A 72,089-nucleotide genomic window follows, 5' to 3' on the forward strand; every position below is an offset into this window, starting at 1 on the left:
GACAAATTGCACTCTTTTTCCAATTTCAATGCACTTGGAATTCTCCCCAGTTTCTCGTGCATCACACAATAAGATGAATGGTATCATTCAAAAGTACAACTTGTACACCAAAAATAAGCCCTCATATGTCTATGTGGATGGGAAAACAATAAAGTTATGGCTCTTGGAAGGAGGAGGAGGACAAAAAAAAACAACCCCTGAAAATTGCTGTTTGTGAAGTGGTTAAAATCATCAGGTGTTGATAAACAATTTGACACCTTCATAGTTGAAATTTCAAGTTTCTCAAGTTGTGTCATAACTTTGAATGTGTTGGGAAACAAAAGGGGAGGGGAAAGGAGAGGTACTGCCCTTCATCATGAGGAGTCCTGTATTCACCAATTACACACCTACGTCCTCCAGGGTTTAAGTTACAAATTGGATGTATTGCATCTTATTGATTGAACAACCAGGATGCCCTCTATTCAGAGTACGTCACTACAGTTACATGAAAAAAAACCGCAGCAAACAAACGATCAAAAAAACCCCCAGAAACAATGTTATATTATAAATATGAAAAGTACTTTATTTAGAAAAAATTGACAGGGTAGGAGACATAGGAAAAACAAGGCTGATGTCATTTAGCACATGTTTGGAAACGCTGAAGTGCACCCATGCAGTGGGAAATGCAATCTCCAGAGGAGTAACAATAATTACAGACAATCAAAGTGAATACATAATGAAAACCTCTGAGCTGGCTAGACACAGGCAACTATACTATTGTAAAACCCATTGGTAGGTAAACCACATACCATACTGTCTACCAATGGGTTTTACAATAGTATAGTTGCCTGTGTCTAGCCAGCTCAGAGGTTTTCATTATGTATTCACTTTGATTGTCTGTAATTATTGTTACTCCTCTGGAGATTGCATTTCCCACTGCATGGGTGCACTTCAGCGTTTCCAAACATGTGCTAAATGACATCAGCCTTGTTTTTCCTATGTCTCCTACCCTGTCAATTTTTTCTAAATAAAGTACTTTTCATATTTATAATATAACATTGTTTCTGGGGTTTTTTTGATCGTTTGTTTGCTGCGGTTTTTGGTCTATAAAATTGCGATTACCCCTTTATATCTAATGATATGGTCCACAATATAATAATTTTCACTTCATGAAATTTATGTGGGCATGTGTCTTATGAAGGTGTTATGCAGTTATATGAAAAAGTTTGGGCACCCCTATTAGGCCATGTGCACATGCTGCGGATTCCATTGCGGAATTTTCCGTAGCGGATTTGATTAAATCAGTGCAAAAAGTACTGCGGATTTATCGCGGGTTTTTGTGCGGTTTCCACTGCGGTTTTAGACACCTGCGGTTTTTTAATATGGAGCAGGTGCCAAACCGCTGCGGATTCCGCACAAAGAATTGACATGCTGTGGAAAATAAACCGCAGCGTTTCCGCACGTTTTTTTCCACAGCATGTGCACAGCGGTTTTTGTTTTCCATAGGTTAACATTGTACTGTACACCGCATGGAAAACTGCTGCGGATCCGCAGCGTCAAAAACACTGCAGATCCGCAGCAAAAACCGCAACGAGTGCACATACCCTTAATCTTAATGTTTTATAAAAATATTTTTTTTTTGCAACAGCTATTTCAGTTTCATATATCTAATAACTGTTGGACACAGTAATGTTTCTGCCTTGAAATTAGGTTTATTGTACTAACAGAAAATGTGCAATCTGCATTCAAACAAAATTTGACAGGTGCATAAGTATGGGCACCCTTATCATTTTCTTGTTTAAATACTCCTACCTACTTTTTACTGACTTACTAAAGCACTTTTTTTGTTTTTGTAACCTCATTGAGCTTTGAACTTCATAGCCAGGTGTATGCAATCATTACAAAAACCTACTTAAAGTGGCCACTTACAAGTTGTTTTCCTGTTTGAATCTCCTCTGAAGAGTGGCATCATGGGCTCCTCAAAACAACTGTCAAATGATCTGAAAACAAAGATTCAACATAGTTGTTCAGGGGAAGGATACAAAAAGCTGTCTAAGAAATTTAACCTGTCAATTTCCACTGTGAGGAACATAGTAAGGAAATGGAAGAACACAGGTACAGTTCTTGTTAAGGCCAGAAGTGGCAGGCCAAGAAAAACATCAGAAAGGCAGAGAAGAATGGTGAGATCAGTCAAGGACAGTCCTCAGACCACCTCCAGAGATCTGCAGCATCAACTTGCTGCAGATGGTGTCACTGTGCATCGGTCAACTATACAACGCACTTTGCACAAGGAGAAGCTGTATGGGAGAGTGATGCAAAAGAAGCCGTTTCTGCAAGCACGCCACAAACAGAGTCGGCTGAGGTATGCAAAAGCACATTTGGAGAAGCCAATTTCTTTTTTGGAAGAAGGTCCTGTGGACTGATGAATGGTCATACAAAAAGGCGTTATGCATGGCGGCTAAAAAACACAGCATTCCAAGAAAAACACTTGCTGCCCACAGTAAAATTTGGTGGACGTTCCATCATGCTTCGGGGCTGTGTGGCCAATGCCGGCACCGGGAATCTTATTAAAGTTGAGGGACGCATGGATTCCTCTCAGTATCAGCAGATTCTTGACAATAATGTTCATGAATCAGTGACAAAGTTGAAGTTACGCAGGGGATGGATCTCAGGCATACCATGCCTACTCAGGCATTCATGCAGAGGAACAATTACACTGTTCTGGAATGGCCATCCCAGTCCCCAGACCTGAATATCATTGAACATCTGTGGGATCATTTGAAGAGGGCTGTCCATGCTCGGCAACCATCAAACTTAACTGAACTGGAATTGTTTTGTAAAGAGGAATGGTCAAAAATACCTTCAGCCAGGATCTCATTAAAAGCTACAGGAAGCGACTAGAGGCTGTTATTTTTGCAAAAGGAGGATCTACTAAATATTAATGTCACTTTTCTGGTGAGGTGCCCATACTTATGCACCTGTCAAATTTTGTTTGAATTCAGATTGCACATTTTCTGTTAGTACAATAAACCTCATTTCAAGGCAGAAACATTACTGTGTCCAACAGTTATTAGATATATGAAACTGAAATAGCTGTTGCAAAAAAAACAATTTTTATAAAACATTAAGCTTAAGATTAATAGGAGTGCCCAAACTTTTTCATATACTGTAACTGTATATCTTTGATACTGTATGTATATAGATTTTCACAAAAGGGGCTTTCAGCCAATTTTTTTTTATATATCAATTTCCCATAGGATGTCATGATTTACATAAGTTCATATACTTATATTTTAAACAACTTTCTTAAAGCACCACAGCAGTGTTTTTTTTTATTGTACCTCTGGAGTAGGGCTTTAATCGCAAGTCCCGTGTCTCATACTCACCTCCGGTGTTTTCATCTTCATCAATCCCCTGCGAAGTGACCTACCTGCAGCTATAGTGTTTAATGGAGCTGCACTGAGGTCACTTTTCAATCCTTGTTCTGGTTCTCATAGACTTGTATTGAGAGCTTGTAACGTAGCTTCTGACTTCTGGCCAAATCAGAGGCTACTGTCACAAGATGGCATCGCCGGACCGGGAAAAAAAAAAAAAAATGATGAAGACACCAGAGGATGTGTATATGACTGGGGGGTAGGGGGCTTACATTTAAAACACCACTTCTGTGCTGAAAAAAAAAAAAAGCACGCTGTAGTGGCATTTTAATACATTTGATCATTTTAATGCAGCATGTGCCTACACAGCACAATACTGAGCATTAAAAATGACCAAATATATTTAAAAAAGAATGACTGGTGATGTATCACTTCAAACTTGGGTACGGTAATTTATTTAGGCAGACTGAGTTTATCCACAATATACGATTCAAACATGTGTTACTCTCGCAGGTTAGGTTAGTTATCGGGTATGTGTCTGTAACATACGATTCAAGTATGGACTGGCTGCCGACTTCTCGATCTGAACTCAACAGCCGCATAGACAGGTCAGGGTTGGGACAGGTAACCTGCGGCCATTCCATACATCAGGGTCCGCTCACCGATGTATATATTCAGGTGTGGCAATAAACTACTGTGTCTTGTTGTGGTCAACATGCAAAGCAAACAATTATGGCAGTATGCGGCCTCACTATATTTTGTGAGTTTTGTTTGTATATTTGTGATGGATACTGTTTGTTCTATTAACCCTTCCTTTTTACATCACCATTTATTTTGTTATATGGATCTTTTGATTTGTATTTACACTGTGTGGTTATTACTTGAATTCAGTATCGGTTAATAGTGAGGAGTGAGCATGCTTGTGTGCTAACAGAGTGTCTTCACGTGCTCGAAAAATAGGTTCCAGTCCTCGCCCTTGCATGTATCGCGACTGACAGCCACAACCCATGCAGGGATTGCCTAACAGCTGCGAGGACTGGAACATATTTTGAGCACGCGATGACACACTGTTAGCACACAAGCATGCTCATATAACACTTTATCCGAGCATGTTCACTCATCACTAATGGTTAATCAATTTTTTCAGGAGTGTATCGAGATTTACCTTTCTCCCCACAGTGCTTCACATGTTGTGCGTTATGTTTGTGCCTAATAGTTTCACTTGAGTATTTAAACAACTTTAACAAAATGTTACCGTGACATTTCACAAAGACCCCCCACAGTGTCTAGTACTAAGTGGCATTTTCAGCTGTATGGCGCAGTAGTGTGCACGCTGTCTTCACCAGTTGTGCAGGTGAGGATCCTATAGGAATACCGCATTAATACGGAATTCTCAGCCCTGTTACTGTAATAAGTAGAATGCAGAAATACTCTTTTGTAGCTGATAAAATGTAATCTTTATTAAATTACAAATCTTGTAACAAAAACAAGACGACTTTAGAGGGGTAAAATCCTAAATACAGACTTGACAGTAAAGTCTAAAGAGAGAAAGGTGTAAAAATTGTCAACAGAACAATATTAGCTCTTTATACATATGCGGCTGGAAGGTTGTTCTAAAATGAAAGCCATTTGCTTATTAAACCACAATACTTCAAACTTACAACTACATCATCATTAAATACACTTTTACTCAGCTCCTGGGCTTTTTGATTTGGTTCCTCACTTTCTTTCAGAGTTATCTGAAATATAGAGAGGCTTTTTGCTGGGAAATGAGAAGTCAGGGATCATGCCAAGCTACAAGAGACAAGGAGAGCAGCTAGAATGATTGTAGGAAAATGCTTTTACGTAACATGAAGAATACTTGTAGGAAACTTGTTCTTACCAATTGTGTTTCGGATGGCTTATTAGTGTCAGGGCAATTGTAGCTTGTTAAGAAAGAGCTAGAAGCAATTACAAACCAAACACACACTTGAAATACATGTAAAGACAGAATGGCGTCTGCTGAAAAGGCCTGAAGTATATCATCACTGCTGACCATAGTCTGTACATCGTCCAACTCGACACAGGAAATAAGGTGGGTGCAAACCAGGGCTGGAGGAATCCCAGTAACCATGAAACCAATGTGTCTACCAAAAATGGCAGGTGCCAACAGAACACGTACAAGGTGTTAGAGGCTTTACTACCAGGTCCTGCAATAAACTACAGAACCTTCAGAAAATATTGGGAGTAAAAAAAAATAAAATAAAAAAAAATAAAAAATGGTAGTACACCAAACGAAAAGAAAACCCCCCCAAAATAACTTATTTATTAGATAAAACCTAGGTGAAATATGTTTAACCCATGTAATATAAAAATATAGAGTTGACACAGTAAAAATGTTTTTAACTACCACAAATAAAAAATAACTTACGGAGAGTGAAGGGGAAGGGGGTCCTTACAGTCACTGACCATACTGGACTGCAGAGGATGGCACCCCAAGAAGCAGCTACAGTGAGCGTCCTGCCCTTCAGGCCGCATGTTCCATTGTACGAGACCAGAAGGCTCCCTGTAGATCTGCTCTCGACCCTATACATTAAATGATCCCCTGATGAACAATGATTTGACGTAGAGGGCAGTAGCACGTCTGGGTGGGGCTAAGGTACGAATATCAAGGTAAGTCTACATTCTAAGCCAACATATAAGGCAGCTTATCACTTTTTTTTTTTTTTTTGGGGGGGGGGGGGGGGGTAGGGTCATAACGTTCTCTATAAGGTCATGAACATTAACTGTATTTATATTCTAAATGGATGTGGTTAACTGAGTGCAATCAATGTCTGGTGGTGTACCTATCAAAATACACCAATGCCCATATAGATATATGCAACATAGTGTTAGCTCGTCAGGGTTCTATTTACATACAAACATTTTTTGCTGATTTCGTCATGTAATTATGTAAGTTATGTATAAACAAACAACAATATTGATAGTTATGCACTTCAGAACTATAGGTGATAGTGGTGGTTTGCCTTTAAGGGAGGCCACAATAGGGTCACAGGGCTAGTCCACACTGACCAGGGGCGCCATATCGACTTCTTGGGGTGCCAATCTCCACAGTCAGGACGGGACAGAACCCCCCCCTCCACAGTCAGGTCGGGACAGAACCCCCCCTCACTTCCCAAGGTTGTTTTTTTTTTTTTTTTTTTGAAGTCTCAAGTTATTTTTGATTATTTGTGGTAGCTAAATATTTTTTATTGTGTCTTGACCCTATATTTTTAAAAATTATATGGGCTAAAATATTATACATACGCTTTATCTGATAAATAGTAAAACAGTTTTTCTTTTTTTTTGTTGGGGGTGGTTCCTTCTTTTTGTTTGGTGTCCTGCAATGAACTAACAGGCTCCTGATGGTAATATATCCAAACCTGGTGTAAGGAAAGATCAAGAGTCGTGTAGCAGAAAGCACGTTAGTTACATGGACAAATTTTAAGGCCACGTGCACAAGTTGTGTTTTACATCAGTATTTGCATGCCAAAATCAGGAGTAGGTAAAAATCGCAGAAGTGGTGATGTGTTTCTATTATGCTTTTCCTCTGACTGATCTTGGCTTACAAATACAGAAGTAAAAAAAAAAAACAAACAAACAAAAAAAAAAAACACAAAATACTCAACGTGTGCAGATGGCGCAAGACTTCTTTTTCCAGTCATATAGCACGGGGTACCTTCAGAGGGAAGACTAGAAACACTCCTATGGGAGTACCTTTTTTTTCTTCTCCTCTGGTATTAAAAAAAGAATAAAATAATGATTGTTAAATGGGCTTATATGGTGAGATTAAAATAATTGTCCGAGAGGTGAAAAACATATCAGCCATTTTCCCCAGTAACGGCTATACCTGACCATATGATGCATCTGGCACTGCAGCTCAGAATTAGTATAATGCGAATGATCAGTAATAACAGACACTGCTCGTGGCCAAGTGAGGCGCAGCTTTTGGGGACAGAAAAAAAAAAAAGCAGATTTCTCTCTTCTGGACAACCCCATTCAACTGAACAGAAATGTGTTAAATACTTAGACGTCAATCATGTCCATTTACATGTTATGTCCTAGCGCATGTTAACCCAATGGGGAAAGCACATTGAGAGACTTAAAAATACACAAATTTACACGACATTTATGCATAAAAGTAATATACTTGAACACCTCCACTCATTCCCATGTTTGCTCCCCCATTCTCTCCAAACATCTTCTGCTGTATTTCTGAAACAGCAATAAACAAGAAGAGATACTTCAACTCACTTATGTAAAATGATCCATACCTACTATTTTAGCTGCACTAAAATACAATGTAGAAAGTAGCAGGCCGATTCAGCACTTACATCATGTCAACTCAGTCTCTTCAGTTACCTACGTATAAATAGCCCTTCCAGCTTAAAACTGAATTAAAACAAGATACATGTCAAGTTAGGGGGTCAGTATTTTCTTTGTTGTCTGGTCTAAAGCAGTGACATCTCACATGGCTCCTTAGAAACAGATCTCTAGACCTCGGTCACCGTGCACTGTCCATCGGGTCTTCTAGACCTTACAATGGCATTCTGCCCGCCATTAGCTGCTGCAGCAGGGAGATCTGGTTGTGGCTGGGCAGACCCTATGACTGCGTGTCTTTGCTGAAGAAATACATTCTGTTGCACTGAAACAATCCCCTGGCTGGTGTCGTCATCTGATTCAGGGTCATCTACAGTGGCATCAGTGGGTTGCACTCTACTTGCAGGCTGAGGAAGTCCTTCCTCACCTTCTCCAATGTTATTTCTACTTGCTGCATGGTCTCCGACTTGAAGTTGAGAAAATGCATTATCAAGTGAAGTGCTGCCATCAGTATGTGGAATGGTAGGATTTGCAGTCTGGCTACCGAGAGCTAAGAGAGGTCTGACAGGTAAAACAGCCGTAGTTTGGGCTGAAGAGGCTCCAAGAGTTGCAATGTTGTCTGCGCCATCTGCTGAGCTTTCCCTTGCAGGACTTACATTCGCTGCCTCACAGTCTAGTCTTAAACCAGCAACACCTTTTTTTGGTATGTCTACAATATCCCTTTTCATCTTCCTGCGTCGTCCATGCTCATTTCGTCTGTACTGTACCATGTTCTCCAAGTCGGCTACATAAAGAAAGCCAGCAATAAGCATCTCTGTGTTCTTTTTGCCTTTTGTGAAGGCATCTTCAAGCTCTCGGCTGGTCCTCTCGTCATATTGCCACCAACCATTTCTTCCTTCATAGTACCAGGCATACTCCCCATTCCCTCTGCTGGCAGACTTCAGTTCTTCAGGAGAAAGTAAAGTAGGTTTGTCTAGGAAGTCCTCGGGGATCTCTTGTCTGCAAAGTGCACATCGTCTTCCCAGCCACGAAGCTCCTTTTACACACAGGTAACAGAAGATGTGTTTGCAAGGAAGACTGACTGGGTGTACACAGGTTTGTAGGCATATAGCACATTCAGGGACTGCAAGGTTTGGAGCACCGTTGGAGCAAGCTTCTCCGAGCTTCTTATTTGAGGGCAACATGTTTGTAGAGTGTGTAATTTCACCACAACCAGCCATCCTATTATGGGAAAAGAAAATAATGTAAATGTTTGTTCAATTAAAAAATCAACATATAATCACGTGTAACTGCAACATAAGGAAATTACTAGAACTGGCAGTTGAATTCTGTGGTCACTACATGGCATTTTTGACAAAGGCACTGGCTGTGTAGCTTAATATCACTATGATGCTGCTACTTCGCAGCCAAATGCAGGTGAAAGACTCTCACTGCCGAGAACTTTGCTCAGTGCGCATACCCTGCCATTCTAGTATAAATCAATCAATGCACATCGTTTGCTTTGGTCCATCTATGAAAACAGGCAATTAAATGACCGCCGATAGATAAAAGTTTACTGACCGGTAACCGTTTAGTGTTCAGTGCTGCCAGTCAGTCAGTATAAATGGACCCTCTCCCAACGCTGTACCCTATGGCTTGCAATACGAGCCCATCCACTAGCATTACGCTGCCATGTAGTAGTGGCATACAGCAATTTTTGGCCATGTGACCTGTACCCAGGCTAAAATCGCTGTGTAGCCCCAGCCTAATGCCCACTATAGTACCCTTATTCAACCAGGCTCAATAAACAAACAACAAAAAAAAACAACCCGAGAGTGTGACACTAGCTAATAAAACTATTAATTGCTAAATTCATGCATGTATTAAAATTAATTTTAATATAGAATACCATGAGGATAATGGTTGTTTTTCATTTTTTTTGCAAGTGAGAAGGTCCTTCAGTTTGAAAGGCTTCAGCCATTTACCGTACTTCCCTGTAGTTGGTGTAATACAGATAATATTAGAGACAATGGATGGATGTGGGAGGTGTAGTCTGGCACGTACTGGTATGACATCCATGAGAGGGGCTCTCCTCTTTCAGAGAACTTGTTAATTTGTTAAATATTCTCCTGATGGAGAACGCTCCAAAGTGACATGCTCTCTTTCTTTCATCAGTTTGTTGTTTGAATGTTATTTCATGTGGTTTTTCGAAATAAACTCACTCAAAAAACAGTGGGAAAAGACAAAGTTTGAACATATGTTTACTTATCCTCACCTGGTCCAGAGTTGGCCATCCGCTGCTGCCCTGGTCTCTTATTTGTCTGCAGCAGCAACAGCAGCATGTCAACAGCACTGCAGCCAATCAGTAATCTCAACAACTCTGCCCATATACATGGCACAAGCTAGTCAACTCACCAATTGTCTGCAATACTGATGTCATCAACAGCGCTGGAGCCAAACACCAGAGAGTGAGGCAGCATCGGAGACAGTCACAGGACCATGGGAGGACAAGCAATAGTCAGTTTGTTTTGGTTTCTTATTTAACTACTGCAACAAATAGCAGAACGTTTTCTGAAAGGGGCTGTGATTCTTCATCTGTCGTGTGCAGCTTAACCCCTTCATGACCCAGCCTATTTTGGCCTTAATGACCTTGCCGTTTTTTGCAATTCTGACCAGTGTCCCTTTATGAGGTAATAACTCAGGAACGCTTCAACGGATCCTAGCGGTTCTGAGATTGTTTTTTCGTGACATACTGGGCTTTATGTCAGTGGTAAATTTAGGTACATAATTTCTGAGTTTATTTGTGAAAAAAAAATGGAAATTTGGCGAAAATTTTGAAAATTTCACAATTTTCACATTTTGAATTTTTATTCTGGTAAACCAGAGTTATGTGACACAAAATAGTTAATAAATAACATTTCCCACATGTCTACTTTACATCAGCACAATCTTGGAAACAAAATTTTGCTAGGAAGTTGTAAGGGTTAAAATTTGACCAGTGATTTCTCATTTTTACAACAAAATTTACAAAACCATTTTTTTTTTAGGGACCACCTCACATTTGAAGTCAGTTTGAGGGTTCTATATGGCTGAAAATACCCAAAAGTGACACCATTCTAAAAACTGCACCCCTCAAGGTGCTCAAAACCACATTCAAGAAGTTTATTAACCCTTCAGGTGTTTCACAGCAGCAGAAGCAACATGAAAGGAAAAAATGAACATTTAACTTTTTAGTCACAAAAATGATCTTTTAGCAACAATTTTTTTTTATTTTCCCAAGGGTAAAAGGAGAAACTGGACCACGACTTTGTTGTCCAATTTGTCCTGAGTACGCTGATACATCATAGGTGGGGGTAAACCACTGTTTGGGCGCACGGCAGGGCTCGGAAGGGAAGGAGCGCCATTTGACTTTTTGAATGAAAAATTGGCTCCAATCTTTAGCGGACACCATGTCGCGTTTGGAGAGCCCCCGTGTGCCTAAACATTGAAGCTCCCCCACAAGTGACCCCATTTTGGAAACTAGACCCACCAAGGAACTTATCTAGAAGCATAGTGAGCACTTTAAACCCTCAGGTGCTTCACAAATTGATCCGTAAAAATGAAAAAGTACTTTTTTTTTTTTTTTTTTCACACAAAATTTCTTTTAGCCTCAATTTTTTCATTTTCACATGGGCAACAGGATAAAAAACTGGATCCTAAAATTTGTTGGTCAATTTCTCCTGAGTACGCCGATACCTCATATGTGGGGGTAAACCACTGTTTGGGTGCACGGCAAGGCTCGGAAGGGAAGGCGCGCCATTTGACTTTTTGAATGGAAAATTAGCTCCAATCATTAGCGGACACCATGTTGCGTTTGGAGAGCCCCTGTGTGCCTAAACATTGGAGCTCCCCCACAAGTGACCCCATTTTGGAAACTAGACCCACCAAGGAACTTATCTAGAAGCATAGTGAGCACTTTAAACCCTCAGGTGCTTCACAAATTGATCCGTAAAAATGAAAAAGTACTTTTTTTTTTTTTTTTTTCACACAAAATTTCTTTTAGCCTCAATTTTTTCATTTTCACATGGGCAACAGGATAAAAAACTGGATCCTAAAATTTGTTGGTCAATTTCTCCTGAGTACGCCGATACCTCATATGTGGGGGTAAACCACTGTTTGGGTGCACGGCAAGGCTCGGAAGGGAAGGCGCGCCATTTGACTTTTTGAATGGAAAATTAGCTCCAATCATTAGCGGACACCATGTTGCGTTTGGAGAGCCCCTGTGTGCCTAAACATTGGAGCTCCCCCACAAGTGACCCCATTTTGGAAACTAGACCTCCCAAGGAACTAATCTAGATGTGTGGTGAGCACTTTTAACCCCCAAGTGCTTCACAGAAGTTTATAATGCAGAGCCATGAAAATAAAAAATAATTTTTCTCTTCTCAAAAATGATTTTTTTAGCCCACAATTTTTTATTTTCCCAAGGGTAACAGGAGAAATTGGACCCCAAAAGTTGTTGTCCAGTTTCTCCTGAGTACGCTGATACCCCATATGTGGGGGTAAACCACTGTTTGGGCACAAGTCGGGGCTCGGAAGGGAAGTAGTGACATTTTGAAATGCAGACTTTGATGGAATGCTCTTTGGGCGTCACGTTGCGTTTGCATAGCCCCTGATGTGCCTAAACAGTAGAAACTCCCCACAAGTAACCCCATTTTGGAAACTAGACCCCCAAGGGAACTTATCTAGATATGTGGTGAGCACTTTGAACCCCCAAGTGCTTCAAAGAAGTTTGTAACGCAGACCCGTGAAAATAAAAAATAATTTTTCATTCCTCTAAAATTATGTTTTAGCAAGCAATTTGTTATTTTCGCAAGGGTAACAGGAGAAATTGGACCCCAATAATTGTTGCCCAGTTTGTCCTGAGTATGCTGGTACCCCATATGTGGGGGTAGACCACTGTTTGGAAGCACGTCGGGGCACGGAAGGGAGGGAGCACCATTTGACTTTTTGAATGCAAGATTGGCTGGAATCAATGGTGGCGCCATGCTGCGTTTGGAGACCCCTGATGTGCCTAAACAGTGGAAACCCCTCAATTCTAACTCCAACCCTAACCCCAACACACCCCTAACCACAACCCTAACCCAACACATCCCTAACCCTAATCCCAACCCTAACCCTAATCCCAACCCTAACCCCAACACACCCCTACCCTAACCCTATCCACAAGCCTAATCTTAACCCTATTTCCAACCCTAACCCTAAGGCTATATGCCCACATTGCGGATTCGTGTGAGATTTTTCCACACCATTTTTGAAAAATCCACAGGTAAAGGGCACTGCGTTTTACCTGCGCATTTACCGCGGATTTCCAGTGTTTTTTGTGCGGATTTCACCTGCGGATTCCACCTGCGGATTCCTATTGAGGAGCAGGTGTAAAACGGAATCCGCACAAAGAATTGACATGCTGCGGAAAATACAACACAGCGTTTCCGCGCAGTATTTTCCGCACCATGGGCACAGCGGATTTGGTTTTCAGTAGGTTTACATGGTACTGTAAACCTGATGGAAGACTGCTACGAATCCGCAGCGGCCAAGCCGCTGCGGATCCACAGCCAAATCCGCCCCATGTGTGCACATAGTCTAATCTAACCCTAACTAGTTCTAACCCTAGCCCTAACCCTAGTGGGTGAAGAAAAAAAAAATATATATTTTCTTTATTTTTATTATTGTCCCTACCTATGGGGGTGATAAAGGGGGGTTAATTTACTATTTTCTTTATTTTGATCACTGTGATAAAACCTATCACAGTGATCAAAATGTACCTGGAACGAATCTGCCGGCCGGCAGATTCGGCGGGCGCACTGTGCATGCGCCCGCCATTTTGGAAGATGGCGGCGCCCATGAAGAAGTCGGACGGACACCGTGAGGCTCGGTAAGTTTGGGGGGGGGGGGGGGAGATCGGCGCACGGGGGTTGGATCGAAGCACGGGGGGAGCGGACAGGAGGACGGAGGGGAGCGGACCACATTACGGGACAGAAAGGAGGACTGGGGAGGTGATCGGTGGCAGATTAGGTTTTCCAGCCCCCTGGGCTGAAGTACCACTCCCCCTGTCCCTGCAGATCGGGTGAAACTGGAGTTAACCCTTTCACCCGATCTGCAGGGACGCGATCATTCCATGACACCACATAGGCGTCACAGGTCGGATTGGCACCGCCTTTCATGACGCCTACATGGCGTCAAAGGTCGGGAAGGGGTTAAACATGCTGTATGCAATGGCCACATAATTTTGATAATATCTATGTACCTGCTGAATTGTGAATACGTACATGTGAATTGACTATAATGTCCACGTGATCACTCCGCAAAAACACTAGAACATGCTTGTGAAAAAGAATTTTTGAATGAGGACCAAGATAGTGAGCTATGGCATTCATGTAAAAGTAGAAGCAGTAGTCAACCTAGAAGCTGAGTCATGTCTAACAGTTTGGTTCTTACTCCAGAATAAGGTTTCCCCTTGAGCATATGCAAGTAGAGATGAGTGAACCCAAACTGTAAAGTTCTGGGATCATACCGGTCTCTGATGCTGAACTCAGAACATGGACTTCTCCTGGAAGTCCGTTTCACAGTTTGCGAGTCTGGGGAGGAGAGGGACTAAACTTCGGCTGAACCCAAACTTCCACAGGTCTGCTCATCCCTACATGTGAGGCCTCCTTTTCAGGCAGATGGTTTGGACCTTCTTCTGTGGGTAAGCCAAAAATGTCTATGATTGGAATACCCATTTAAAGTTGTGACACCTATGTTTATACAGTACAAAACCAGATTAACCATTTGTTCCCTAGTTTTTATTCTTCTGTCAACAATCTCCTTTCGCACAATGCAAACTGCAGAAAGTGGGATGCTTGTTCACCTAATGTTTTATTCCACCAACTTGACAGAGGAGCTTCCATAAACAGCAGATTGTGACTTTTTGATTTCACTTTCACTTTAGTTGAAAATGCAGTTATCAGCAGGCACGATAGCAAAGTGATTCCTGTCCTGTATAACATTTGTGCTGTGTATTTTGTGGACTATTGTCTTTTTCTGACACAAATGTGTGTAAAAATAAACAAGACTAAATGTCCATTGAAGAGAGAATCTCCCTAGCTAAATATTACTTTGGATGGTTTTAGTTACTGAGAGGGATGATCATTTTAGAGATTATTAGAGAAAATACAGTATGTAAAGGCTGTAGATAAAGTTAGAAGTATTCCTGGGTGCATCACTGCAGGAATTTCTAATAGACGCATGAAAAATGTTTAGAATTGAGAGTCCTCAGTGGTTGAAACCTTTTAATGGAAGACACAAAAATGAAGAAAAGATATGCACACTAGTGGGATCAACCAACCATATAAATCTTTATTTAATAATCATTGCAAAAACAGGAGCAAAAGAAAAGGACACACAATTTAAAAACATTTAAAAAGGCCAAATGCAACGACCAAGATCCCCCAGGAGATAATATGCATACAATTGATAATGTATTTGTATAGGTACAATCAAATCTGGCAAAAAATATAGCAGTTTTTACAGACACATGACTGTGTATCATTAAATAACACACATTTCCCCTGATGAAGACGCTCTAGCAGCGTTGATACGCGTGGGGTCCTGATTCCCCCAGGAGTTTTGGTAACCTTGCCATGCACTCTGGGTCCTGATCCTTACAGGATTCTTGGTAACCCTGCCATGCACTCTAGTTATTTGAATGTAGGATCTTGCACCTGCCGTCCTCTGGACGTTTTAGGGGATTGCTGACATCTTTTTTTTCTCACTTTATCACAAATGGTATAGCGCTCCGCAGGCTTTTCCTATCTGGTTGCCTATTCTATACTATAGGTTTATTGGCTGAGGCAGGGTTATGTTAATCGTGCATTAGTCTAAGAATTGGTACTGTGATACTTTGCTTATCCTTGCAAGATACATATGTGAAATCAACCTACATATGGACTGATGGCATTTGCTTGAGGTCAGCTGGCAGCATAGGTTATTGGCGCCTGTGATGCAGAACTATTTACCATCTTTGTGTGTGTTATTTAATGATACACAGTCATGTGTTTGTAAGAACTGCTATATTTTTTGCCAGATTTGATTGTACCTATACAAATGCATGATCAATTGTATGCATATTATCTCCTGGGGGATCTTGGTCGTTGCATTTGGCCTTTTTAAATTGTGTGTCCTTTTCTTTTGCTCCTGTTTTTGCAATGTTTATTAAATAAAGATTTATATGGTTGGTTGATCCCACTAGTGTGCATATCTTTTCTTTTTTGTGTCTTCCGTTTTTTATATGCACGTGGTTGATCCCTGACAACAATACTTGTTGCGGTGCCCGCTCCTTCTTAGTTTTATGCTATACCTTTTAATGGCTAACTGAAAAGAAGGTAACAAATTGCAACCTTGAGACTACTCAGGTCCCTTCATCAGGCATATACTAAAGCAAATTCTGAAGAATCACATATTTATACACAACACAGCACAGAACTGTCATTATGGGAGAGTGATAAGTGATAAACAGTTGTGTCCATAAATATTGGAAAGTTCCTAGATTAGGAGTGAATGTTTTGTTGTCCTCTGTTTGGGATCTGGTTCTGTTATGATGACCCCACATGGTCTGAAGTGCAAATTCCTTAATTGATGTAAAAAGACATAAATCCATGCGACACATTCATTCCTGCACTAAGTGTGTCAAAGATCGCATGGAGCTAATAGACACATGGGATTTTAACTACTGTACAAAATATTACAGGACATTTGCAAATGTGATTACTGCAGTTTCCTGGCATAACTGTATAGACTACACTGTAAGGCCACATTCACGTGTTCAGTATTTGGTCAGTATTTCACATCAGTATTTGTAAGCCAAAACCAGGAATGGGTGATAAATGCAGAAGTGGTGCATATGTTTCTATTAGGCCGGCCTCACACTAGCGAGTTTTACGGACGTATGAGCGCATAAACTACGTCCGTAAAATACGCATAACACACGGCCCAATGATTCCCTATGTCCCAGCTCCTATCAGCCGTATTTTACTGATCTGTATTATACGGTCTTGTACGGCCGTACAAAATCGCAGCATGCTGCGTTTGTCACCGTATTGCGCAAAAAAAAAAAAAAAAAGCCAATGAAAGTCTATGGGGGCGAGAAAAATACGGATTACACACGGACGAGCAGTGTGACTTGCGAGAAATACGCACCGCTGTTAGAGGGAAAAGCCGGTAATTCAATTGCCGGCTTTTCATTTCTCCTTCACAAACCCGACATGATATGAGACATGGTTTATATACAGTAAACCATCTCATATCCCTTTTTCTTTTTGCATATTCCACACTACTAATGTTAGTAGTGTGCATGTGCAAAATTTTGGCGCTGCAGCTGCTAAAATAAAGGGTTAAATGGCGGAAAAAATTGGCGTGGGCTCCCGCACAATTTTCTCCACCAGAGTGGTATAGCCAGTGACTGAGGGCAGATATTAATAGCCTAGAGAGGGTCCACGGCTATTGCCCCCCCCCCCCCGGCTACAAACATCTGCCCCCAGCCACCCCAGAAAAGGCACATCTGGAAGATGCGCCTATTCTGGCACTTGGCCTCTCTCTTCCCACTCCCGTGTAGCGGTGGGATATGGGGTAATGAAGGGTTAATGTCACCTTGCTATTGTAAGGTGACATTAAGCCAGATTAATAATGGAGAGGCGTCAATTATGACACCTATTCATTATTAATCCAATAGTACGAAATGGTTAATAAAACACACACATTATTACAAAATCCTTTAATGAAATAAAGACACAGGTTGTTGTAATATTTTATTATTCTCTTAATCCAGCTGAAGACCCTCATTCTGTGAAAAGGTAAAAATAACAAATCAACAATATCTCATACCTTCCGATGATCAGTCACGTCCCACGAAGTAAATCCATCTGAAGGGGTTAAATCATTTTACAGCCAGGAGCTGTGCTAAAGCACTCGCTCCTGCCTGTAAATCCCCTGCCTGTAAATCCCCGGGTACTGAATGGAAAGCAGGGTGATCTGTAGTTACCTTGAGTTGCGGTGATGCACCCTCTGCTGGATGTCCTCATGAACTGGAGCCTAGGAAAAGTTCCCATGCTCGAGTTCATATGAGGACATCCAGCAGAGGGCGCATCACAGCGACTCAAGGTAACTACAGATCAAACTGCTTTCCATTCAGTACCCGGGGTTTTACAGGCAGGAGCGAGTGCATTAGCAAAGCTCCTCGGTGTAAAATGATTTAACCCCTTCAGATGGATTTACATCATGGGACATAACGACGGAAGGAATGGAATATTGTTATTTGTTTTTTTAACTTTGTTTCAGGACGATGGTCTTCAGGTGAATTAAGAGTCTAATAAAATATTACAACAACATGTGTCTTTATTTCATTAAAATACTTGTAAATAATGTGTGTGTGTGTGTGTGTTTTATTAACCATTTAGTACTATTGGATTAATAATGGATAGGTGTCATAATTGACGCCTCTCCATTATTAATCTGGCTTAATGTCACCTTACAATAACAAGGTGACATTAACCCTTCATTACCCCATATCCCACCGCTACACGGGAGTGGGAAGAGAGTGGCCAAGTGCCAGAATAGGCGCATCTTCCAGATGTGCCTTTTCTAGGGTGGCTGGGGGCAGATGTTTGTAGCCAGGGGGGGCCAATAACCATGGACCCTCTCTAGGCTATTAATATCTGCCCTCAGTCACTGGCTTTACCACTCTGGCGGAGACAATTGCGCGGGAGCCCACGCCAATTTTTTCTGCGATTTAACCCTTTATTTTACAAGCTACAGCGCCCACATTTTGCACACACACACTACTAACAGTAGTGTGGAATATGCAAAAAAAAAAAAAGGGATATGAGATGGTTTACTGTATGTAAACCATGTCTCATATCATGTCGGGTTTGGGAAGGAGAAATGAAAAGCCGGCAATTGAATTACCGGCTTTTCACATATATCGCGCTGAATTAAATATAAATACAGAATATATATATATATATATATATATATATATATATATATATATATATATATATATATATATATATATATATATATATATATATATATATATATATATATATATATATATATATATATATATATCTCAATGAGAGAGAATATATATATATATATATATATATATATATATATATATATATATATATATATATATATATACACACACACATGCTGTATGTATGTTTTAACGAACATTTGAGCACATAAATCCATTAGATGTCGGTTTTGCAAGCCTGCAAGAATATATCGCAGTACGGATGCCATACGGATTACATACGGAGGATGCCATGCGCAAAATACGCTGACACACCCTGCCTACGGATGACATACGGATCACTATTTTGGGGACTTTTCTGCGTATTACGGCCGTAAAAAACGGACTGTATTTACATACGCTGAGTGTGACGCCGGCCTTACACTTTTTGTCTGATTGTTCCACTCCTCACTTTGGCTTACAAATTCTGATGTAAAATACTGACCAAATACTTAAAGTGTGAATGTGGCTTTACTGGAAGAATAAAAGCACATTAGATCCCTATTAGCCAATTAGATCCCCAGTCAGGCAGGTCCATATTGATGAAGAGTCACACAGCTCTACAACTTGAACAAGGATCGCAGTGCAATGCTCGGACAGGCCGCTGGCTCTCCCTACCTGAGCATAAGGCTACGTTTACATTTGCGTTGGGCGCAGGTTCGGCGACGCATAGCGGCGCATGCGTCATGCGCCCCTATATTTAACATGGGGGAGCATGGACATGCGTTGTCCTGCGTTTTGTGATGCATGCGTCATTTTTGGCGCAAGCGTCAGGGCGCACAGGACGCTGCATGATGCATTTTTTTTGCGCCGAAAATCATGCCAAAATTGGACGCACGCGTCACAAAAAACAGTAATTAGACTTACTGGTAATTGTATTTCCAGGAATCCATCCTGACAGCACACTGGAGGACATCCTTCTTATCCATGATGGGACAGGAAACACGAGAGGTTAAAAGGACCCTTCCCCCTACCACCCTTCAGTGTTTTTCCAAAGTAACACATCTGGATGGATGCAAAAAACAAGTTTTATTCCAACAAAATAATCAATCATACAAATGTTACATCACATAAGTATAAAGATCAAACAATAGGGAGGGAACTAACAGTGCTGTCAGGATGGATTCCTGGAAATACAATTACCAGTAAGTCTAATTACTGTTTTCCAGGTCACCACCTGACAGCACACTGGAGAAATACCAAAGGAGAATGGTATTTAGGGTGGGACCACTGCTTGAAGTACCTTTCTACCAAAGGCCAACTGAGGTGAAACTACATCTAACTTATAGTGTTTAGAAAAGGTACTAAGATTAGACCATGATGCAGCTCTACAGATCTGGTCTGCCATAGCCCCCCCTTTCTCCGCCCATGATGTGGCCATGGCCCTAGATGAGTGGGCTTTAAGATTAACTGGGGAATTCAGACCTTTAGCTTTGTAGGCTAAATTAATTGTAGATTTTATCCACCGTGCGATAGTCGCTTTAGACGCTTTTTTCCCTTTATTTGGACCCCTGAACTGAACGAACAAGTTATTGTCCTGTCTCCAGGGTCTAGATAAATTAAGGTACCTGAGTACTGACTCTCTTACGTCAAGGTTATGGTAAAATCTCTCTTTTTGGTTTTTAGGGAATTGGCAAAATGACGGTAAAACAATCTCCTGATTCATATTAGTATCTGAGACGACCTTAGGGAGAAAGGCCGGATCAAGCCTAAGCACTATTTTATCCTCAAAGATTTGTAAATACGGGTTTTGTACCGAAAGAGCCTGTAGTTCCCCCAATCTTTTTGCCGATGTGATCGCAACTAAAAACGCGGTTTTAAGAGAGAGTTTGTTAATATCTATGTCTCCAGTTATATCCCAGGACTGATCGCACAGAAAATTCAGGACCAGATTAAGATCCCACGGCGGGACTGATTTCCTAATTAATGGCCTTAGCCTCTGGACCGCCCTAGAGAATCGGCTAATCCAGGGGTGGGTAGATAGAGAAAAATCAAAAAATACACTCAGGGCCGCTATCTGGACTCTTAATGTACTTGGTCTAAGACCTTTTTGAAATCCTGACTGCAAGAAGTCAAGAATTCTCGGGATATCTGGATGGTCAGTATCAACTGTCATCTCCCCGCAGAATCCACAAAATGTTTTCCATATTTTTGTATAGATAGCAGATGTCACCGGCTTTCTGCTGGCTTGAAGGGTAGAAATGACGTAATCTGAAAGACCTTTTGCCTTCAAGATCTTCCGTTCAGGATCCATGCTGCCAACTGAAGTGCTCCTGGGTTCTGGTGTAGGACTGGACCCTGTAGAAGAAGATCCTCTCTTTCTGGTAACAGGAGGGGTTCTTCCACTGACAATTTTTTTAACAACGGAAACCAACTTAGTTTCGGCCAATGAGGAGCTATGAGAATGACTTTGGCCCCGTCCTCGCAGATTTTCCTGAGTGTTCTTGGAATCATTGCCAGAGGTGGAAACGCATACAGAAGACCGTTGCTCCAGGGTTGTGACAGGGCATCGATCGCAGCTGGGCTTTCCCAGGGGTTTAGGGAGTAAAAGGTTTTGACCTTTGCGTTTTGCTTTGTAGCAAATAGATCCACAGTCGGCTTCCCCCAACGATGACAAAGACTCCTGAATACTTCGCTGTTCAGTTCCCACTCTGTAGGGGATACACTTTTCCTGCTCAGGAAATCCGCCAACTGGTTCTTGGATCCCTCCAGATGTACAGCCGAGATTGACAGTACCGACTTCTCTGCCCATCTGAAGATCTGTTCCGCCAGATCTTGTAATGCCCAATGTCTTGGGCCCCCCTGATGTCGAAGGAAGGCTACAGTCGTCGTATTGTCCGAGAATACTTTTACATGCTTGTTCTTCAGCAAATGTTGTGCCGCCGTTAAGACCTTCCAAACCGCATGCAACTCTCTGTGGTTTGAAGACTTCTTGCTGTCCTTTCTTTCCCAACGACCTTGGAAATATCTTCCTAGGACATGACCTCCCCAACCTTGCCGACTTGCGTCTGTCGTGACTGACACACTCGGGGTTTGAAGCCATGGTACCCCCAGCCGGAGATTTTTGGAGAGAGTCCACCACACCAGAGATCTCTTGATCTGAAAAGAAAGGTTCAGTCTTTGATTTAGAGAGTTCTGTCTTCTGTTCCAGCTCCTCAGAACTCCCTGCTGAAGCTGCCGGGAATGAAACTGGCTCCATCTCACGCAAGGGATGCAGGCCGTCATTAACCCCAGTATTATCATCCCGTCCTTGATCGTATTTCGGGCTCGGGAGAAGTGATGGACCTTTTTCACTATACCCTTTAGCCTGTCTTCTGGAAGGTAGGACATTCTTGTTTCTGAATCGAGCATGACTCCTAGGAATTTTATTCTGGATTTCGGTATTAGATCTGATTTCTTCCAATTTATAATCCATCCGAGACTCTCTAGTGTGGAAATAAGGGATTGACAGTTGATCCTGAGTTGGTCTACTGACTCTGCCGCTATTAAAAAGTCGTCTAAATAAGGAATTACCATCAAATCCTGATTTCTCAGATATGCGACCACCTCTACCAAGAGTTTTGTAAAAACCCTGGGAGCCGACGCCAGGCCGAAGGGGAGACAACGAAATTGAAAGTGGTAGATCTTCCCTTCCATGTTTACCGCAAACCGCAGGAACTTTTGGTGGTTTAAGTAAATGGGAACATGGTAATATGCACTCTTTAGATCTAGAGTGCACATCACCATACCCCTTCCCAACAGAGGAATGGTAGACCGAATTGACTCCATTTTGAATCTTTTGTATACCACCCAATTGTTTAGGTGCTTCAGATTTATTATTGTTCTCGATTCTCCCGATGGTTTTGTTATCGAGAAGAGATTCGAGTAATGACCTCTGTACTCTTCTTGAGGGGGGACCGGAACAATTGCCGCCATTTTTAGGAGGTCCTGTATATCCGACCACATGGGGGATGATGATTTTAGATGTGAGCTGGACACCAGAAACCTTTCGGGCGGAAGGGAGGTGAATTCGATTTTGTATCCCTGGGACACCACCTGTAACACCCAAGGACTTGTTGTTATTTCCTTCCAACCTTCTAGGAATCCGGCTAGACGACCCCCTACTCTGATGGCGTCATTTTCTATGGTAGCTAGACCTCGGACCTGAGTAACTCGAGTCCTTGGTTTTGGGTCTACTATCCCCCCCTTTCTGGTAGCTCCATCTACCTTGTTTTCCTTTACCCCTGTAATCTGGTTTTTGATTATAGCGGGGTCTCCGAAAGGGCTGGAATTTTTTAGGCTTTTCTTCTGGGAACCCCTTTTTTACATCTGAGGCCTTCTCTAAGATATCGTCGAGGACCGGTCCGAAGACCCTGCCCCCAGAAAAGGGTATGGAACACAATTTATTTTTGGAGTGCATATCACCCGACCAGCTTTTGAGCCAGATAGCTCTCCGGGCTGCATTGGATAGAGATTGACCTCTAGCCGCAAACCTAACAGTCTCTGCGGACGCGTCTGCCAAAAAGGTGGTTGCCAGTTTTAACAGAGGCAGGGATTTCATGATAGTATCCCTAGGAGTTTTGGCTATTAATTGATTCTGAAGATCATTTAGCCACAGGTCCATGGAGCGAGCCACTGATGTCGCTGCAATATTTGCACCAATAACTGCCGAAGAACTCTCCCAGGCCCTTTTAACCCCTTCCCGACATGTGACGTAATAGTACGTCACATGTCGGGACCCCCGCTTTGATGTGTGCTCCGGCGGTGAGCGCACATCAAAGTCGCGACATGTCAGCTGTTTTTTACAGCTGACATGTGCGCGCAATAGCGGCGGGTGAAATCGCGATCACCCGCCGCTATTAACTAGTTAAATGCCGCTGTCAAACTCAGACAGCGGCATTTAACTACCGCATCCGGCCGTGCGGCCGGATATGAGCGCATCGCCGACCCCCGTCACATGATCGGGGGTCGGCGATGCTTGTGCATTGTAACCATAGAGGTCCTGGAGACCTCTATGGTTACTGATTGCCGGTGGCTGTGAGCGCCCCCCTGTGGTCGGCGCTCACAGCACACCTGCATTTTAGCTACATAACAGCGATCTGATGATCGCTGTTATGTAGCAGAGCCGATCGGGCTGTGCCTGCTTCTAGCCTCCCATGGAGGCTATAGAAGCATGGTAAAAGTTAAAAAAAAAAGTAAAAAAAAATGTGAAAAAAATAAAAAAAATATAAAAGTTTAAATCACCCCCCTTTCGCCCCAATCAAAATAAATCAATAAAAAAAAAGCCCAACCTACACATATTTGGTATCGCCGTGTTCAGAATCGCCCGATCTATCAATAAAAAAAAAGCATTAACCTGATCGCTAAACGGCGTAATGAAAAAAAAAATCGAAACGCCAGATTTACGTTTTTTTGGTCGCCACGACATTGCATTAAAATGCAATAACGGGCGATCAAAAGAACGTATCTGCACCGAAATGCTATCATTAAAAATGCCAGCTCGGCACGCAAAAAATAAGCCCTCACCCGACCCCAGATCACGAAAAATGGAGACGCTACGGGTATCGGAAAATGGCGCAATTTTATTTATTTATTTTTTTGCAAAGTTTGGAATTTTTTTTCACCACTTAGGTAAAAAAGAACCTAGTCATGTTTGGTGTCTATGAACTCGTACTGACCTGGAGAATCATAATGGCAGGTCAGTTTTAGCATTTAGTGAACCTAGCAAAATAGGCAAGCAAAAAACAAGTGTGGGATTGCACTTTTTTTGCAATTTCACTGCACTTGGAATTTTTTTCCCGTTTTCTAGTACACGACATGGTAAAACCAATGATGTCGTTCAAAAGTACAACTCGTCCCGCAAAAAATGAGCCCTCACATGGCCAAATTGACAGAAAAATAAAAAAGTTATGGCTCTGGGAAGGAGGGGAGCGAAAAACGAAAACGGAAAAACGGAAAAAGCTCCGGGGGTGAAGGGGTTAAAAGGCCATCTGCTTTCCTATCCATGGGTTCTTTCAGATTGGAAGAGTCCTCAAAGGGGATTGAGGTTCTTCTGGATACTTTGGCCAATGGAATGTCTATCTTAGGAATATCGACCCATTCTTTAACTTCATCCGGGTCAAACGGCAAGCGGAGTCGGAAATCTTTAGGGATAGTCAATCTCTTCTCCGCCTCCTCCCATTCATCCAGAATCATGGATCTGATATGGGAATTTACCGGAAACACCTTCGCAGTTTGTGAGCGCAAGCCACCAAACATTTCATCCTGGACCGAACAAGATGGTTGTGGTTCCTCAATTTGCATAGTGTGCCGAACAGCTTCCAACAGTTCTCCTGTGTCCGCTGCGGAGAAAAAGTATCTTCTCCCTTTCTCCGGAGGGTCTCTGCTCTTCTCTTCCTCCTCTATATCTGACACAGAAGATGACGAGCCTGAAGAATAATCGACCCTCTCCCTTTTGCTCGGTCTCTCCGAAGGTGAGGCTTGAGGTAGTACCAGACCTGATACGGAAGCCTGAACCTCCTCTCTTATCATGGCTCTCATATTTGACATAAGAGAAGCCTGCTCCTCTCCTATGATTCTGCAGGTGCACGCTTCACATAGGGATTTCTGCCAGGTATCTTTCAGCTTGGCTGCACAAATAGGACACTTTTTGCTTTTGCCAGGCTTCTTTAACGGTTTTTCAGGTAATGTCAGGTAATGAGGCCGCCTATAGGAAATAACAAAGTCTAGCATAATGCCCCATTTTTTTTTTTTTTTTAAATATCCATAATACAGGGTCCCTGCTCTACTTACTAGCGCCGTGGACTCCTGCCCCTCTGCTCTAGCTGCGTCCTCCATTGCACTGGAGATCGCTTACTGCCCCGCACATACCTTATATTTCTGTTCCTCTGTACAGCGCTCCTGCGCTCACTACCGCTTCCTGTTGCAGAGACGCCGCCCGCCCCCCTCAGCCGCAAACCGGAAGTGACGCGCGGCCGGAAAGAGAGGATGGTGCAGCGAGGATTTGCTTCCCCATGCCGGCCGCATGGAGACGCCGACATCAGCAGAGGCCGCCGGTGGGATCGCATGCACCAGGGGGCGCGACGTAAGGATCGAGAGCCCCCGACAGGGAGAAGCGATCCTCATACCAGGAGCAGCGCTACACTGGTAGGCAGAGGGACCTCGGGCGGGTGTCGGCCAGCGGGTGCCTCATGGAGGGAAGGGTGAGGCAAAGCCCCCCCGATCCACATCCCCCCGCACAGAACGGTAGCTTCCTCTCGTCCGTTCCTATCCATAATGGGACAGGAAAAACACTGAAGGGTGGTAGGGGGAGGGTCCTTTTAACCTCTCGTGTTTCCTGTCCCATCATGGATAAGAAGGACGTCCTCCAGTGTGCTGTCAGGTGGTGACCTGGAAAACTGCGTTTTGCATGCGTTGTGCGATGCGTCGCCGACGCTGCGCCGCACGACGCAAATGTGAAAGTAGCCTAAGAGCAACATAGATATTTCCAGCTGTCACGGTGGGGTAGGACGGTGGCCAATGTATTGGACGCAGTGAATCTGCATGCCTTCAATAGCCGGCAGCGCATTGGATGCGGACATGTGCTGCGTCCAAAGCGCTACCAATTCCTGAATGTGTGCACATATCTTTACACTCATGAGAAATCTGTATCAGCTACATCCACAGCTGAGTTGAGGGAAATTGATGGTCCAAAGACATATTGATAGGGAATTTAGATTGCGAGCCTCATTAGGGACAGTGATGATAATGTATGTAGAGCACTGCGGAATAAGATAGCGCTATATAAGCAAAGCATAATAAATAATTATGTGGTCTGTCTGGGTTCCGTTAATTGTTTGGGTTTTAGAAGCGAAGAAAAAGAGCAGTATGTGAAACTTTTTTGGCTGTTCCAATAACTAACAAATAATGGAATCTGGGTAATCTACATAATAATCAATGAGGTACCTCTGCTTCCATTTGCATCAGATGTGTCTTTGAAATTTACCCATTAATAAAAACACAACAAATGGAGTGTCTGAACGCAGATGTACCGTATATACTCGAGTATAAGCCGAAATTTTCAGCCCACTTTTTTGGGCTGAAATTGCCCCTCTCGGCTTATACTCGAGTCATACCCAGGGGGTCGACAGGGTAGGGGGAGCGGGGGCTGTATAATAATACTCACCTAATCCTGGCGCGGTCCCTGCTTCCCGGCGCTGCAGTTTCTTCCTGTAGTGAGCGGTTACATGGTACCGCTCATAACAGTAATGAATATGCGGCTCCACCTCCCATAGGGGTGGAGCCGCATATTCATTACTGTAATGAGCGGTAACGGTGACCGCTCACTACAGGAAGAAAATGCTGCGCCGGGGAACAGACGTGAAGGGACCTCGCCGGGAGCAGGTGAGTATGACAGGGGGCAGTGTGCGATATTCACCTGGTCCTCGTTCCACCGTCGCTGTGTCTTCCACAGTGACGCTCAGGTCAGAGGGCGCGGTGACGCGATTAGTGCGCGCCACCCTCTTCCTGAATGTCGGTGCAGAGGATGGGAGGACACAGCTGCGATCAGCGGTGGAACGGGGAGCAGGTGACACTAGCGAGTGCCGGGGGCCGGAGAGGTATGTAATTTTTTTATTTTTTTAATCGCAGCAACAGCATATGGGGCAAATATCTGTATGGAGCATCTTATGTGGCCATGTGCAGCATTATGTGGGGGCAAATATCTGTATGGAGCATCATATGTGGCCATGTGCAGCATGATATGGGGGCAAATATCTGTATGGAGCATCTGTATGTGGCCATGTGCAGCATGATATGGGGGCAAATATCTGTATGGGGCATCTTATGTGGCCATGTGCAGCATGATACGGGGCAAATATCTGTATGGGGCATCTTATGTGGCCATGTGCAGCATGATATGGGGGCAAATATCTGTATGGGGCATCTTATGTGGCCATGTGCAGCGTGATATGGGGGCAAATATCTGTATGGAGCATCTGTATGTGGCCATGTGCAGCATGAAATGGGGGACAAATATCTGTATGGGGCATCTTATGTGGCCATGTGCAGCATGATACGGGGCAAATATCTGTATGGGGCATCTTATGTGGCCATGTGCAGCATGATATGGGGGCAAATATATGTTTGGGGCATCTGTATGTGGCCATGTGCAGCATGATATGGGGGCAAATGTCTGTATGGAGCATCTTATGGGGTCATAATCAGCATTTGTGCAGAATTATATGGGGCATATTTTAATATGGAGCATCTTATGGGCCCATCATGAACTGTATGGAGCATTATATGGGGCTCCTGATTAAATATGGATATTCAAAAACACTTAAACTACTGATGTCTCAATTAATTTTATTTTTATTGGCATCTATTTTTATTTTTGACATTTACGGGTAGCTGCTGCATTTTCCACCCTAGGCTTATACTCAAGTCATTAAGTTTTTCCAGTTTTTTGTGACAAAGTTAGGGGGGGTCGGCTTATACTCGAGTATATACGGTAAGCCCAAAAGGAAACTAGTTAGCTATGCTATACCTCCCTTTTCATGGGCAGCAGAAGACATCCACATTACAAAAAATAAATGTTTTACTTTGAATTTCACTTAAAAAGAACACATATATATTTTTTTTGTGGTGCAGAATTTTCTGCACTTCTGCATCTCCTGGCAGAAAACGCAGGTGCAGATTTGATGCAGTTTTTGTGCAGTTTCTGTGCAGTTTTTGTGCAGATTTTACCAGTGCGGATTTTTATCATGGAGAGGTGCAGAAACGCTGCAGAACTGCACAAAAGAAGCGACATGCACTTCTTTGAAATCTGCAGCGTTTCTGCGCGGATTTTTCTGCATCATGTGCACAGCTTTTTTTTTTCACATTGATTTACATTGTACTGTAAATCACAGTGCAGATCTGCAGCATTTCTGCAGCAGAAAAAAACGCTGCAGATCTGCACTAAATCTGCATCATGTGCACAGGCTCTAACTGCATCCTCTTACCAATATGTGTGCAAAACATGCATTTATGTACTTACCAGATGCAGTCTTCTGCTATTTCCAGCATAGCTCTCATCCAGTCCTGAATCATATGACCAGTTGGCACCAACAGCATCTTGTGTGTACTAGAAGTCTATGAGGCCAAGAACGAGGCACTCATAAACTTACATAAGGAAAACAACCAACAGTCTCTGGAGGGAGCCAGCAAGTCAGAGCCGCAGTAACATGACGCAGGAGAGAGACAGGCGGAGCAGTGTTGGAAACACCAAAAGACGGGAGACTAATGTTTAAATGCAATCATCACTTATTGGTAAAAAAATAGCAATTTAAAAAAGTATTAAAAGTGAGAGCATTACTTTAAGATATCAGAGAAAATATGCTTTTAAACAGATCAAGGGAGAGGAAAGGTATCCACTGCTGGCATTGCCCTCCCTAGTTACAGCTGCATCTCACAAAATTAGAATATCATCAAAAAGTTAATTTATTTCAGTTCTTCAACACAAAAAGTGAAACTCATATATTACATAGAGTCATTACAAACAGAGTGATATATTTCAGGTCTTTATTTCTGGTAATGTTAATGATTATGGCTTAAAGCCAATAAAAACCCGAAAGTCATTATAAAGTATTCTAATTCACGGAGATAACACCAGCTTGAAAAAATGATTTTAAAATCTGAAATGTTGGCTTAATGAAATGTATGTCAGTAAATGCACTCAATACTTAGTCGGGCTCCTTTTGCATCAATGCGGCGTGGCATGGAGGCGATCAGCCTGTGACACTGCTGAGGTGTTATGGAAGCCCAGGTTGCTTTGATAGCAGCCTTCAGCTCGTCTGTATTGTTGGGTCTGGCGTCTCATCTTCCTCTTGACAATACCCCATAGATTCTCTATGAGGTTAAGATCAGATGAGTTTGCTGGCCAATCAAGCCCAGTGATACTGTTGTTTTTAAACCAGGTATTGGTACTTTTGGCATTGTGGACAAGTGCCAAGTCCTGCTAGAGAACGAAATTTCCATCTCCAAAAACCTAGTCAGCATAGGGAAGCATGAAGTGCTCTAAAATTTCCTGGTAGATGGCTGCGCTGACTTTGGTCTTGATAAAACACAGTGGACCTACACCAGCAGATGACATGGCTCCCCAAATCATCACTGATTGTGGAAACTTCACAATAGACCTCAAGCAGCTTCGATTGTGTGCCTCTCCACTCTTCCTCCAGACCCTGACCTTGATTTCCAAGGTCTAGTGTGAAGTATCTACAATCAGTGATGGTTTGGAGAGCCATGTTATCAGCTGGTGTAGGTCCACTGTGTTATATCAAGACCAAAGTCAGTGCAGCCGTCTACCAGGAAATTTTAGAACACTTCATGCTTTCCTCTGCTGACAAGCTTATTGGAGATGAAAATTGCATACTCCTGCAGGACTTGGCACCTGTCCACACTGCCAAAAGTACCAATTCCTCATTTAAAAACAACAGTATCACTGTGTTTGCTTGGCAAGAAAACTCGCCAGACCTTAACCCCATAGAGAGGGGTATTGTCAAGAGGAAGATGAGAGACACCAGACCCAACAATGCAGATTTGCTGAAGGCTGCTATCAAAGCAACCTGGGCTTCCATAACACCTCAGCAGTGCCACAGGCTGATCGCCTTCATGCCACGCCGCATTGATGTAAAAGGGAGCCCCGACCAAGAATTGAGTGCAATTATTGAACATACATTTCAGATTTTAAAATCATTATTTCAAACTGGTGTTATAAAGTATACTAATTTACTGAGATAATGGTTTTCATTGGCTATAAGCCATAATCATCAACATTAACAGAAATAAACACTTGAAATAGAGTACAGACCAAAAGTTTGGACACACCTCATTTAAAGATTTTTCTGTATTTTCATGACTATGAAGATTGTACATTCACACTGAAGGCATCAAAACTATGAATTAACACATGTGGAATTATATACTTAACAAAAAAGTGTGAAACATCTGAAATTATGTCTTATATTCTAAGTTCTTCAAAGTAGCCACCTTTTGCTTTGATGACTGCTTTGCACACTCTTACGTAGTATATTGCCCAGCGACGTAGTATACAGCACAGAGCCACGTAGTATATTGGCCGGTCACGTAGTATATTGCCCACGTTTGTCACAGGTTAAAAAATAAACATATACTCACCTTTCCGAGGGCCCCTTGTATTCCACGGCAGCTTCCGGTCCCAGGGTTGGTCTCAGCGCAGGACCTGTGATGACGTCCGGTCACATGACCGTGTTAGCGGTCACATGACCGTGACGTCACGTCAGGTCCTTCTGCCATACCATCTTTGCCACCGCAACCTGCAACGGAAGATGGCGGGCGGCGAGAGCGGCTCAGCGGACTACAGAGGGTGAGTATAGCAGTTTTTTTTTTTTTTTTAATTATTTTTAACATTACATTTTGTACTATTGATGCCGCATAGGCAGCGTCAATAGTACAAAGTTGGGGACACACAGGGTTAATAGCGGCGGTAACGGAGTGCATTACCCGCGGCATAACGTGGTCCGTTATCGCCGGCATTAACCCTGTGTGAGCGGTGACCGGAGGGGTGTATGCGGGCGCCGGGCAGTGAGTGCGGGGAGTAAGGAGCGGCCATTTTTTTCCGGACTGTGCGCGTCGCTAATTGGTCGCGGCAGCCATGACAGGCAGCTGCCGAGACCAATCAGCGAACGAATAACCGTTACAGACAGACAGACAGACGGACAGACAGACGGAAGTGACCCTTAGACAACTATATAGTAGATAAGTAGTATTCACCTTACCAATACCCCACCATTCCTCTGCCGTTTCTTTCCAGTCTCTAACCGGCTGTAGAAATGATGTCAATCACTCACAGTGGCATGTCGAGGCCCCCCCCCAGTAGCCACGGACTGGCTGCTGCAGTCTCTTGCCCATTCAAACTAGTCAGATTGTGGAATCGTCAGGGGTGGTGGGGGGGGGGGGGGGGATTTATTTGATAGAATTATTTTTTTCCTCATTCTATCGGTCCCTGTAAAGTGAGCTTTCCGAATGGCAAATTCCTTTCACTTTTTAGACACCCGAATGCCAATATGATAGAACAATATGATCATACGCTGTTACGGTTTGGCGGAACGCACCAAATATATATTTATGGAGTAATAGGTGCATTCGCAACCCAGGGTCCACCGTGCAGGAGTAAAACCCGCTGCTAGTAACTGACGGTACTATATGGCGGTATATGTGAACTCTGTTACCTCACAGAGTCACTAAAGACAAGAGAATGCTGTGCCCTGTTAACCTCACAGAGGAACACAGCTACCAAATAGAGCGAACAGTGGTCATGCAGACAGAATAGCACACGCAAAACTCCTCACCGGAGGTGCCGGTATTCTAGGGGCTTATTTCAGCCGAACCCTGAAACCACATACACATGACCACACTGGCGCAAAACACATAAGTTATTTGATACTAGCGCATGGCCATGCGGCCACGCAAACCTTTTATAGCTGCAGCAACTTCAGGACCTTCCTAGAGGACCAATAGGAGCTGCTGCAGTACCTGAGCATGTGACCCCCGACCTCCAATGAGAGATATTACCCTGGGCATGCTCAGAAGGGGAAAAGCAGGATTTAGTCCCAGAGACGTCTGCTCGCCACTGACCAGTACTGGTTATAATGGCTGAACCTGGAAAGGCAGCAGTAATCATCTGCACCATATCAGGCTGAGCCAGACGCTGGGACCGACGTCTCCACTGAGCAGGCTCCGCTGCGGCTGGAGAAGAATGGGAAACAGCAGCTGAGATGGCTCGAGATTCCCTCTGTGCAGAGGCGGGAACTCGACCCCTAACACACGCATCCATACCAAGTCATTGTCATTGCATCTCCCCTATAAGATGGATGTGTGCCCATACAGTGGTGGGCTTCCCCTGCCCGGAGGTGACAACACAACACGATCACAGCATCTTCCCTATAAGATGGATTTGTGCCCATACAGTGGGGGGCTTCCCCTGCCCGGAGGAGACAGCACAACACGATCACAGCATCTCCCCTATAAGATGGATGTGTGCCCATACAGTGGTGGGCTTCCCCTGCCCAGAGGTGACAGCACACGATCACAGCATCTCCCCTATAAGATGGATGTGTGCCCATACAGTGGGGGGCTTCCCCTGCCCAGAGGTGACAGCACAACACAATCACAGCATCTCCCCTATAAGATGGATGTGTGCCCATACAGTGGTGGGCTTCCCCTGCCCGGAGGTGACAGCCTCTCCCCTATAAGATGGATGTGTGCCCATACAGTGGGGGGCTTCCTCTGCCCAGAGGTGACAGCACAACACAATCACAGCATCTCCCCTATAAGATGGATGTGTGCCCATACAGTGGTGGGCTTCCCCTGCCCAGAGGTGACAGCACAACACAATCACAGCATCTCCCCTATAAGATGGATGTGTGCCCATACAGTGGTGGGCTTCCCCTGCCCAGAGGTGACAGCAGACGATCACAGCATCTCCCCTATAAGATGGATGTGTGCCCATACAGTGGGGGGCTTCCCCTGCCCAGAGGTGACAGCCTCTCCCCTATAAGATGGATGTGTGCCCATACAGTGGGGGGGCTTCCCCTGCCCGGAGGTGACAGCCTCTCCCCTATAAGATGGATGTGTGCCCATACAGTGGTGGGCTTCCCCTGCCCGGAGGTGACAGCCTCTCCCCTATAAGATGGATGTGTGCCCATACAGTGGGGGCTTCCCCTGCCCGGAGGTGACAGCCTCTCCCCTATAAGATGGATGTGTGCCCATACAGTGGGGGCTTCCCCTGCCCGGAGGTGACAGCCTCTCCCCTATAAGATGGATGTGTGCCCATACAGTGGGGGCTTCCCCTGCCCGGAGGTGACAGCCTCTCCCCTATAAGATGGATGTGTGCCCATACAGTGGGGGCTTCCCCTGCCCGGAGGTGACAGCATCTCCCCTATAAGATGGATGTGTGCCCATACAGTGGGGGCTTCCCCTGCCCGGAGGTGACAGCACACGATCACAGCATCTCCCCTATAAGATGGATGTGTGCCCATACAGTGGTGGGCTTCCCCTGCCCGGAGGTGACAGCCTCTCCCCTATAAGATGGATGTGTGCCCATACAGTGGGGGCTTCCCCTGCCCGGAGGTGACAGCCTCTCCCCTATAAGATGGATGTGTGCCCATACAGTGGGGGCTTCCCCTGCCCGGAGGTGACAGCCTCTCCCCTATAAGATGGATGTGTGCCCATACAGTGGGGGCTTCCCCTGCCCGGAGGTGACAGCCTCTCCCCTATAAGATGGATGTGTGCCCATACAGTGGGGGGCTTCCCCTGCCCGGAGGTGACAGCCTCTCCCCTATAAGATGGATGTGTGCCCATACAGTGGGGGCTTCCCCTGCCCGGAGGTGACAGCCTCTCCCCTATAAGATGGATGTGTGCCCATACAGTGGGGGCTTCCCCTGCCCGGAGGTGACAGCCTCTCCCCTATAAGATGGATGTGTGCCCATACAGTGGTGGGCTTCCCCTGCCCGGAGGTGACAGCCTCTCCCCTATAAGATGGATGTGTGCCCATACAGTGGTGGGCTTCCCCTGCCCGGAGGTGACAGCCTCTCCCCTATAAGATGGATGTGTGCCCATACAGTGGTGGGCTTCCCCTGCCCGGAGGTGACAGCCTCTCCCCTATAAGATGGATGTGTGCCCATACAGTGGTGGGCTTCCCCTGCCCGGAGGTGACAGCCTCTCCCCTATAAGATGGATGTGTGCCCATACAGTGGTGGGCTTCCCCTGCCCGGAGGTGACAGCCTCTCCCCTATAAGATGGATGTGTGCCCATACAGTGGTGGGCTTCCCCTGCCCGGAGGTGACAGCCTCTCCCCTATAAGATGGATGTGTGCCCATACAGTGGTGGGCTTCCCCTGCCCGGAGGTGACAGCCTCTCCCCTATAAGATGGATGTGTGCCCATACAGTGGTGGGCTTCCCCTGCCCGGAGGTGACAGCCTCTCCCCTATAAGATGGATGTGTGCCCATACAGTGGTGGGCTTCCCCTGCCCGGAGGTGACAGCCTCTCCCCTATAAGATGGATGTGTGCCCATACAGTGGGGGCTTCCCCTGCCCGGAGGTGACAGCATCTCCCCTATAAGATGGATGTGTGCCCATACAGTGGGGGCTTCCCCTGCCCGGAGGTGACAGCCTCTCCCCTATAAGATGGATGTGTGCCCATACAGTGGGGGCTTCCCCTGCCCGGAGGTGACAGCATCTCCCCTATAAGATGGATGTGTGCCCATACAGTGGTGGGCTTCCCCTGCCCGGAGGTGACAGCCTCTCCCCTATAAGATGGATGTGTGCCCATACAGTGGTGGGCTTCCCCTGCCCGGAGGTGACAGCCTCTCCCCTATAAGATGGATATGTGCCCATACAGTGGTGGGCTTCCCCTGCCCGGAGGTGACAGCCTCTCCCCTATAAGATGGATGTGTGCCCATACAGTGGTGGGCTTCCCCTGCCCGGAGGTGACAGCCTCTCCCCTATAAGATGGATGTGTGCCCATACAGTGGTGGGCTTCCCCTGCCCGGAGGTGACAGCCTCTCCCCTATAAGATGGATGTGTGCCCATACAGTGGTGGGCTTCCCCTGCCCGGAGGTGACAGCCTCTCCCCTATAAGATGGATGTGTGCCCATACAGTGGTGGGCTTCCCCTGCCCGGAGGTGACAGCATCTCCCCTATAAGATGGATGTGTGCCCATACAGTGGGGGCTTCCCCTGCCCGGAGGTGACAGCCTCTCCCCTATAAGATGGATGTGTGCCCATACAGTGGGGGCTTCCCCTGCCCGGAGGTGACAGCATCTCCCCTATAAGATGGATGTGTGCCCATACAGTGGGGGCTTCCCCTGCCCGGAGGTGACAGCCTCTCCCCTATAAGATGGATGTGTGCCCATACAGTGGGGGCTTCCCCTGCCCGGAGGTGACAGCCTCTCCCCTATAAGATGGATGTGTGCCCATACAGTGGGGGCTTCCCCTGCCCGGAGGTGACAGCATCTCCCCTATAAGATGGATGTGTGCCCATACAGTGGGGGCTTCCCCTGCCCGGAGGTGACAGCCTCTCCCCTATAAGATGGATGTGTGCCCATACAGTGGGGGCTTCCCCTGCCCGGAGGTGACAGCATCTCCCCTATAAGATGGATGTGTGCCCATACAGTGGGGGCTTCCCCTGCCCGGAGGTGACAGCCTCTCCCCTATAAGATGGATGTGTGCCCATACAGTGGGGGCTTCCCCTGCCCGGAGGTGACAGCCTCTCCCCTATAAGATGGATGTGTGCCCATACAGTGGGGGCTTCCCCTGCCCGGAGGTGACAGCATCTCCCCTATAAGATGGATGTGTGCCCATACAGTGGGGGCTTCCCCTGCCCGGAGGTGACAGCCTCTCCCCTATAAGATGGATGTGTGCCCATACAGTGGTGGGCTTCCCCTGCCCGGAGGTGACAGCCTCTCCCCTATAAGATGGATGTGTGCCCATACAGTGGTGGGCTTCCCCTGCCCGGAGGTGACAGCCTCTCCCCTATAAGATGGATGTGTGCCCATACAGTGGTGGGCTTCCCCTGCCCGGAGGTGACAGCCTCTCCCCTATAAGATGGATGTGTGCCCATACAGTGGTGGGCTTCCCCTGCCCGGAGGTGACAGCCTCTCCCCTATAAGATGGATGTGTGCCCATACAGTGGTGGGCTTCCCCTGCCCGGAGGTGACAGCATCTCCCCTATAAGATGGATGTGTGCCCATACAGTGGGGGCTTCCCCTGCCCGGAGGTGACAGCCTCTCCCCTATAAGATGGATGTGTGCCCATACAGTGGGGGCTTCCCCTGCCCGGAGGTGACAGCATCTCCCCTATAAGATGGATGTGTGCCCATACAGTGGGGGCTTCCCCTGCCCGGAGGTGACAGCCTCTCCCCTATAAGATGGATGTGTGCCCATACAGTGGGGGCTTCCCCTGCCCGGAGGTGACAGCCTCTCCCCTATAAGATGGATGTGTGCCCATACAGTGGGGGCTTCCCCTGCCCGGAGGTGACAGCCTCTCCCCTATAAGATGGATGTGTGCCCATACAGTGGGGGCTTCCCCTGCCCGGAGGTGACAGCATCTCCCCTATAAGATGGATGTGTGCCCATACAGTGGGGGCTTCCCCTGCCCGGAGGTGACAGCCTCTCCCCTATAAGATGGATGTGTGCCCATACAGTGGGGGCTTCCCCTGCCCGGAGGTGACAGCATCTCCCCTATAAGATGGATGTGTGCCCATACAGTGGGGGCTTCCCCTGCCCGGAGGTGACAGCCTCTCCCCTATAAGATGGATGTGTGCCCATACAGTGGGGGCTTCCCCTGCCCGGAGGTGACAGCCTCTCCCCTATAAGATGGATGTGTGCCCATACAGTGGGGGCTTCCCCTGCCCGGAGGTGACAGCATCTCCCCTATAAGATGGATGTGTGCCCATACAGTGGGGGCTTCCCCTGCCCGGAGGTGACAGCCTCTCCCCTATAAGATGGATGTGTGCCCATACAGTGGGGGCTTCCCCTGCCCGGAGGTGACAGCCTCTCCCCTATAAGATGGATGTGTGCCCATACAGTGGGGGCTTCCCCTGCCCGGAGGTGACAGCCTCTCCCCTATAAGATGGATGTGTGCCCATACAGTGGTGGGCTTCCCCTGCCCGGAGGTGACAGCCTCTCCCCTATAAGATGGATGTGTGCCCATACAGTGGGGGCTTCCCCTGCCCGGAGGTGACAGCATCTCCCCTATAAGATGGATGTGTGCCCATACAGTGGGGGCTTCCCCTGCCCGGAGGTGACAGCCTCTCCCCTATAAGATGGATGTGTGCCCATACAGTGGTGGGCTTCCCCTGCCCGGAGGTGACAGCACACACAACCGAGGACAACAATGGAGGCACATACACAATATACCGGGAGTTGAGAAAAGCACAGCGGCTCATAAACAGGAAGCTCCATAATGGCTGTCCGCCATAGTGACGTACACAATATAATGCTCAAGTAATGACAACATACCACAGGCAGGAAACACCCCGTCGGTGTAACTGACACAGAAGACGTCACATACCTTCCCGGTGTACCGTGTGACCCGGTACTACCCGTTGTGAATCGTTGTCACGGACCAGAGCCCCGGAAGTAGATTGGTGAACTCATCTATTGACGTCTTTCCCTTCCCCGCCTGTCGCTGCCCAGCAGCCACTCCCGGCCAATCAGCGGCGTCGGAGGTGCGCAGCCAATAGGAGCCAAGGCTGTTCAGAGCGCAGCATCAGACTGACGCTGTGATAGGACGAGCTGGCGCGTGCGCACTAGGCGGAAGTAGAGTCTGCTCAGTGAGGCCTGTGCTACTGAGGGCCGTTACCAGGCAGACGTTTCCCGGTGACGCACGAGGACATTCCGCCCTGTTTTCCCTTTCTAGTCTTCTCACGTTTCAGGGTCATACTGCATTTTATTCAGGGGCTTGTTTGTCACCCAGAGTGGTGACCCCCTGCTCTGCCATGCTTCTGTGGCGAGAAATGGTGACTAGTCTTTATACATTGCCGCGTTTGTCAACGAGGCTGAAGTTGGTTTCTTATTCGTCAGTTTCTTATTCGGCAATTTTTTCTTTTCTGTTTTTTATAGGTTTCACAACAAAAAATAATCATCACAATAATAAAACACAATGCAGCGAGGAGCCCTGATGTGAATACGCTTAAAAACGGCTACAAAAACAATAAAACTGGCACAAAAATGGGCACCAAAGAGCGCTGAAGAAAGGGTTAAATGCCTTTGGGCCACTGATACCACAGTGCATACATATAAAACAGGGAGCCCCACATCAAAAACAGGTCTCTTCAGCCTGGCCCAAATGGGTTCTGGGCACCAGAACTGGCATCAAAGTGGGCAAACAGCCCATTTTTACGGATTTGAATAAGTAACTGATGCTTTTAAGGGGTTAAATGCCTGTGGGCCACTGATACAACACTTAAAATACACAGATATTGATGCCCTGCATCAAACCAAGGTTCCTCCAGCCTGGCCCAAATGCGTTCTGGGCACCAGAATTGGCATCAAACTGGGCAAACAGTCCATTCTCGCAGATTTGAATAAGTGATGTTTTTAAGGGGTTAAATGCCTTTGGGCCAATGATCTGACACTTAAAATACACAGAAAGTGATGCCCTGCATCAATGCCAGGTCCCTTCAGCCTGGCCCAAATGGGTTCTGGGCACCAGAACTGGCATCGAAGTGGGCAAACAGCCCATTTTCACGCATTTGAATAAGTGATGTTTTTAAGGGGTTAAATGCCTTTGGTCCACTGATACCACAGTGCATACATATAGAACAGGGAGCCCCACATCAAAAACAGTTCTCTTCAGCCTGGCCCAGATGGGTTCTGGGCATCAGAGCTGGCATCAAAGTGGGCAAACAGCCCATTTTCACGGATTTGAATAAGTGATGTTTTTAAGGGGTTAAATGCCTTTGGGCCACTGATCTGACACTTAAAATACAGAGACAGTAATGCCCTGCATCAAACCCAGGTCCCTCATGCCTGGTCCAAATGGGTTCTGGGCTCCAGAACTGGAATCAAAGGGGGCAAGCAGCCCATTTTCACAGATTTGAATAAGTAACTGATGTTTTTAAGGGGTTAAATGCCTTTGGTCCACTGATACCACAGTGCATACATATAGAACAGGGAGCCCCACATCAAAAACAGGTCTCTTCAGCCTGGCCCAAATGGGTTCTGGGCATCAGAACTGGCATCAATGTGGGCAAACTGCCCATTTTCGCAGATTTGAATAAGTAACTGATGTTTTTAAGGGGTTAAATTCCTTTGGGCCACTGATACGACACTTAAAATACACAGATATTGATGCCCTGCATCAAACCCATGTCTCTTCAGCCTGGCCCAAATGGGTTCTGGGCATCAGAACTGGCATCAATGTGGGCAATCTGCCCATTTTCGCAGATTTGAATAAGTAACTGATGTTTTTAAGGGGTTAAATGACTTTGGGCTCCTGATCTGATGCTTAAAATACACAGATAATGATGGCCTGCATCAATCCCAGGTCCCTCCAGCCTGGCCCAAATGGGTACTGGGCATCAGAATTGGCATCAAAGTGGGCAAATAGCCCATTTTCACAGATTTGAATAAGTAACTGGTGTTTTTAAGGGGTTAAATTCCTTTGTGCCACTGATACCAGAGTGCATACATATAGAACAGGGAGCCCCACAATAAAACCAGGTCCCTCCAGCCTCGCCCAAATGGGTTCTGGGCACCAGAATTAGCATCAAAGTGGGCAAATATAGTGGGTTGGTGTTGGGAATGCCTTTGTTACAGCATCAAAACCCTGTTATTAACTGGGTTACTGAGGAAATTGTTCAATGGTCCTTATCTAAGTCTTTGAAGTCTGTATCTGTGTTGTCTGTCGGTCTGGAAGCTATTCCGGAGTACCTGAAGGTCTTTGAAGACGTGTTCTCTGAAAGCGAGGCTGAGGTTCTACCGCCACATCCATCTTTTAATTGTGCCATCAATTTAATTCCTGGGGCTAAATTGCCCAAGGCCCGTTTGTTTAATCTGTCTTGTCCTGAGCGGCTGGCCATGAAGGAGTATATTGCCGAGAGTCTTCGTAAGGGGCATGTCCGCCCTTATGTTTCTCCTATGGCAGCTGGCTTTTTCTTTGTAAAGAAAAAAGATGGTGGTTTGAGTCCTCGCCTCGACTTTCGGGAGCACAACAAAATCACTGTGAGAAACACGTACCCTCTTCCTCTCATTCCTGACTTGTGTAACCAATTGGGGCCAAATGATTTTCAAAGTTGGATTTGTGGGGAGCCTATAATTGGATAAGTGTTTGAGAGGGAGACGAGTGGAAGACGGCATTTCTCACGTGAGAAGTTCTTTTTGAGAATCTGTTTATGTCCTTCGGGCTAACAAACACCCCTGGCCAGTTTTCAAAATTTTATTAATGTTGTGTTTGCTGATCTGATCGGTCGCTTTGCGGTTATTTACCTCGACGACATCTTGGTTTACTCCCCTGACAGTGAAACTCATTTGCGCTATTTGCGTACTGTCCTTCATAGACTCAGGGAAAAACTACTTTTTTCAAAATTTGAAATGTTAATTTTTTGTACAGGAGTTATCATTTTTGGGTTTGATTGTTTCCAATTAGGGGTTTCGCATGGATCCCAAGAAGTTGCAGGCTATTAGTGATTGGGTTCAGCCCCGTGACTTGAAGGGTTTGCAACTAGTGATGAGCGAGTATACTCGTTACTTGGGTTTTCCCGAGCACACTCGGGTGGTCTCCAAGTATTTTTGACTGATCAGAGATTTAGTTTTCCTTGCCGCAGCTGCATGATTTACAGCTACTAGACAGCTTGATTACATGTGGGGATTCCCTAGCAACCAGGCTACCCCCACATGTACTCAGGCTGGCTAGCAGCCATACATTATGCAGCTGCATCAACAAAAACTAAATCTCTGAGCAGTCACAAATACTCGGGAGACCACCCGAGCGTGCTCGGGAAAGCCCGAGCAACGAGTATACTCGCTCATCACTATTTGCAACGCTTCTTGGGGTTTGCAAACTACTATCGAAAGTTCATCAAGTGTTTTTTGCAGGTAGTTAATAGTGATGAGCGAATATACTTGTTGCTCGGGAAATCTCCGAGTATTTGTGACTGCTCAGATATTTAGTTTTTGTTGACGCAGCTGCTTGATTTATGGCAATTATGTCACTTAGCCTCTCTCTTCCCACTGCCCTGTAGCGGTGGCAATGGGGTAATAGTTGGGTGGTTGATGTGACCTTTGAATTGTAAGGTCACATCAAGCCCGGCTTAGTAATGGAGAGGTGTCAATAAAACAGCTATCCATTAATAATCCTATAGTTGTTAGAGGTTCAATAGACACAGCCAGAATAAAGTCTTTTAATTAAATAATACAATAAACACAGTTTGCCATCTTTATTATTCAGCTTATCCATGAGACACCCTCGATCTCCTGTAATGAATAAAAAAAAAAAAAAAACAACAATATACCATACCTGTCCATCGTTCTGTCCCACGCAGTAATCCATATCTGGGGAAAATACAGTTTGCAACCAGGACTGTGCTAAGATGCTACCAGCCCAGCTGCAAACTACTGGGGAATGAGGAGATGCTGCCAGCGCAGCCTCAGTGACTAGCGGTGAAGTCACTGAGTCTACCCTCCCTGCTGGCCTGACCCGCGCTGAACTCTGGAGCGTGGGAAAATGCCAGTTCATTTTCCCACGCTGCAGAGTTCATTGCAGCTCAGGCCGGAAGGGAGGGCAGACTCAGTGACGTCAGCTCTAGTCTCTGAAGCTGCGCTGACATCTCATTCATTCACCAGTAGTTTGCAGCCATGGCGGTCGCATTTCAGCACCACTCCTAGTTGCAAACTGTATTTTCCCCAGATATGGATTACTGTGTGGGACAGAACGACTGACAGGTACGGTATATTGTTGTTTTTTGTTTTTTTTTCTTTAATTACAGGAGAACAAGGGCATTGTGTGTATTAGCTGGATAATAAGGATGAAAAACTGTGTATGCGAGTTGATACAGCTATGAGCTCCTCCAGTGTGGCGGGAATCTCCCTAGTCCAAAGCGTCCTTCACATGGTCAGCCAGCCCCCTCCAAAATACGGGAATGAGGGTTTTATCTGACCATTCCTACTCAGACACTAATGTCCGGAAGTGAACGGCAAAATGGCTGACCATGGTTGAACCCTGAGTCAAAGCCAGCAGTTGGAGCGCTGTATCATGGGTGACTTGAGGTCCTACAAAGACCTGTTTCAGAGTGTCCAGAAACCGAGGAATACTCCGCACCACATGATCGTTGCGCTCCCACAGCGGCGTAGCCCACTCCAACGCTCTGTCCGTCAGGAGAGAGATTATGAATCCCACCTTTGCCCGCTCTGTGGGAAAACGTGCAGCCAGGAGCCTGCGGTGTATACCACACTGGCTCACGAAAACCCTACAGGACTTACTGTCCCCAGAGTATCTCTCAGGCAATGGGAGGTGAGATAAAGTCGGTACAGAGGTGGCAGTGGGTAAAGCTGCTGCAGCCACGCTAGCAGCCTGGACAGCTATTGCGGTAACATCCACCCCCGAGGTTGCACGCTCAAGAGAAGCCAACCGGCCCTCCAGCAACTGGATGTACCCCTGCAATCGCTGTTCATCCGCTATTACTTAGCCAGATCCTGGTGCTAGTGTACTGTTAGGGTTGGGGGAACGCACCGAATATATTTATTAGATGGAATAGGTGCATTCGCAACCCGGGATCCACCGTGCAGGAAAGAACCTGCTGCTAAGTAAGGCGGTGAAGCAATATAGAATAAACGAACTCTGTTACTTCACAGAGCCCGTAGTAAAGAGAACACTGTGCCCTGTTTAGCTCACAGGGAAGACAGCTACTGTGTAGAGCTGACAGTGGTCATGTAGTCAAACCAACACGCAGCTCCTCTCCGGTGGAGAGCCAGCCCTGAATTCACACATAAACTCCTCGCCGGGAGGTGCCAGCTTTCTAGGGGCTTATTTCAGCCGGGTCCCTGACTGCATACACAAAACTCCTCGCCGGAGGTGCCAGCATTCTAGGGGCTTATTTCAGCCGAGTCCCTGACCACACACACAACCACACTGGCGCTGAGCTCGTACATATTTGACACTAGCGCATGGCCGTGCGGTCATAGTCATAAGAACCTTATATAGCTGCAGCACCTACAGGACCTTCCAAGACGGACCAATGGAAGGCTGACACAGAACGTGATCAGGTACAGGACCTTCCTGGAGGACCAATGGAAGTTGCTGCAGTACCTGAGCATGTGACCCTTGATCTCCACTGAGAGATCTTACCCTGGGCATGCTCAGTGTGTGCAAAGCAGGACTTAGTCCCAGAAAAGCCTGCTCGCCGCAGATCAGTGCAGGGTACAATAGCAGAGCCTGGAGAGGCAGCAGTAACCCTTTGCACAATATCAGACTCAGTGAGATGCTGGGACCGACGTCTCCGCTGAGCAGGCTCCACTGCGGCCGATGCAGACACAGCTCGAGATTCCCCCTGTGCAGCAGCGGGAACTCGACTCCTAACAACGTCTGCTAATGATTCCAGGAAATTTTACATTCAAAAAGTCAAATGACGTTCCTTCCCTTTCAAGCCCTGCCGTGCACCCAAACAGTAGTTTTATCCCTCATATTGGGTATCGGCGTGCTCAGGAGAAATTGCGCAACAAATTGTATGGTGCAATTTCTTCTGTTACTCTCATGAAAATGCAATATTTTGTACTAAAACATATTTGTGGGGAAAATTTGATTTTTTTATTTTTACTGCTCAACATTATAAACTTCTGTGAAGCACATGAGGTTTCAATGTGCTCACCACACATATAAATCATTTCCCTGAGGGGTCTAGTGTGTGCACATCCTCATCCTCTCCTATTTGATTTCTCTTTCCTTTAACTCTCCTGTGTCCCACTCTGTTATTTAGTGAGTGTATTTTGTATGGTTGGTATGTTCATATATCCCTGTCTGTCTTCCCTTATTTGTCTGGTTAGTGTTATACTATACACTTGGGCTTCCCACTACCCTGGGTGGAGGAGGGGACAGATCAGGGTTGATATTGGAGCATAGCAAGGTACATGAACTCGGCATCTCCACCTTCAGGAGTAATCTGGGGGATAGACCAGGGTGCCCCAAGTTCTAGGTTAGTGTCCCGAGACCCAATATTATCGTGACACTCTGCAAATGCGACATGGCATCCACAATTTATTCCAGCCAAATTAGTGTTGCAAAAATAAGTGCTCCTTCTCTTTCGATCTCTACTGTGTACCCAAACTGTAGTTTCTGACCACATATCCTTATACTGAGGAGACACTGCACAACAAATTTTGGGGTCTATTTTGTCCTTTTAATCTCGTTAAATTGAAAAATTTAAGGGTAAAGCAACTTTTTAATTACATTTTTTTATTTTTTTCTTCTATTCTGCATTAAATCTTGAGAAGAATCTTGTCAATGTTTAACAGACTTCCCAAATGTGGTCATAAATACTTTAATGAGTGCAGTTTTTAAAATTGGGTCGTGTTTGTGGGTTTTTTTTGGCATATAAACCCACTCAAAGTCAATTTAAAAGTCAAATAGTCCCTAAGAATATAGATTTTGTAAATGTTTTGAAAAATTAGAAAAGGTTGCTAAATTATTAACCATTTTAACATCACAACAAAAATAGTATTTAGTGTGGTATGACTGTTTTAAGCTCATAAAAATTCAAAGCTCTAAATGTCAAATTGTCACATTTTTGATATTTTCATAAATAAACTCAAATTATATCAATCTAAATTTGCCAGTAACAGAGCACAATGTGTTTAGAAGAAAACAATCTTAGAATCACTGAGATATGTGGAAGCATTCCAGAGTTATTACCACATAAACTGACACATTTCATATTTGAAATTTTACTTGGTTAGGCCAGTCTCACACGCCCAGATAATTCCGGTACCGGAGAAATCGGTACCGGAGTTATCCGTGTCCATGTGTCCATTTGCTCACATAGGCCATCCGTGTGCTGTCCGTGTGCTGTCCGTGTGCATACGTATCACACACAAAGGTTTACAGGTCCATATGAGGGGTTAAGGCATTAATTAAAGGCTTAAAACTTGCAAAGGTTTGAGCCATTAGTGATGATGTGTTAAAACAGTTCCTAAAAAGTTTTGGACAATGACATATCATCTTAGGGGTGTGTGTTAGGATTCCTTAGGTGTCACAAATATGTCTACTGACAATGAGGCGTTGTTGTGGTTGGCATGGCTTGTATCACGTCGCTTTGGGGTTCGCAACCATATGCTTGAAGAGGAACCACAGCTGCAAAAGAGGCTATGGGTTCACCCTCTACTGTTGATACTTGGGGCATATGGTCATTTTTCAAAATTACATAATGAACTTCGCAGATACCCAGTGAAGTTTGTTGCTTTTTGTCATCTTTCCATTCTCGGCTTTGACAAGCTACTTCATGTTTTGCGGCCTTACCTTCTCAGACAAGACACCTGCATGCAACTCAGCGTTTCTCCGGAGGAGCGTTTGCTCATAACCTTGAGGTACATTTTTGTCCCAAACATAATATTGCCACCAATAACGTGCAAACCATTGTAATGGGTTAAGTGTTTCTATCTCTAGTGAGTAATGTTCCAGGTCACTAGGTTATACAATGACCATAATCGTTACTGCAAAACATGTATTGGTTAACCCTTGACATACAAATGAAGCCAAACATACAGTTTGGATATGTATTCTTACTAACAATCAAATAGTAGGGCCCACAACCAAACTCTTAACATGGACACTTTGTGAAATGTTCCTTCTAAGTCACACCTGTGTGGTGCATTAATGGGTGTGTGTTTTATTTGAGCAAACATGTATTTTATGTTTATCTGTGCTGTATTACATTCACTATGTAAACCTTTTTTTAATTAGCAACATAATCAACAATTGATGGCGATTGTTTCACATCCAAACTATGGTTTTGTTAACAGATTCCTGGCTACTGGACATTCATATTCATCACTTCATTTTGAGTTCCTCCTTGGCACATCAACCATACCGGAATTGTGCGCTCAACCTGTGATGTGATTTGGGATAAGCTAAAAGAGACGCCTCATGCCTCAGCCAAACACACAAGACTGGCTGCGTATTGCCCAGGGTTTCATGGAAGCCACTGAGTTCCCAAACTGCCTTGGTGCCCTGGATGGTAAACACATTCGTGTAAAAAAGCCGCCAAACTCTGGTTCTCGTTATTTTAATTATTAAAAATATTTTTCCGTTGTGCTCCAGGCTGTAGCTGACAGCAACTACTGTTTTGTTCTTGCTGACATTGGGGCATATGGGAGTGCCTCTGATGCTCGCATTTTTAGAGCTTCCAGATTAGCTCGGCGACTTGCTGACAGTAATTTAAATCTGCCACAACCATGTGTGCTTCCTGGTGCGTCAGGCCCACCTGCACCATTTATCATGGTTGCTGATAAGGATTTTGCGCTCTCAAGGCATGTTCTGAGACCCTTTCCACGTCGATGTTTGGACAACCGGAAAATAATTTTTAACACTCGACTGATGAAAGCCCGTCGATTGGTTGAGTGTGCTTTTGGAATCTTGACTTCATGATGGCGTATTTTTGAAACACCAATCCAAATGCATCCCCAAAATGTACAGGCAGTCATAAAGGCTACTGTTCTTTTGCATAATTTCTGCCGACAACAAGAACCATCCTTGGATGATGTTGATGATGGGAGAGTGGTTAATGTGGCATTACCAGAGGATAGAGACCATGCTCCCCGAGTATCTCACTCTGCCCTTAGAGTGAGGAATATTTTTGCTGATTTTTTTATAACACCAGAGGGTAGTGTGCTATGGCAAATGGAGGAGCACAACGAATGCTACACTTAAAAATGTATTACGTACAAGAGTGTTTTGTTATTATTTAACACTTTTTTGTTTTCCTTTCATTACAAATTGGTTAGGGACTCGCAAGGCAATGAGGACCCTTGACGTGGGTTGCGAGCTTACATTTGATGTGGGTAACTGATACATGGGTGTCTCAAACCCTCATTGCTACCCCTAACAAATAACTAATACCACATTATAATGTGTTTACTGTGGGTGTCCTAAATATGCCATGTATTACAGTATGTATTTGCTAAGATAATTGTAGACTAACAACAAATACCTAAGACCCTCACTCATTGACTGTGTTCTGGAAGAAGAGTGGGTGACCGTTCGATCATGTTGTTCAGACATACTGTAATTGAAGAGTACATTTGCACTGCTATTTGGCCATGGTCAATAGCTCAACACAGTTGAGGCTGTGAGAGGGCGCAGCTTCAATGACCTCAATGATAGTCAATGAAGCTGCGTGCACCACCACCATCTCCTCCTTTACCATTATTTTGAATCCCTGACGGATTAATATTACCACCATCCTGTTTGGAAATTGTGTATGGGCAAGATATGGATGAGTTAGTGGGACATAACGGTGGACAGGTATGGTGTCTTTGTTAAATGTAGGAACAATTATGATTACGCTCATATCAATAAAGTAGTGTTAAAATTGCATATACATTGACAAATAAACAAGACATATTAACACTTTAACAATGTGTTTTATTTTTCTGACAACACATTTAGTCAGCTGATTGTGTAGGCCAAATAAAGCTAACTTTGAAAAAAACAAATGAAGGTAACATACTTAGTTAGGTTACTCATAAATCAACAAAGTCACCATGACTGGAGAAAGATTCATCCGTGGTATTTTCTGCGCTGACATGTTCGGGGCTGGATGAGGGTGTGGGCATTTGTCCTGTAGGCACTGTGGGCTGGCATGTGGTTGTTTGAGGAGGTTCATGTTGCAAAACTGATGCTGGGACAGAAGTAGATGGGGTATAAGGTTGTGTTTTGTAAAGGTACCGTCACATTTAGCGACGCTGCAGCGATCTAGACAACGATGCCGATCGCTGCAGCGTCGCTGTGTGGTCGCTGGAGAGCTGTCACACAGACAGCTCTCCAGCGACCAACGATGCCGAAGTCCCCAGGTAACCAGGGTAAACATCGGGTTACTAAGCGCAGGGCCGCACTTAGTAACCCGATGTTTACCCTGGTTACCAGTGTAAATGTAAAAAAAAAAAAACACTACATACTTACATTCCGGTGTCTGTCGGGTCCCCCGGCGTTCTGCTTCCCTGCACTGTAAGCGCCGGCCGTAAAGCAGAGCGGTGATGTCACCGCTGTGCCCTGCTTTACGGCCAGCCGGCGCTGACACAGTGCAGGGAAGCAGAACGCCGGGGGACCCGACAGACACCGGAATGTAAGTATGTAGTGTTTTTTTTTTTTTTACATTTACACTGGTAACCAGGGTAAATATCGGGTTACTAAGCGCAGCCCTCGCTTAGTAACCCGATGTTTACCCTGGTTACCAGTGAAGACATCGCTGAATTGGCGTCGTGACAAAATAAGGTGCTGGCCTTCTAGCTCCGACCAACGATGTCACAGCAGGATCCTGATCGCTGCTGCGTGTGAAACACAACGATATCGCTATCCAGGACGCTGCAACGTCACGGATCGCTAGCGATATCGTTGTTAAGTTGTTCAGTGTGAAGGTACCTTAAGACTCCTTTACAAATATTTGAGAAACACTTTGTGGGTGAGGTAAAGTAGGTTGTGACTGACCAATCTGGCTCACATATGATTGGGAACTACTATAGGTCTCACATCTTGCCATACGGTTGGGCGGAACAAATTGGGTGACCATAGGTGTCTGGTGCCTTGATGGCAGATTGTAGGGCTGTGGACTAGCAAAATGAGCACCACTACTATCACCCACAGACATGCTGGAGGACATTGATTCATAATGTTGGCTGTAGGTGGTGCTTGGATCAGACCTTTGCCAATATTGCTGAGTTGTGGCACGGGCATGAGGCACAGAGGTAGGATCAGACATTTGCCCATATTGCTGGCTACTGGCACGGGCATGAGGCACAGAGGTAGGACCAGACATTTGCCCATATTGCTGGCTACTGGCACGGGCATGAGGCACAGAGGTAGGACCAGACATTTGCCCATAATCATGAGTGTAGCAATGGGCAGGAGGAAACCAAACAGGAGCAGGCATTTGGGGATAACTATGTCTTACGGCAGGAGGTGGAAGCATGGACGAGGGTGCAGGCATTTCCTGTGATTGTTGTGTACCTACATTTTGTGCATTTGATATATTGGTAGCAGATGGCATTTGTATTTGATGCTGGGCAGCTCGCCATTGTTCAATGGTACCTAGCACCTGGTTTGGTTCCTGCTCTCCTTGGCTTGCAGCAATGAGGGTCAAGATTGCAGCATGTATTCGTTCCTGCCATCCATCAGGAACTTTGCCGAGGCAAGGAGACAGGGAGCGACAAAACCGATGTACAGAATTTTCTGGTGTCATGGAATTGAGTATGGATAAAACTCTAGCATCAATGAGCTCAGGCAGCATACGTGGCTGTTCATGTCGCCTGGTTCGCCTATCTCGGAGAGTGTGTGTTAGATACTGAGGTAGATTGGCTGTTGATGCTGCCTGTGGTGCTGGGGCTGCTGTTTGTGATGTGGTTGGGCTGTTGTTTGTGTGCTTTCAGGACCAGCATCAGTGGATATTTCTGCAGCATCAGACACCTGCTCATCAGGCTGCGTTGATGGAGTGGGTTCTGCTGGGGCTTCGGTCTCCGATGCCGAGGTACATAGCACTGATCTTGCTGTTGTTGGCGATTCATCAGAGTCCTCAAGGTTGTCATCAGTCCTAGGATAAAATAACATTAACAGTTTATGTCACAATGCTAAACTAATCCTAAATAACATTCAAAAACACATTTTGGTTTTCACAAATGAAGTTAGATTTGGAACATGTTTGTATTTGTTAATTGAATATATAAACATGAGGATTATTGAAAGCACAAATGTACTTCTGAAAGATAACTAGTGATAAAAGATTTACCTGACTTTTTTTAAAATTTTTAATATTTGTAAAAGTGTGAAAATACAGTGTAGTTAGTTTAATATGTTGGTACAATCATACACAGTGACACTTACGGATTTAGCTCCAGGATTGGGCGAAGAAAGGCTAAGTTTCTGGAGAACACGTTTTTAGAAGCACCTGACGTGGAGGGGAGGGGATTAAATTCCCGCTTAAACTGGTCCCTTGCTGACCGCCATCGCCATTTAACCAAATCAACTGTTGGAAAAGTTGAAACACAACAAGTCACATTCCCACTAATAACAAAATATTCATAAAACAACACAATGTGTTCAGCTATGTTAGAGTTTAAAAGTATTATGCTTTTGATCATCATGCCTGGTACCAAAATACATTTTTGTAAAAAATGCTAATCCCTTGCCATTGAGACTAAGAATTGTGTGACCATTTAGCACCATGTTGTAATTTTAAAAATTACGATTTTACTAGCATGAGCACTGTTATAAACTGTTGGCAAAAACATAGCCTGCAGGACTGTGGCTGGGTATAACAACACAAACATTACCCCAATTAGCAATGACCATTAGCCATATGTAAGGGCGTGACTAGTGTGAATAATTGTGTATGATGGCATTAATTAAGTGTAAACATTTGATTTCAATCAGTCACACATAAACTGTGGTGTGCCCAGCAAGACATGTTAAAATCAAACACTCCAAGGAGCTACTATGTGAGATTTTTTGGGTATGTTAGTTTAAAAATAGCAGTCAGCACATGTTGATCCTTAGATGTTTAACATTATATTATTTAAAAAAAATTTTTTATAAAAAAAAAGGATTAGAGACTTTAAGGGCAACACTTTTTGCATATAGTACACCGGTCAATTAACAGATATATAAAAAAAAAACATTGTTACGCATAAGAGAAAATAATGTTAGGCATCTATGGAGATATGCTTGAATACAGTTCACAGTGCAAAATATGATGTAACATGTTTTGTTACGCCAGGGAAGAGTGGGCAAAAAATGCAGGTTGTGCACATCCCAGACAACTAGGCCTTGAGTTACCTAGGTATTCATTAGTGTTTGCAAACATGAAAACAACACTTTGCAAAATATAAAGATACACACCAGAAATAAAATGCTGCCACAAACACACACTGCATTTTGAAGCAATTTCTAACAAGCATGGTTCATGAGTAATTATAAAATAAAACACAGGGAACATACTGGAAAGTACTAAGAATATTGTAAAGTGTATATGATAAAGTCCATGTAAATATAAAGCTTAACAACACAAAAGCCGAATGCTTATGATTGTAAGACATGGACCATAATATATATAAAGCACAATATGAAGTAGTGTCATATGTTTCTATGATTTCCATGTTCAATACAACAAGGAACATCTATGGGGTAACTTACCAAACTTTGCCTGCTTTGCTGGTGAATATGTGGACCAACCAGGTCTGGGGTACAGCTGCTCAGCTACAGCAAACCAACCACGTTCAATCGCCAGCCTGTCATGGTATCCTTCGCATCGTGTGTCCCATAGTTCAGGATGTTGCTCCACCAAACTTATTAGCTGCTCTGTGTCCACACTGGTGGCCATAATATTATCCAGTCAGCAGAGTATAAAGATGGCAGCACTCTGATAACTTGCCAACTTCACCTCAGAGTCTAAAATGATGTCTAGACTTATGGTAAACTTTGGGCCAAGCAATGTCTAGACACCTGTCTGGTATTGATACAATTGCTTCGAATGTTAACCCTCAAATTTTAAAAACGCACACGGACAGCACTCGGACGGCACACGGACAGCATCCGTGTGTGGTACGTGTTGACACGCACCCATTGACTTTAATGGGTCCGTGTGATCCGTGCGCTCCCACGAACACTGACATGTCTCCGTGTTTTGCACACGGACACACGGTCCGCGAAAAATCACTGACATGTGCAGAGACACATTGATTTTAATGTGTCTACGTGTGTCAGTGTCTCCGGTACGTGAGAAAACTGTCACCACACGTACCGGAGCCACTGACGTGTGAAACAGGCCTTAGGAAAGTGAAAACTAGCTTAAGTGTGAAGGAATTAAGAAGAAAACCTTTCAGGCTTTTCATCCTTGATCATAAGCAATCTCGGATCGCAATCCACAGAATGGCCATGTAGTTCGAGTGTGACAGCCTCGCAGATATATTTGAAGCTATCACGCTCGGGTCACGCTCGAGTCAGGAGCTGTGCTGAAATAACGCCGATCTCCTTTTTTTTTCTTTCCCGCATTTACAGTGGGGCGGTGCAGTCTCTCAGCCTATCAGCAGTGCACACACACACACAGCAATGTGCATGTGATGCACACAAGCAAGGGCATGTGTCATTGGCTGTGTATGTCATATGTCACGTGTCCTTGCCCTATAAGAACCAGCCATTTTCCCCGTCACCACCATTTCCTCACTGCTGCATCTTAGTGTTAGACGGCACCGCTGCTGCTGTGAGCGCTATACAATCTAAGAGTGTGAATTGCGAGCGAATTTGCAGTTAGATAGAGATAGGATTAGGGAGTCGGGACTAGTTGTAATATCAGCCCTTTTCAGGGTAGGTTACAGCAGTTCATAGCACTGTTTGCCAGGCAGGTCTGTGCCAGTGCTGTGCAAGTGTTTGTTACAGCATTTGGTGTAATCTAGCTCAGCTAATCCTTTTGGGCTAGTAGCATTGTCAGGTAGTCATCTGAGTAGCCCGCCTGTGAAGTTATCTACACCGCCTGTGTATCTAATAATTTTTTACTGCATCTAACCCAGTAAATCCTTTTGGGCTTAGTAGCAGTGTCTGCACGTCAGCGGTGTAGCACGCCTGTGAAGCTAGCTACACCGCCGGTGTATCTAAATTTTTACTGCATCTAACCCAGTAAATCATTTTGGGCTTAGTAGCAGTGTCTGCACGTCAGAGGAGTAGCCCTCCTGTGAAGCAAGCTACACCGCCTGTGTATCTAATCATTTTTTACTGCATCTAACCCAGTAAATCGTTTTGGGCTTAGTAGCAGTGTCTGCACGTCTGCGGAGTAGCCCGCCTGTGAAGCTAGCTACACCGCCTGTGTATCTAATAATTTTTCACTGCATCTAACCCAGTAAATCGTTTTGGGCCTAGTAGCAGTGTCTGCACGTCAGCGGAGTAGCCCGCCTGTGAAGCTAGCTACACCGCCTGTGTATCTAAATTTTTACTGCATCTAACCCAGTAAATCGTTTTGGGCTTAGTAGCAGTGTCTGCATGTCAGAGGAGTAGCCCGCCTGTGAAGCAAGCTACACCGCCTGTGTATCTAATAATTTTTTACTGCATCTAACCCAGTAAATCATTTTGGGCTTAGTAGCAGTGTCTGCACATCAGCAGAGTAGCCCGCCTGTGAAGCTAGCTACACTGCCTGTGTATCTAAATTTTTACTGCATCTAACCCAGTAAATCATTTTGGGCCTGGTAGCAGTGTCTGCACGTCAGCGGAGTAGCCCGCCTGTGAAGCTAGCTACACCGCCTGTGTATATAAATTTTTACTGCATCTAACCCAGTAAATCGTTTTGGGCTTAGTAGCAGTGTCTGCACGTCAGTGGAGTAGCCCGCCTGTGAAGCAAGCTACACCGCCTGTGTATCTACATTTTTACTGCATCTAAGGCTGGTTTCACACTTGCGTTTTTGTCTGCAGCGTTTTTTGCACAAAAAACGCATGCGTTTTTTTTCCTATATTTAACATTGAAAACGCATGCGTTTTTTTGCACATGCGTTTGGTCGCGTTTTCAAACGCATGCGTTTTTTGTCTGCATGCGTTCATTTTCAAAAATGCTACCTGCAGTATTTTCTTGCGCGTTTTTTTGCCGCGAAAAAACGCATGCGTTTTTTCGCGGCAAAAAAATGCATTGCTGTCTATGTAAACGCATGCGTTTTTAAGCACATGCGTTTGTTTGCGCTAAAAACGCATGCGTTTTTATAGAAAAAAAACAGAAAACACACTGAAAAGCCACCCACCACCATCAAGGTGATAAAGGGATCCAAACCCTAACCCTAACCTCACCCCTAACCGTTTAATGAACATTTTCTGACAGTCATATTGCCACGTATTTAAGTGCCACGTATCACGTATTTCAGTGCCACGTATGCCACGTGCCACGTATTTAAGTGCCACGTATCACGTATTTCAGTGCCACGTATGCCACGTGCCACGTATTTAAGTGCCACGTGCCACATATTTAAGTGCCACGTGCCACGTATTAAATTGCCACGTGCCACGTATTTAAGTGCCACGTGCCACATATTTAAGTGCCACGTGCCACGTATTAAAGTGCCACGTGCCACGTATTTAAGTGCCACGTGGCACATATTTAAGTGCCACATGCCACGTATTTAAGTGCCACGTGCCACGTGCCACGTATTTGAGTGCCACGTATTTAAGTACCACGTATTTCAGTTGCACGTATTTCAGTGCCACGTATTTCAGTCACGTTTAGGGGTAGGGGTAGGGGTAGGGTTGGGGTTTTCTTGCTTTTTCTTGTGTTTTCTTGTGTTTTTCTATAAAAACGCATGCGTCTAAAAAACGCATGCGTTTTACCGCGTTTACATGCGTTTTTCACACATGCGTTTTTTTTAAAAAACGCATGCAGACAAAAACGCAAGTGTGAAACCAGCCCTACCCCAGTAAATCGTTTTGGGCTTAGTAGCAGTGTCTGCACGTCAGAGGGGTAGCCCGCCTGTGAAGCAAGCTACACCGCCTGTGTATCTAATAATTTTTTACTGCATCTAACCCAGTAAATCGTTTTGGGCTTAGTAGCAGTGTCTGGACGTGACTTTTGGATATGGGATGGACCCCACTCCTTCTTAAAACCACCATATCTACTGTAAACCTAGGTACTAAAATAAATACACAAAACACATTATTTTGGTTGTCAAAATGGCCACAGCTTTTATTCAAATCATAGGATTAAATAATCACAGTAGGAGTCAGGTGGAGTGCTAGTACATTGGGATTCACAAGTACTGCAATATCCCCAGCTGTCTGACATACAGCACCAGGACAGACAACCATAAAGGGGCGGCACGCATTTGCTTGCCATTCAAGCAGAGCCAGTAAACTTTCAGGGCACCAATGACCCTATTATCCTCACTCCTGTGCTTAACCACTGTGCCTGCCCCTGATTGATGTTACCATTACAACGTCCTTGAGGCTGGCCACCAAAGCCGAGCCTGCTCACCACCATGAGGTTTTACATCCTCTATTAGTTAAAATGAGTCTACCTTAACTTCTCTGCAACTTCCACCTGACTCCTAAACCGCAAAGCCGTGACGGGTTATAAATTCCAAGTCTCATTTGACACTTTTTTTTTAAAATAATTAAATCATTTTTGTAAACTTAAAAACTAAAAGTCCCTGCAAAAGCATTAATGGGGCTAAACTCGGCAAACCCCCGACTCACAAAGAGTCATCTTACAGCGCTCAGGAGAGGAAAAACCCCCTGTGGAGGAAACCTCCAGGGAACCATGGCTGAAGGATTGCCCTTCCCTTGGGCTTAGAAGGTTACCGCAAATAATAACTCTTTATAGCCAATATACAATTGAACCTGGTACAAGATATACAATGACAAATTCAAAAATACAATAAAACATTTATCATTATACAAGCAAGAATTAAAAAGTTTAAGGACAAAGATTATAAACAGGGCGGGAGGGCGGGTAATGTTTCCTCCTGTCCATCCTGTGAGAGAAAGAGGGAGAGCCAGAGTTGCCTCCCCTATATAAGCCCCACCCTCCTCACAGTAATACACCAGGCTCAAACATCTAAACTTCCTCTTAAAGCAACAGCAGTCTTGTTTAAAATCTACACCGCAATACAAACAAAAGCTGCAGGAGTTCTCGTTCCACCCATCCCCAAGTCATGTCCACCTCCATCTAGTCTCCGGTGGTTTCTTGACTTTTGGATATGGGATGGACCCCACTCCTTCTTAAAACCACCATAACTACTGTAAACCTAGGTACTAAAATAAATACACAAAACACATTATTTTGGTTGTCAAAATGGCCACAGCTTTTATTCAAATCACAGGATTAAATAATCACAGTAGGAGTCAGGTGGAGTGCTAGTGCATTGGGATTCACAAGTACTGTGATATCCCCAGCTGTCTGACATACAGCACCAGGACAGACAACCATAAAGGGGCGGCACGCATTTGCTTGCCATTCAAGCAGAGCCAGTAAACTTTCAGGGCACCAATGACCCTATTATCCTCACTCCTGTGCTTAACCACTGTGCCTGCCCCTGATTGATGTTACCATTACAACGTCCTTGAGGCTGGCCACCAAAGCCGAGCCTGCTCACCACCATGAGGTTTTACATCCTCTGTCAGTCTACATTCACATTTGCGGTCTGCGCCGCAGCGTCGGGCGCCGCAGCGTCGCCGCATGCGTCATGCGCCCCTATATTTAACATGGGGGCGCATGGACATGCGTCGCACTTGCGTTTTGCGCCGCATGCGTCACTGCGGCACACGCGTCCGGGCGCAGAGGACGCAGCAAGTTGCATTTTTGCTGCGTCCAAAATCAATCAAAAAAAGGACGCATGCGGCGCAAAACGCAGCGTTGTGCATGCGTTTTGCTGCGGTTTTGTTTGCGTTGTGCGTTGCGTCGCCGACGCTGCGGCGCACAACGCAAATGTGAACGTAGCCTTAGTTAAAATTAGTCCACCTTAACTTGTCTGCAACTTCCACCTGACTCCTAAACCGCCACCAGCGAGGCCATTTGACACCTTGAATGGACTCGACCCCCATCACCCATGCCTAATAAAGTCATCAACCAGTTCTGCATGCTATGGAAAGACTGTGCATATAAGTAACAAAATTCCATGACTACAGATTAATTTTAACAATGCAACACTACCAAATTATGATTGATAATACGGTAACTACAGCAAAATAACAGCCGCTAAACCTCCTGCAATGTGGATCCTATAATGGGTAATGCAGAAACTAAACCATAATAAAGGGGTAGCCACAGTCTGACTACCTGTATAATGACATCTGTCATGCCTCAAAAACTATTATACTGCATCTATTGTAGCCAGCTCTAATAACTCACTAATTCACAGATTTTAGTTCTAGAAACCACCATTACATACAGTTGCTGGGCTGTGTAGTAACCAATTCTTAAACCCACTTACTATTACTACCCAAAAAGTGATGTATAGAAGTGGTGTATAATAAGAGAAAGATACTATAAACAAGGAGTAATTAAAAACTATACACAATATAATATCAACATTATAACCGATCATCAAATAATTTAAACAATTTCTGTAATATTTGGACATAGTAAATTAAATAAGCCTATAGCAGAAAAGTCTACAAAGGCATTATTAATAACCTTGCCACGCCATTGTTAATTGCTTTATAGGCACTTGATAACAAATACCATTAACCCTCTCCAACTGGGACAAAGGCATTGGGAATAGGCACATCGCCCTTCGTGTTAATGCGCTTGATTTCTTCACCCTTAGCCGCTCCCACTGGCTCAAGGGCATCGGGATGCACTTTATTACTTTTCCCTTAGTCACTTCCACTGACTCCAGGGCACCCATGTTAGGTACATTGCTCTTCAGTTTAATGCCCCAGATTACTGCATTGTCCAGAGGACAACCTTGAAAGAAACAGGAGTTGGTCAATATAAACAGTCAAAATCTGTGCCTCAGCATTCTCAAGTCACATGAAAAAAGAGAGCGTCCTTGAAGCTACAGATTGTATTGAAATGCATGCCTAATTTTTTTTTAAGCCATTGTTCCTAGCTCATAGGACCCAATTTAATTTGTAGGCATGTAGAATATGATTGCCATGACCACAGGGACTTTACCCTAACTGGGTCTTGTAAGATATAAATGCTTCTGGAGACCAGGGGGCCATACCGTGATGGTCACTCCTCCACACCAGGGGGCCATACCAAAGATGGTTACCCCTCCATATTAGGGGGTCATACTATGATGTACACCCCTCCATCCAGGGGCCATACCCGAGATGTTTACTCCACACAAAGGGTCATACTATGATGAATACCCCCCTAAACAGAGGGTCCATACCTGAGATGGTTACCCCTACTGACCAAATCATAATTAGCTTCAAGGACCCACTAAAAAAAGAAACAAATAAGTGTTGTTTTTTTTTTTTTTAAATACACACCTTTATTAAAACAAACATACAATAACCCAACAAAGCATAAATAACCTTAGCTCGCTGGGAGGAGTCCTTGAAGCTCATAAGATCTGGTGATTACCAAACAAAAAGTGAACATAAAATGTACCAATCACTCCCAGCCGTTACCCCACCAGCTCGGGAGCACCACAACCACAGGGTTCCAATGTTCACTTGAACTTCCTGAGGATTCAACAAACCCTTGCTGAAAATCCCCTCTAACATTCACCAGATCAAGAACCAAATTAAATTCCAAAAAGAGGAATCCATATCCCATTGGATCCCCCAGACCAATTTATAACCAACTTCAAGGACCCCCCCAACTGCACAAGATGTGGGATAAGTGAAGATGAAAACACCATGTAAGTTTACAACCAAGGTATATTACAGTCAATTTACAGGAGAGCAATGAGTCAAAAAACACCAACAATACATTAACCCCTTCACCCCCAAGGGTGGTTTGCACGTTATGGACCGGGTCAATTTTTACAATTCTGACCACTGTCCCTTTATGAGGTTATAACTCTGGAACGCTTCAACGGATCCTGGTGATTCTGACATTGTTTTCTCGTGACATATTGTACTTCATGATAGTGGTAAAATTTCTTTGATATTACCTGCGTTTATTTGTGAAAAAAATGGAAATTTGGTGAAAATTTTGAAAATTTCGCAATTTTCCAAATTTGAATTTTTATGCAATTAAATCACAGTGATATGTCACACAAAATACTTAATAAGTAACATTTCCCACATGTCTACTTTACATCAGCATCATTTTGGAACCAAAATTTTTTTTTGTTAGGGAGTTATAAGGGTTAAAAGTTGACCAGCAATTTCTCATTTTTACAACACCATTTTTTTTTAGGGACCACATCTCATTTGAAGTCATTTTGAGGGGTCTATATGATAGAAAATACCCAAGTGTGACACCATTCTAAAAACTGCACCCCTCAAGGTGCTCAAAACCACATTCAAAAAATTTATTAACCCTTCAGGTGTTTGACAGGAATTTTTGGAATGTTTAAATAAAAATGAACATTTAACTTTTTTTCACAAAAAATTTAATTCAGCTCCAATTTGTTTTATTTTACCAAGGGTAACAGGAGAAAGTGGACCCCAAAAGATGTTATACAATTTGTCCTGAGTACGCTGATACCCCATATGTGGGGGTAAACCACTGTTTGGGCGCATGGGAAAGCTCGGAAGGGAAGGAGCGCCGTTTGACTTTTCACTGCAAAATTGACAGGAATTGAGATGGGACGCCATGTTGCGTTTGGAGAGCCACTGATGTGCCTAAACATTGAAACCCCCCACAAGTGACACCATTTTGGAAAGTAGACCCCCTAAGGAACTTATCTAGATGTGTGGTGAGCACTTTGACCCACCAAGTGCTTCACAGAAGTTTATAATGCAGGAACGTAAAAATAAAAAATCATATTTTTTCACAAAAATGATCTTTTCGCTCCCAATTTTTTATTTTCCCAAGGGTAAGAGAAGAAATTGGACCACAAAAGTTGTTGTGCAATTTGTCCTGAGTACGCTGATACCCCATATGTGGGGGTAAACCACTGTTTGGGCGCATGGGAAAGCTCGGAAGGGAAGGAGCGCCGTTTGACTTTTCACTGCAAAATTGACAGGAATTGAGATGGGACGCCATGTTGCGTTTGGAGAGCCACTGATGTGCCTAAACATTGAAACCCCCCACAAGTGACACCATTTTGGAAAGTAGACCCCCTAAGGAACTTATCTAGATGTGTGGTGAGCACTTTGACCCACCAAGTGCTTCACAGAAGTTTATAATGCAGGACCGTAAAAATAAAAAATCATATTTTTTCACAAAAATGATCTTTTCGCTCCCAATTTTTTATTTTCCCAAGGGTAAGAGAAGAAATTGGACCACAAAAGTTGTTGTGCAATTTGTCCTGAGTACGCTGATACCCCATATGTGGGGGTAAACCACTGTTTGGGCGCATGGGAGAGCTCGGAAGGGAAGGAGCGCCGTTTGACTTTTCACTGCAAAATTGACAGGAATTGAGATGGGACGCCATGTTGCGTTTGGAGAGCCACTGATGTGCCTAAACATTGAAACCCCCCACAAGTGACACCATTTTGGAAAGTAGACCCCCTAAGGAACTTATCTAGAGGTGTGGTGAGCACTTTGACCCACCAAGTGCTTCACAGAAGTTTATAATGCAGAGCCGTAAAAATAAAACACAAATTTTTTCCCACAAAAATTATATTTTAGCCCCCAGTTTTGTATTTTCCAGAGGGTAACAGGAGAAATTGGACCCAAAAAGTTGTTGTCCAATTTGTCCTGAGTACGCTGATACCCCATATGTGGGGGGGAACCACCGTTTAAGCGCATGGGAGGGCTCGGAAGGGATGGAGCGCCATTTGGAATGCAGACGTAGATGGAATGGTCTGCAGGCGTCACATTGCGTTTGCAGAGCCCCTAATGTACCTAAACAGTAAAAAAAAAACACAAGTGACACCATTTTGGAAAGTAGACCCCCTAAGGAACTCATCTAGATGTGTTGTGAGAGATTTGAACCCCTAAGTGTTTCACTACAGTTTATAACGCAGAGCCGTGCAAATAAAAAATATTTTTTTTTCCACAAAAATTATTTTTTAGCCCCCAGTTTTGTATTTTTCCAAGGGTAACAGGAGAAATTAGACCCTATATATTGTTGTTCAATTTGTCCTGAGTACGCTGATACCTGATATCTGGGGGGGAACCACCGTTTGAGCGCATGGCAGAGCTCGGAAGGGAAGGAGCATCATTTGCAATGCAGACTTAGATGGATTGGTCTGCAGGCGTCACATTGCGTTTGCAGAGCCCCTAATGTTCCTAAACAGTAGAAACCCCCCACAAGTGACCCAATATTGGAAACTAGACCCCCCAAGGAACTTATCTAGTTGTGTTGTGAGAACTTTGAACCCCCAAGTGTTTCACTACAGTTTATAACGCAGAGCCGTGAAAATAAAAAAATAAAAAATTTCCCCCCAAAATTATTTTTTAGCCCCCAGTTTTGTATTTTCCCAATGGTAACAGGAGAAATTGGACCCCAAAAGTTGTTCTCCAATGTGTTCCGAGTACGCTGATACCCCATATGTTGGGGTTAACCCCTGTTTGGGCGCACGGGAGAGCTTGGAAGGGAAGGAGCACTGTTTTACTTTTTCAACGCAGAATTGGCTGGAATTGAAATGGGACGCCATGTCACGTTTGGAGAGCCCCTGATGTGCCTAAACAGTGGAAACCCCCCAATTATAACTGAAACCCTAATGCACACACACCCCTAACCCTAATCCCAACGGTAACCCTAACCACACCTCTAACCCAGACACACCCCTAACCCTAATCCCAACCCTATTCCCAACCGTAAATGTAATCCAAACCCTAAGCCTAACTTTAGCCCCAACCCTAACCCTAACTTTAGCCCCAACCCTAAATGTAGCCCTAGCCCTAACCCTAGCCCTAGCTCTAACCCTAACCCTAGCCTTAACCATAACCCTAGCCCTAACCCTAATGGGAAAATGGAAATAAATACATTTTTTAAATTTTTTTAATTTTTCCCTAACTAAGGCTACGTTCACATTAGCGTTCTGCGCCGCAGCGTCGCCGCATGCGCCATGCGCCCCTATATTTAACATGGGGGCGCATGGACATGCGTTGCACTTGCGTTTTGCGACGCATGCGTCACTGCGGCGCACGCGTCATGGCGCAGAGGACGGAGCAAGTTGCATTTTTTGTGCGTACAAAATCAAGCAAAAAAAGGACGCATGCGTCGCAAAACACAGCGTTGTGCATGCGTTGTGCATGCGGTGTTCCTGCGTTGTGTGTTGCGTCGCCGACGCTGCGGCGCACAACGCAAATGTGAACGTAGCCTAAGCGGGTGATGAAGGGGGGTTTGATTTACTTTTATAGCGGGTTATTTAGCGGATTTTTATGATTGGCAGCCATCACACACTGAAAGACGCTTTTTATTGCAAAAAATATTTTTTGCGTTACCACATTTTGAGAGCTATAATTTTTCCATATTTGAGTCCACAGAGTCATGTGAGGTCTTGTTCTTTGCGGGACGAGTTGACGTTTTTATTGGTAACATGTTCGGGCACGGGAGATCTTTTGATCGCTTTTTATTCCGATTTTTGTGAGGCAGAATGACCAAAAACCAGCTATTCATTAATTTCTTTTTGGGGAGGCGTGTATACCGTTCCGCGTTTGGTGAAATTGATAAAGCAGTTTTATTCTTCGGGTCAGTAAGATTACAGCGATATCTCATTTACATCATTTTTTTATGTTTTGTCGCTTTTATACGATAGAAGCTATTTTATAGAAAAAATAATTATTTTGGCATCGCTTTATTCTGAGGACTATAACTTTTTTATTTTTTCGCTGATGATGCTGTATGGCGGCTCGTTTTTTGCGGGACAAGATGACGTTTTCAGCGGTACCATGGTTATTTTTATCTGTCTTTTTGATCGCGTGTTATTCTACTTTTTGATTGGCGGTATGAGAATAAAGCGTTGTTTTTTGCCTCGGTTTTTTTTTTTTTTTTTACGGTGTTCACTGAAGGGGTTAACTAGTTATGTAGTTTTATAGGTGGGGTCGTTACGGACGCGGCGATACTAAATATGTGTACTTTTATTGTTTGATTTTTTTTTTTATTTAGATAGAGAAATGTATTTATGGGAATAATTTTTTTAATTTATTTATTTATTTAGGAATTTTTTTTTTTTTACACATGTGGATATTTTTTTTAAACTTTTTTACTTTGTCCCAGCGGGGGACATCACAGATCATTGATCTGGCAGTGTGCACAGCACTCTGCCAGATCTGCGATCTGCTGTGCGCACAGCACTCTGCCAGATCTGCGATCTGCTGTGCAGGGCTGCAGGCTTACCAAGTGTCTGCTCTGAGCAGGCACTCGGTAAGCCACCTCCTTCCCTGCAGGACCCGGATGCCGCGGCCATCTTGGATCCGGGACCTGCAGCGAGAAAGGAGGTAGGAGACCCTCGGAGCAACGCGATCACATCGCGTTGCTCCGGGGGTCTCAGGGAAGCACGCAGGGAGCCCCCTCCCTGCGCAATGCTTCCCTATACCGCCGGTACACCGCGACCATGTTTGATCGCGGTGTGCCGGGGGTTATTGTGCCGGGGGCGGTCCGTGACCGCTCCTGGCACATAGTGCCGGATGTCAGCTGCGATAGTCAGCTGACACCCGGCCGCGATCGGCTGCGCTCCCCCCGTGAGCGCGGCTGATCGTGCTGGACGTACTATTCCGTCCTTGGGAAGTAGGGCCCACCCCACATGGACGGAATAGTACGTCCAATGACAGAAAGGGGTTAATATCTCAATCAATTATTTTTATTTGGTAACAAAAGACATAGCCATTTTTAAGTTACATGGGTCTCAATGTTTTGTGAATCACACACAAAGTGTTAAAACATGACCCAGGAGGGAGCGTACGGGACTAAAAAAAATGGAACCATATACTCTAATAGTCAGACTATACCTGGTGACAATGCTGCAGCTCTAAAGTACTATGTAATAGACTGCTATTTGCAGTTTCATTATTCTACCGCAGCAGTGTCACCTATGTATTAGATAATACTCATAGTTCCTCCCTATATACATTGAAACAAAGGCAATAATTACCCATAATAAGGTCCCAGGTACGTTCCGACCTGCGTCAGAAACCACAACGCGCGTTTCGTGCATCCGTGATGTCGCTTCCTCAGGGGGCGTGGCTTAAGTGACTTGTCAGTCCGGTATCAATAGTAAGCCGTTCCGGTCACCTGACCACACGGCTACCAATCAGTGCCCAGCTAAAGTGCGCATGCGCACCGCGTCTCGTCGTCATACCGACCAAGTCCATAAGAAAACCTCCCACCATGATCACATGGGCGGGCTGGCGCCTAGCCACACACCTGATCACACGGAACGGAAGGTAAACCAAGGACTGGAAGGAAATCAGGTAACATGGGACAAGGTGCGCAATGTCAGCACGTAGTGAGTACAAAAAAGTGTATTATTGAATAAATTGTGATACATGTTATATACATGTTCGTATCATTCATGAAATGCATATTCTTTAACATATAAGAGCTCATATAAGAGCTGTAATAAATACATTATAATAAAGTGCTCAGTGTTTAATTGCAAATTGATAAAATCTCTAAAAATATACAAAGACCCAAGGTAGCCAAATGACAGATATGCAAACAATATAAAAAACATTGCATACAAAGAACAAATAGAAAAAGATAAAAAAAGGGGAATAGCTGCCACAACACAACCAAAATCTTCGGTAAGTATACCTGAGTACAATGGAACAATACACATTCTGTCAGTACTCTTGCGAATGGATCATGGCTCATACATATTCCAGGCCTCCACTATTATCAATGTTTCTATTCCCAAATGGGTAATTCATCTATTTTTCAGCCAAATGTGTTCCATCAGTTCTCCCATACGATCCAGGTATATTCTGATTGGTAGCTCTACGATATCTTCTCCCCATACTACGAACACGATTATTGAACTAAACTGAAACATAAATAATATTAAAATCACATAGACTAAACAGACACTTAAAAACTCTGGATGGTATTAGACAGAGATCATGGAAAGGGTAGGGAAATTTAAGAATTACACTATCAAAATGAATTTAGGGATAAAAAACCTATCTTTTCCAGCCATATTGGGGATTTCAAAGGAAATATGAAAATCCCTGACTCTCATTTAACCCTTCCGGGGTCATGGTACCCAGAAGAGTTATCCATCTGCATTCCTTTTGTGCAAGGAGACGTTGAATATTGCCTCCTCTAATCCCACATTGCACATGTTCTATACCTTTCACCAAAAAAGATTTGGGATTACATTTATGGTGCTGTTTAAAATGGCGTGGAACCGTTTTTAATTGAGAGTAATCCTGCTCTGTTTCTGCCGCCATAATATCTCGAACATGTTCCCGTGTACGTGTGCCCAAACGTCTTGATGTTAACCCTATATATACTTTAGGACAACTGCATCTCGCATAATATATAACTTGTGTCGTATTGCAGGTAATATGTTGTCTTATGGAGAAATTCCTCCTTCCATCAGTTGATTCAAAATCCACTGCCCGACATATATTTTTGCAAGAGATGCAGTTGCCACATGGGAAGCATCCTGTAGTTTGACCACTTGAGCCATACACGTTCTTACCAGTTAAAGGAACATAGTGGCTGGACACTAGAATATCTTTTAGGTTTTTGCTTCTTCTTGATGTCATCATGGAGTTCTCAGACAGAATTTTAGACAATGTTGGATCTGTCTTTAGGACACCCCAGTGTCTCTGGAGGCAGTCTCTCATTGATTTCCACTCCCCATTATATGTTGAAACAAAGCGAATTGCCTCATCCTTCATATCTTTATTCCTCTGTCGGGGGTATAGCAACGTTTCTCGGGATTGTGTTTTGGCCCTCAAATATCCCTTTTTTATACATCTATTGCTATAGCCTCGTTCCTTGAATCTCTCTCGGAGATCCAAGGCTTGATTTTCAAATTTGGATTCGGAGGAGCAGATCCGCCTCATCCTGAGGTGCTGCCCAACCGGGATGGCCCTAATAGTGCTGTATGGATGACTCGAACTGGCATGCAGCAATGAGTTGACGGAGGTGGACTTCCTGTACACATCAATCTGCAAGTAACGATGGTCATCAACTTCCACCTTAATATCCAGGAAGTCAACCTCAGTCCTACTCACACAATATGTCAATTTGATGTTAAATCTATTGTCGTTCAACTGCTGCATGAACTCATGCAGGTCCTTTTCAGGCCCCTGCCAAATTATGAACAAATCATCAATATAGCGCAGCCAGCACTGCACATGGTCCACGGCCCGGGCGCGCCCCCCCCCCCCCCCCCCGCCAAATATCTCCCTCTCCCAGTATCCCAGGAAAAGGTTGGCAAAGGAGGGCGCACAGGCCGCGCCCATGGCAGTGCCACGCTGCTGCAAATAAAAGACATCCTTAAATACAAAAAAGTTTTTTGTGAGGATGAACGTCAACAATTCTATGATGAAATTGCACATAGGGCCATCCAGGTTGCCGGACCCCAGGAAGAAGCGGACCGCCTCCAATCCATCATCATGACGGATACAGGTATATAATGACTCTATGTCTGCAGTGACAAGAATCATATCCTCATCAAGTTGTATCCCATTGATCCTGCTCAGAACATCCGATGTGTCACGAGCATATGAGGGAAGTGACTCCACTAGTGGTTTTAAATAAAAATCAATGAATTTACAAACTGGGTCATTTAATCCCCCTATGCCGGACACAATCGGACGTCCGGGGGGATCAATGGGATTCTTGTGCTCCTTAGGAATAAAATACAAAGTTGCTATTTTGGGAAATTCGGTAAGTAACCCATCATATACTTTTCTGGGGATCACACCCTGATCAAATGCATCCTCCAGAATAGCTTCCAGTTCAAGGGTAAATCTATTCAATGGACTACAATCCAATTTCTGATATGTTACCCTGTCTCTAAGATGTCTCATTGCCTCTTTCTCATAGAGGGATTTAGGCCACAAAACAATGTTTCCCCCCTTGTCTGCTGGTTTTATCACTATATCATAATTTTTTAATTCCTCCAACGCCTGTCTCTGTTTTGATGTTAGGTTATCATACTGTCGTCTGGTGGATATTTTTTCAAAATCCTGTATCACCAATCTCGTGAAAATCTCCACTGCTGGACACAGAGACAAGGGGGGAAACCTTGTTGACCTAGGGTAACAAATACTGGGAAACATACCTGTATGACTAGACGTTTGCTCATTAAGAAGATCCTCCAGCGCCTGCTGCGCCTCCCTTTCCATTTTATCACTAATGGACTCATGTCCATTTTTTTCATACAGCTTTTTTAGTATTAATTTTCTTGCAAAGAGATAGACATCTTTGGTAGCTGTGAAAAAATCAAAGTTGTTAGTAGGAGAAAATGTAAGTCCTTTTTGAAGGACTTTTAATTGATCCCCAGTGAGAATATGGTGAGACAAATTAATTACCTCTAGACCTTTTTTATCCTTTTTGGTCTGTTGGTAATTTGTGGAATTCTTTGGTCTCACATTCCTTCTCACCTGATTAAGACTCGAATTGCGTAAATCATAGTATTTGGGTCTTGTTTTTATTGATTCTTCACTGGAGGCCAATGAGATGGTGGAGGCGGACCTGGCACGGGAGGATCCCCGAGAGCGATATGTTTTCCTATTCCATTTGTATATTGTATTGGACTGTAAATCCCCAATGTCACGCTGGAATTTCTTTGCCTTATTGTCACATATACTTTTTTCCCATTTAGTATATTCCTGTTCTAATTCAACATTGAATGCGGACAACATCTCACTTGATATATCATGTTTCAATTTTGTCTGGATTTCATCAATTTCCTTAGGCTGGTTTCACACTTGCGTTTTTGTCTGCATGCGTTTTTTAAAAAAACCGCATGTGTGAAAAACGCATGTAAACGCGGTAAAACGCATGCGTTTTTTAGACGCATGCATTTTTATAGAAAAACACAAGAAAACACAAAAAAACACAAGAAAACACAAGAAAAAACAAGAAAACCCTAACCCTACCCCTAACCCTAACCCTAAACGTGACTGAAATACGTGGCACTGAAATACGTGCAACTGAAATACGTGGTACTTAAATACGTGGCACTCAAATACGTGGCACTTAAATACGTGGCATGTGGCACTTAAATATGTGGCACGTGGCACTTAAATACGTGGCACGTGGCATACGTGGCACTGAAATACGTGGCAATATGACTGTCAGAAAATGTTCATTAAACGGTTAGGGGTGAGGTTAGGGGTAGAGTTAGGGTTAGGGTTTGGATCCCTTTATCACCTTGATGGTGGTGGGTGGCTTTTCAGTGTGTTTTCTGTTTTTTTTCTATAAAAACGCATGCGTTTTTAGCGCAAACAAACGCATGTGCTTAAAAACGCATGCGTTTACATAGACAGCAATGCATTTTTTTGCCGCGAAAAAACGCATGCGTTTTTTCGCGGCAAAAAAACGCGCAAGAAAATACTGCAGGTAGCATTTTTGAAAATGAACGCATGCAGACAAAAAACGCATGCGTTTGAAAACGCGACCAAACGCATGTGAAAAAAAACGCATGCGTTTTCAATGTTAAATATAGGGAAAAAAAACGCATGCGTTTTTTGTGCAAAAAACGCTGCAGACAAAAACGCAAGTGTGAAACCAGCCTTATCCATCCCTTCAATGGCTGTTTGATTCAATTGTACCAATAGCTCCATGAATCCTTTAGAGCATTCATTAGCATATTCCTCCCATCTCCTTCGAAAGACGTCATCGTCTATTTCAAACGAAAGAAAGACACTTAGACATTATAAGTGTCTGGTGCCGTATCGAACAAGGTATATTACAGGTTGATACTGGAAAATGTCCCATCATAAGGTCAGATACATTCGATGATGGGCAATGCTGTGTTATATGCTGTAACAATAAAGGAGAAGCCGCCTGCTCCTCTACAGCAGTTACAGAAAGGCTCTCTAATCACCAGCTGCACATACATCGTAGGAAAATATATGTATGTAGGTCTAGTATAAGCTGCCTGCAGCCATAAGTGTATGTGTAGAAAACTGCATGGTCTGTGTCCCCAGTTAGTCACACCACCTACATACAATAGACGAGAGACAGGGCTGAAAACTGGGCCCATGATGTGTTCTCCAGAGTAAGGTGCAGCATCACACTAGGAGTGCCCACTCACTGCCCGCCATGTGCGGAGTTATTAGTGCCCACTCACTGCCCGCCATGTGCGGAGTTATTAGTGCCCACTCACTGCCCACCATGTGCTGAGTTATTAGTGTCCACTCAATGCCTGCCATGTGCTGAGCTATTAGTGTCCACTCACTGCCCGCCATATGCTGCGTTATAAGTGCCCCACTCACCGCCACGCCTGTGCTGAATTACTCCCTGAATAATTATTGACACCAGATAAAATATATATATAGTAAGGCTCCAGGTAATGCACTTAGGCTTGTGCTATCCACCATCTTAGATATACAGAAAAAGGGGGTGGATATATCAGGCAGGACAGCATGCAACATAATAGGACTAAAGGCTGCCATATCTCCAGAAATAAAGCATGGATTTGGAAGTCATGCACAGATTATATGTGCAGCAAGGGAAATAACCTGGAGACCCAGGATCTAACATGCACTCAAAGTCTGTATACATGATACGCATGCTGCACAGAGATGGAGCCTTTACTCATATATCACATATATATAGTGAGAGTAACCTGTTATACTGGATCTGTACACCCAGCATCATCAGACTGTACTGTAGCAGAGATGGTGCCTTTACTCATATATCACATATAGATAGTGAGAGTAAGGCTACTTTCACACTAGCGTTAACTGCAAACCGTCTCAAAACGTCTTTTTTGCCGAAAAAACGGATGCGTCAAAAAAGTGAAAAACGGTGACAAACATATGCCACGCATGCAGCATTTCAACGGATACGTCGCAAATCCGCTAAATGTTTCCGTCGAAAATACTGGATGCGTTGCATACGTTGTATCCGTTTTTACCATCTGTTGCATCCGTTTTTACGACGGATCCGTTTTTAAAATGGGAGGCTCCCAAATTTGATTGGCTACTGGAAAATATGGAAAACTATATAGTGACTGTTTTTACAGCCCATCTTTGAGGGTTTTAGTTTTGTGGCAGCGATGGAAGCTGTTCTTGGGAGGATTGCTAGTTTGGTTACCGACGTTATCTTTGAGACGAATCGCCTGGATATCATAGTGCGGGAGAAGGAGGCGGCAGCGGAAAGGCGTAGGATGCTTCTGCAGCAACGGAGACGACTGTGGATTCATCAGATTAATGAACTACGGATGACCCGGGGTGTCCAGTCCACTCTGTACCTGGAGTTGCGGCACAATCCACACAAATTCTACAATTACGTGCGGATGAGGATGGAACATTTCGACTTTTTGCTTCAAAAACTGGAGGATGTCATCCGAAGACAGGACACGAGGATGAGGCTTGCCATCACACCGGCGGAGTGGCTGATGGTGATCCTGCGGTAAGCCTCTTTTTTTTCCTGCCATTGGTCATTTTTAATGTTATATTACATGCTGCAGACAATACTGCGCTGGCATATTGCGCACTATTTTCTGCAGCATGTAATTTTGGTTTTCTTTGCGGACATTCCACTGCTTTTTTTAAATGTCATTGCTGATATTGAATGTTATATAACAGACTGCAGAAAATACTGCGCTGGAATATTGCGTTGCATTTTCTGCAGTTTTTTTTTGGGGGGGGGTTTGCTGACATGCAACTGCTTTTTTTTCTGTCATTGGTCATTTTTAATGTTATATTACATGCTGCAGACAATACTGCGCACTATTTTCTGCAGCATGTAATTTTGGTTTTCTTTGCGGACATTCCACTGCTTTTTTTAAATGTCATTGCGGATATTGAATGTTATATAACAGACTGCAGAAAATACTGCGCTGAAATATTGCGTTGCATTTTCTGCAGTTTTTTTTTTTGGGGGGGGGGTTTGATGACATGCAACTCCTTTTTTTCTGTCATTGGTCATTTTTAATGTTATATTACATGCTGCAGACAATACTGCGCTGGCATATTGCGCACTATTTTCTGCAGCATGTAATTTTGGTTTTCTTTGCGGACATTCCACTTTTTTTTTTACACCGGTTTCATGCTGGTTTGATTGTGTGTCCCGTCCTTAAAAAAAAAATTAACAGTGCCATATTGAAACTTGTTGGTCTGTGCAATTTTTTCTAACATTTTTTTTTTTTTTTTTTTTTTAAAGTTTCCTAGCTACGGGTGAATCTATGACTTCGCTTCATTACCAATTCAGGCTGGGCATTTCCACTATTTCAGGAATAGTGAAGGACACATGTCGGGCTGTTTGGACCACTTTGCAACCAGAGTATATCCCCCAACCATCCATGGAAATATGGTTGCGAAGTGCAGAAGAGTTTCAGCAAATTTGCAATTTCCCTAATTGTGTGGGTGCAGTTGACGGGAAACACATACGGATTGCTAAACCGGCAGGAACAGGATCGGAGTACTATAATTACAAGAAGTACTTCTCCATCGTCCTTATGGCTATTGCAGATGCCAACTGCAGGTTCCTTGCCGTGGACATAGGAGCGTATGGACGGTCCAACGATTCGCAAGTTTTTAAAAACTCACCAATGGGTCGTTGCCTTTATGGAGAGAGCTACGATTTCCCGTCAGCCAGACCACTGCCAGGAACAAGTGAACCAGCCATGGAATATGTTTTTGTAGGTGATGAAGCCTTTCAACTGTCGCCGCACCTACTGAAACCGTATAGTAGCCGGAACTTAACTCATACCAAGCGGGTCTTTAATTACCGGCTTACTAGAGTACGAAGAGTAGTGGAGTGTTCTTTTGGCATATTGACGGCGAAGTGGCGAGTTCTGCTGACGGCTATCAAACTGAAAAACACAACTATAGACAAGGTAGTTAAAGCCTGTGTGGTGCTCCACAACTTTGTACTTTCAAAGGAGCCCATTTCCTTGGATGACGAAGAGTTGGAGACAACCTTGTGGGACTACCGCAGCAGCTCGGTTCGCTCTACAGGTTCTGTTACAAGGATG

The 72,089-nt window shown here is 44.4% G+C and overlaps 1 protein-coding gene across 2 annotated transcripts; it reads right to left on the minus strand.

The window, feature by feature from the left end:
• Positions 1–6,713: 6,713 nt before the first annotated feature.
• RNF146 (ring finger protein 146) lies at positions 6,714–37,975 on the minus strand. 2 transcript variants are annotated; one of them, XM_077289419.1, is made up of 2 exons: positions 37,812–37,975; positions 6,714–8,912 (listed from the first exon to the last, which is right to left on the minus strand). In XM_077289419.1, the coding sequence occupies exon 2, from the start codon at positions 8,909–8,911 to the stop codon at positions 7,865–7,867; it is 1,047 nt and encodes a 348-aa protein (XP_077145534.1). In that variant the 5' UTR covers position 8,912; positions 37,812–37,975; the 3' UTR covers positions 6,714–7,864. The 2 variants fall into 2 exon arrangements, with proteins under 2 accessions (XP_077145534.1, XP_077145535.1); XM_077289420.1 differs by having other exon boundaries at positions 37,760–37,883.
• Positions 37,976–72,089: the final 34,114 nt, after the last annotated feature.

Source organism: Ranitomeya variabilis, chromosome 2 (assembly GCF_051348905.1).
Source record: "Ranitomeya variabilis isolate aRanVar5 chromosome 2, aRanVar5.hap1, whole genome shotgun sequence".
Classification (NCBI taxonomy): Eukaryota; Metazoa; Chordata; class Amphibia; order Anura; family Dendrobatidae; genus Ranitomeya; species Ranitomeya variabilis.

Bases quoted from the DNA above. Each gene is read 5' to 3' on its own strand.
- RNF146 (XM_077289419.1), bottom strand. From the start codon at position 8,911: ATGGCTGGTTGTGGTGAAATTACACACTCTACAAACATGTTGCCCTCA.